The sequence below is a fragment of the Saccostrea echinata genome, unplaced genomic scaffold, assembly GCF_033153115.1.
Source record: "Saccostrea echinata isolate AGI-Se365-2 ecotype Australia unplaced genomic scaffold, CSIRO_AGI_Sech_v1 ptg000001l, whole genome shotgun sequence".
Lineage (NCBI taxonomy): Eukaryota > Metazoa > Mollusca > Bivalvia > Ostreida > Ostreidae > Saccostrea > Saccostrea echinata.
Window position 1 is genome coordinate 52,824,126 of NW_026889750.1, and position 72,089 is coordinate 52,896,214.

Below are 72,089 nucleotides of genomic sequence, written 5' to 3' on the forward strand. Positions count from 1 at the left end.
CCAAGTTTGGTTGAAATTGGCTCAGTGGTTTTGGAAAAGAAGATGAAATTGTGAAAAGTTTACAACGACGACGACAACGACAACAGCGACAGACAACGGATAAAATTTCGATCAGAAAAGCTCACTTGAGCCTTCGGCTCAGGTGAGTTAATTATATGAATGTTCAATGAATAATTTGAGCTGGAATAAAGTTCCTCTGCAATATGACAAATCAAATTTTCGATTAAAAGGATGAACATTAAATTGTTGTTGTGGGCAAAAAAATATTATTATACATGTAAGTACTTATTTCAATAAAATGGCTTTCACATTGTATTCGTTCGGATGGTAGAAGTTAGATCATGATTGAAAAAGGAATCAATTTATTTGCGGAAATTGTATTGTAAATATTAGTGTCTACATACGTTGAAGACTCTGTCGTGGAAGATAAAACTGTATATGGAACACTTGTTATCCTATCGTCCGGATTTGATGTCGTGGATTGACTTATTGAGGAAGGGACTTTCGTTATTGTAGATCACTGTTCGTTATCTTTAACTTTTTTCACATAACAATGAAAAATCGATTAGAAACAAGATATGTCATAATTTTATAAGAATTTTGAACTTTTTTAATGAAGAATGTGCTTCTTGTCGTGATCTGGTAAAAGAAAAAAAAATCCGTGGACAATTCATTGTGAAAAAGTTGTATGAAAAACGTCAGCTAATTTTGATATTGAAAATTTGAAATCCCATAATTTTACTAAAATAAATAGCATCAAAACGTATGACTTTCCAACACTTCATACAACCATTCCCCAGGATTATGTCCAGGCTTTTTGACATCATAGACAGCTGCTTTTTTTCAATAAAAATGGAACTCGTAAATATACTAACCTTGTCATTGGTCATTCACAAAATTATTTTGTTAAAAAGCACTCTGATTGTACACACAAGTACTCTGAAGTTGATATTAAAAAGATGCTTGAGTTTCTGATTGACAATATCTATGTAGTTTTTGGAGATCAGGTCTTCCAACAATCTGTTGGAATTCCCTTGGATACCAATTGTGCCCAGTTATTAGCAGACCTATGTTTGTATTCATATGAAGCAGAGTTTATTCAGAAACTTCTACATGAAAAGAAGAAAACTCGTGTTGTGGCCTTCATTTAGATATATCGACGATGTATTATCAATTAGCAATAGTTACTTTCATTCATTTGTCGACTCGATATATCCCAGTGAGCTTGATATAAAAGATACCACAGATTCTGACACATCTGTTTCATATTTCGATATTTACTAGAAAAAGACGTTAACGGTAACCTTCCAACAAAGCTTAACGATAAACGTGATGACTTCGGCTTTTCAATTGTCAACTTCCCTTACTTATGTAGCAATATACCCTTATTATCTGCATATGGGGCTTATGTCTCTCAGTTGATTCGATACGCAAGAGCATGCTCTACGTATGAACAATTTCTAAACGAGGCAAGCTATTGACAAACAAGTTGATGAAACAAGGATATCAACAGTCTCGCTTGAAGTCATCTTTTTTATTGAAATATATGGAGATAACGAACAGTATTCAAGCTCAAAAGTCCATTAAGCAATACAAAATAGGAGCAGAGCAAACACGGACCTCTAAACATCAGAGGTGGGTTTTACGGTCGATACAATGACCTTGTCAGCACATACAACCTATCATTGAGTCAAATGCTGACTGATGATTTTCATACTAATTGTTAGGCCATTATTTATCCATTGAACTATCTACGTATCCGATCATGACAAGGAGCACTCGGCGGGTGTGACAGGTTAGCAGGGGATGCTCACTCCTGCATGGCACCTGATCACACCTCTAAATTTTGAAGTTCGTGTTTGCTCTGCTCCAAATTCATATCGCTTAATTGGACTTTTGAGCTTGAATACTGTTCGTTATCTTCATATTTCATATATGCTTTTTATCCGAAATATGCCCTTGTAATACACACAATAGGGAGAAAGAAATGAATAAGGATCATTTTATAATACTTTATTGATTGAATATGGAGATAAAGAAAAGTAATCAAGCTCAAAAATCGAATCAATCAATACTAATGGGAAGTAGAGCAAATACGGACTTTTATCAGAAGTGGGATCATATGCCATAGAGGAATAAGCATCCCCTGTCGACCGGTCACACCCGCCGTGTGCTCCATGTCATGATCGGGCAAACGGAAAAATCAATTGACAATTGAATTTGTAAATAATGGTCTAAGAATTTGTATGAAAACGTAAGTCATCATTCGACTTATGGGTCCTCCACACCCTGAGACTAGTGACGTATACCGTGAAGAAATACTTTTACTTTCGTTTTTATATACTGTATAGGGGGAAAATAACTCGCGGTGTTAATATTCGCTATATTCACGGTGTTAATAAATCCGTGAATTCAAGAAACATTGAATAAGTTTCAATAACTTCCAATTTTTATTTGGAAATTTGAGAATATACTACGATAGGTATATATACGTGCAGTGCATGGGCCTTCAGTAATTACGAGTAGTACTTGTCATTCAATTATTTTAATTATCACTCTTAACTTTAATTCAAATCAGCAGATAATAATATGTATTTGTTAAAAAGCTGTTTTAATAGCCAACGCTACATGTTTTATCAATCAAAACACGTGGGCCATAGGTTTGATTACCCGTATTTAACTAATTATTAACTAATGTTACCACGTGTATTTGTTACCTGCAATATCATGCGTATTAGTTTTTATCGACATTTTGGTTTAAAAAAAATCACTCTAATAACTATCGAACTTGCTTAAGATGTGGAAGGATATTACTTCGTCGACCTACTTTAACATATTTATTACCGTCCAGTTTTTTTTTTTTTTTTCGCCGCGATGTTTTATCCCTACGGAAAGAAGATCTTGACGTGTATATGCACCCATCGTAATAGCATAATAGGAAAGTCATTCGACGTTTACAGTCAAGGACATTTAATCACCGGACTTGTTTTAATTAATCGTCAATTAATTATTAGATCTTAGTTCGTGAAGTGAACATGCTATGGATTAAGCGGATATAGACAAGGGAGATAACTTTTATTATGTAAAATATATAATTCCGCGAATTCAACAAACCGCGATCGTGTCAGAGGAGAGAAAAACGTGAAAATTACAACCCGTGAAATTAATCCCCTATTCAGTATAGGAGGTCTCTATTTTTGTTTTTTACAAAATTTGGCAGGAACACGTCGCTTATTATTTTTATTACAGATATCATTGATTATTGAGATAATAGTGATATTATTTTTTTTCTAGTGTGCTTATTAGAAATGTGCTTAAACAGATTTTATAAGTGTTTTGTACTATCTTAATTTAACAAATTTAGCAATTTAAGTCTTAGAAATTTTCTGAATACAACAGGTATACCCAAAACAATCTAACAATTTTCTGATACAAAATTATGTTTGACCTGAATAACAACGACGTATACCCAGTGTAATGTTTTTTTTTTACACACGTGTACCAATCAATTACGGTATGGTTAATGAGCAGTATTTTTTTTATATCTTCGTGGGTAAAACGTGCTGATGTATTTAAGCAGTTATCATCACTTGGTACATAAATTTGTTCATAAGGGACCCCATGAAAAGCAGAAACATTGATCATCCACAGGAAATAATGCTTTCAAAGTAATGAAAATACTATCAGATAAGGTTTAATTTAAAATGACATTGGAAATATGAGTAGATAGATAAATCTTTTACATTTTTGGAACTAAATGTTCTGGTATCTTTGATAACAGAACATATTTTAATTATATAATGGAAAAAAGGACAGCCCTTGAACTATAACAAGACTTTCTATGTAAATCATATACAGTACCAATTCTGTAGCAGCTGCGCAAATGACAAAATGAATTTGAATTTCCTGAGGTTATTATCATTTTTTACATGTATCAAGCACTTCATTCACTTGTAGCAGAACACTGATATATGAACAAAACCTCTGATCGTTTTAGGCATATACAAAGCAATCGCTAACAAGTCAACAAATTAAGTAAATTATAATAATTTCTTTTCCATTGGCGTTTTTCATATATTTGATACAGTTTACATCCCTGTTTGAGTATATTACCCACTGGAAATTCGAATGTTTCATTTGCCATAATGAAATGACTCTTGCACAGGGGCTTTCTATCACTTGGTAAAACAAGATTCCTTTTCTACATCGAAGCACGAATCCTGACCTGAACATTTATTACCAAATGGTCTTCCATTAAAACACCGAACAAAAAATGGACATCCCATCGGATGTTGTTCATAGTAAACTGATGTTTTATTAGTGCAGTAGTTACCTGTTAAAAAAAAAAACATTGTTGCAATATATTTGAGCATTGCATATATAAAATATATTTTCTGAATATTTTTCATTTTAATCTACATTAATTATTATATATTTTTTATTTGCATTTGTTCAGATTTGTAGATATTTAATGATGGAAAAAAGCTGATAACAAAAGGGTTATCCACAAAATGGACAAATGCTACAAAATCTGTTTGATGACTACATGGCCAATTGTGTACGCATATATTCAATATAGACCATGATTATTGTATAAAATAAAAACAAAACACAAAATTCTACGAAAGTTATCGGTGTAAATACTTTGCATATTCGAGTAACATGAACCAGTCTGACGTCAAGCTATCTTCATAATACGTCATAAAAAGGGATTTCGTATTTTTAACACGTCTTTGACACCTATCATTTTTATGCTCCCGAAATCGAAGATTGCCCTGTCCGTCCGTCTGTCTGTCTAGCTGTCTGTCTGTTTTTCCATTTATCAGCAAAAACTTTAACCTTGCTCATAACTATTGATATATTGGAGCCATGGCTTTCATATAACACAGATATATTCATTGTGACATTCATTTGAGTACCAACATATTTGACCTCTTGACCTTTATCTTGGAGTTTGACCAACGTTTGCAAAAGTTACCAAACTTTAACCTTGGTCATAGCTTTGGAACAGCTAGGCTAGGACTTTCATACTTCAAATGTGTATTTATTGCAGCAAGATCTTTCCTTGGGAATACATATTTTCTACATTTTGACCTTGACCTTAGAGTTTGACCATTTTTAAAAAAAAAAACTTTAACCTTGACTATAACTTCTGAACAGTTAAAACTAGATCTTTTATATTTCACATGTGTATTTCTTGCAAAAAGACGTTTCTTTGGATAGCAAAAATTTTGACCTTTTGACCTTGAGTTAAGAATTTGACCAACTTTTAAAAAACTTTATCCTTGGCAATATCTTTTGAACAGTTGGTGCCAGGGCTCCTATATTTCACAGGTGCATTTCTTGTGATAAGGCCTTCTTGCATTTGAAAAATTTAACCTTCGCTATAACCGCCATAGGGGGGCAAACACATCTTGTTTTCTTTATAATGCAACACTGTCAAGTGTGTACGATAATATTTTGATAAAGACTATAATGAATTATAAAAATCAAAATAATACACAATATTTTACGAAACTCAAGAGCATAAATACTTCATGTAAACAGGCTACATGGCCGACACTGTCTGACTTAAGCTAAATTTATAATGATGTTATCAATACGTATATCGTATTTTCATCATATACCAGTGCTTTTTCACTTTCTGCAGTGTCACACACCATTGAAAAACCCTTTATACCAATTCAAATCAAAGATATATTCCGATTATTATCAGTTGATGGAATAAATATTTTGTCTCTGACAAAACACACAACATATTTCATAATTTAACGTTATTCCGATCTCTTGACCTATGTCGCTTATTTTTGTTTTATTTTCCTTGATATTTCCTTTATCTGTCCAATAACCCATATTAATGATACAGGAAAATACACTAATCGCCTTATTTACGAAGAATTTATTTTTTTTAAGCTTTGACTTCTCTATTGAAAAAAAAATAATCATTTTAATTTAAAAAACTTTATTACACAAGGTTATAACTTTTGCACCTTGAGTCCTTAACATTATCTGCGACCCTTAAAGAAAATGATTTTTTACACAAAGATTAAATTCAATAAAACCAAATTATTCTGACTTGGATTTTCATAACAAATAATTTGGTATACTGTGTGTATTTTTAGGGCCATCCAAAAGATCAAAAACGCCATTGTCCACGAACTTTTTGGACAACCCTCGTATTTTTTAAGTGTACGGCTACGAGTTCTTACCTGGCACGCTTGACAAAGTGTATTCTCTGGAACTTGGAGGTTTCTCCGTGCTGTTTAATGACACTGAATTTAAGGCTATGCATCTTATTGTCACATTGCTCCAACTATCAGACGACAGATCGATTGAAAAATTCAACGTTTTTATACTGCTGCAGTTCCCGATAACTTCAGAATACAGCCTCTTCTGATCGTCTTGGTGGTAATTATTAAAATTTGTGTAACCAGGACGCTTTATTTGAATCTCAAGTTTTCCTGGTGGATGACCAACGTCTCCGGTACAGGCATGACTCATTAGATTTTCCCCGTCTATCAAGTTAGCGTGGAGTTTTAACTTTGGTATACCTGGTTTCACTACAATGCAAGAGAGTTACTGCTAAAGTAATATTTTATTTTGCAAATAAACTTTAAAGTCCCTTGAAATAAAAGGCCAATAACTTTTCATAGACGCCTTGAAAAGAATTGTAAATTAGGATATTAATGAGCTTATTTATGGTATTTTTCAAAACAACTTAATTTTGAAAATATATGACATATTTTCTAAGATTGATTACTTTTAATATTTTGCTAAGAAATAAAAAGCAAAAGAATAAAAAAAAAAAGAAGATCACCTTTCAACGTAACAGTAAAGGTTGTAAAATATAATTTCATTTGATCGAATTCCATCATAACCGAATATATACCATCATCTTCACAAGAGATGGACTGCATTGTGATGTCCAAACTCAAGGATGAGAGTGAAAAGACAGCAGCAAGTCTTTCAGAATAACGAGAGGAAACTCTAACAGATCCATCAGACTGGACGGATAGTAAAGTGGAGTCTGATTTTGATATATTTAGGGATAAGAGTTTTGAGACGTTTAAGTTGCACTTTATATCAGCTGATTCACTCAGGAAGATGGAGACCGAAGAGCATTCCAAATCTAAAATACATGTTTTCATGAAGTACGTGAAAACATTGACCATGAAAGTAGAACTATTAAAAAAAACCTCATAAACATTCTATAACGTTCAGAAAAAATAAAAAATCTTTTGCAGATCTTTCCTACTAATTCACAAAGCAAATCTACAAACAAGAATTGGCAATTCCCTTACATTTGTTTTCCTTCGTGCTAGTAGTTGTGATATAAGTCGATGATGGTGTAGTCAAAGCTGAAGTGCAAGAAAAAGAAGTTCTTAAGTCAAAATGCTCATCAAAGTCACCTTTTTCTGCGTCACAAATAAAGTCCATAGATTTTAAGTCTAAAATTTAACACAATTTGTATTTTCATATCATATTGGTGAGTTATATAAGGATTTTTGCAAAAGAATAACAATGACTATTGAATAAAAATAAACCTACACTACAATAAGATGCTTGCGAATAAATTTGACTGATCGTTTTCCTGTTCTCTTAAGAAATCAAGGTACAAAAACTTGTTGACAACACTAAACGAAATTGCACATGGTTTTAAAGGACTTTTATAATTTTCTGAACAAAAAGGTTACCATAATTTTACTGTACCTTCAAAATCAATTTAAAAATATTTCATGACTTTTTATAATCATCCTCATGCAACTTTTGATTTCTTTTTACTTCTTACTTGATGTTGTTGGCACTTCTGTGCATACTGTACTACTACAAACGTCACAGTAATTTTTTCCAATGTAAGCACAGTGTTCCTTATTTGAGCACTTTGACCCAAAAGGAGGCTGATTCTTCTGGCATTGAATGTATGTGTTGCACTGGTCAATCTTTTCATGATCAACAAAAACTGTGCTTGTTTCATTGAAATCTTCACAAGCATTGGCTGAAATTTACCAAGACTATTAATTGTTCACAAATTTGAACAACAACCACAAGAAGGTGAACTGAATTTATCATAAGAATAGTACCAAAAATTCCAGAAATACGGGATCTTTACCTGGAATCACGAAAAATTTCTCTTCTTTAACACTTGACAGAACTGAGCCATCTTCTGTCTGAATCTCACATTTAATTTGACCTTCATTCCACTGATTAGAAACATTGAGGTAGAATCTAAGTCTATGGACAGTCGAACAACTTTCATTTTGCTTGGTATCATCTTTCACTAGTAATGCTAAACCATCAGCTAGAGAGACACTGTAGCGATACGTTGATACAGTTCGATCAAAAATTTTCATGGAATCTGAAATCACTCTCTCGTTGAATATAACTGATTCCTGGGTATTGGGATTGGTAAATGTAAGGGAGAGAAATCCGCTGACTTCCGGATACCCGATCTCACCGGAGCAGGAGTGTTCTGATGTGTAACGGAAAGTTTCCTCTACAATGTCTACATTGAGAGACAGCAACACCGGTGTGGACCCCGCCGTAGCTGTTATAATTAAAAGGGAAGAAGCTAAGAATATCTGATGATATGATATGATGATGACTCTTCTTTAAATTACAAATGAAACATGTTTAACCTCACAATAAACAATGATTTTTTTAAAATTCCTCTTACTTTGACTTTCTCGTGTTTTTATGTATCTACTCTAATAGTAGAATTTACTATTTCTTAATTCCTCATGAAAAATTTGAAACATTTTCCATTTTATTAGTATGACATGATTGCACATGGAAGTTTAAAATAAAACACTCACTAGTAACTGTCAAATATTTGAAATAAAATAAGAACAGGTGTTAATGCATATTTCGGGTGTTAAGATAGCTAGAAATATTGATACATGGATTTGGAGGGAAGAGGTGCACTCACACATACTATATATGACTTGTGTCATCTATACCATTCATAGGGTATGGAACCAATCCGAAATCAGGCTTTTTGGGGTGTTTTCAGAGAAGCAGTGTGTGTATAATGAAGCTTGATAGGAAAGTAAAACCCCAATATCTCTTGCTACATGTAGTCAGTAATATGCATTTGCATGGTAGCCCGAGGTATCTGTACATGCGGAGCTGGTAAATTTATAAAATTAGCACCAAAGAATTTCAATATTATTCTTTTTTCAGCAAAAGGGTTTAATTTGGGAGTTGTAAATGCTTAATTCCTAAAAACTTAAAAATACAGAAAAAAAAAAAACCCAGAAAATACTTTGGTTTCTTGAAGAAAGAATTTAAAAAAAAAAGCAATACACGTCTTAGATCCAGGTGAGTTTCTTCACATTAGCCAAACGTAGTTATTGCAGAAAAAACTGTCTTTTGTAACCTATGTTTACAGATTTACTACTCAGATTTACAATGAAATTTGAGAAAAATATACTAGTACAAAAAAAGGAATATTCAGCCTTACCGAAGATTCTGAAGACTGTTAATTCAAGGAGAGATCATTTTTTTAAAGTTTGTAGACAATGGCTCACAGACTTACTTGTCGGTTGTAATGTCAGGAAGCGTGGGGACGTTATTTGAGTACTTCCGTAAGTAACTGTACAATAGTATTGTGCTTCGTCGCTACACTGTAAGCTCGTAAACACCACTGTTAATGTTCCGTTCTGAAATCTTCCGATTCCTGTAGTTTCAGGATCGTCCGTAATCACTCCATTAGTGTAAGTCGTTATGGTAACGTTTGTATTGTTGGATATTTTGTATATTGAAATGTTCTGTATAGAAGATGTTGCTATATTTGTCTTGCAAGTGATATTCACCCGCTCACCGGGCTTACCAGAAACATAGTACTGGACAAAGGACACATCTGAAATTTAAAAGAAAAATAAATAAAAAAAAGAAGTTGTTTAAATAAAGTAGTAAAAACTGAAAATATATATGGAATAAAAGGAATGAAAAAAATTCGAAACATAAGTATACAAACTTTCTTTTATTAAAGTTTACATCGCACCTTAAAAAACATTTTTAAAAAATCAATTTTTCATATTTAATCATAAACCTGTATTAATTAAGCAAGATAAGATACAAGAATACAATAACAATGCTATAGAATTGTAACATACCAGACGACAGAACAATAATGACTCTCGATGTAATTACAGCGTCATTCATCAATCTGTTTGATGCCATGCAGCGTATTGTAGAACCATTCATGTACTGTTCCAAAGAAAAGTCGCTTTTGAAAGTCCAATCAAAGTCTACGGAACAGTCAGTGTTTCTGGCTGTTAAGTACTTGCTCCGCTTTGCAGGTTCTTGCAATCTTGATCCATCTGGTAATTGAATTTCTAATATGACGTCACCATACTCAAAGTCGGTTTTTGTCCGGCAGGTCAGTTCTAATCTTTCTCCAATGTAAAATGTTGGGCTCATGTCCAGAGTCACGTTACTGACTGGTGCTAAAAAATGAATTTATCTATTAAAAAATATCATGCTCAATGTCTTACTGTCAACTGCCAAAATTTTCCTTTTTGGTGCAATTTCTTGCCCTAATGAATGTAGGCAACAGATGAAAAGTCATAAAACAACACTTCCTCACCGATTAGGTAGAACAACTATAAGCTTACCGGTAATGTGAACGATGCTAATGTTTGTAATGACCGACTCTGCAAAGTCCATCATTTTGATTCCACATGTTAGACGAAGTAGTGAAGGACACAATGCCACAGAGCTTAGCTGAACTTTAAACGTTACTAGTATAGTCTCATTATCTCCTGTAAAAGTGACAGTAGTTAAATCGTTCGTTGTTTTTTCAGATACTGTTCCATTACTGAAGTACACTGCAAGGTCAGAGATATCAGAGTCCAGTTCCTGACCAGCCGTCACGATGCTCCATTTGTCGACCACGTTGACTGTACATACCAAGATAGTATCGACTTTAGCAAAGACGGTAGCACTAGGAAATGATACATCTGAAATGAAGGAAACATCGTCTGTGTTATCTCAAAATGAGGCAAATCAGCAAATACAATCTTTAATTAAGTCGAATGTTGTCTGACGTTTTTCATAAAAAATTGTTTGGCCATTTTTTAACACTGAATTCTCCACGAATTTTTTTTCTTCTCGTTTACCAGATCATGACAAGGAGCACACGGCGGATGCTCACTCCTCCATTGCACCTGATCCCACCTCTGATGTTTTCAGAGGTCCGTGTTTGCTCTGCTCTCGATTTGTATGGACTTTTATATGGGCTTCTGAGCTTGATTACTGTTCGTTATCTTCATATTTCATTACAAATATGGTGCATGGTTACGAAATATGTGTATACTTTTAAAATCCTACAAAAACATTATGATAATTTGAACAGCTATTGAGTTTATTTTGTCAGAATAAATGACGTTAGAATTGGGAAAAACACTCACCTGCTGTACTTAAATAAGAATTTGTTGTCTGCGTTAGATTCATGGTTGAGAGAGATGTATAATTTAAAGAAGTGTCAGAGGAAGGCAGTCTTGGAGTGGAAGTGGAATTGTAGATGGTAACGTTTACATACGTTCAGGAATCTGGCGTAAAAGTAGTATTGTAGATGGTAGTGTTTACATACGTTGAGGACTGTGGCGCGGAAGTGGTGTTGTAGCTGGTAGTGTTTATATACGTTAAGGACTCATGCGGAGAAGTGGCGTTGTAGTTGTTAGTATTTACATACGTTGAGGACTCTGGCGTGGAAGTGGTGTTGTAGATGGTAGTTTTTACATACGTTGAGGACTCCGGTGTGGAAGTGGTGTTGTAGATAGTAGTGTTTACATACGTTGAGGACTGTGTCGTGGAAGTGGTGTTGTAGATGGTAGTGTTTACATACGTTGAGGACTCTTGTGTGGAAGTGGTGTTGTAGATAGTAATATCTACATACGTTGAGGACTGAGTCGTGGAAGTCGTATTGTACATGGTAGTGTTTACATACGTTGAGGACTCTAGCGTGGAAGTGGTGTTGTAGATAGTAGTGTTTACATACGTTGAGGACTCTGGCGGAGAAGTGGCGTTGTAGTTGTTAGTATTTACATACGTTGAGGACTCTGGCGTGGAAGTGGTGTTGTAGATGGTAGTGTTTACATACGTTGAGGACTCTGGTGTGGAAGTGGTGTTGTAGATGGTAGTATTTACAAACGATGAGGACTCTGGCGTGGAAGTGGTATTGTTGTTGTTAGCGTTTACATACGTTGAGGACTCCGTCATGGAAGATAAGGTAGATGGAACACTTGTTAACCTATCGTCCGCATTTGATGTCGTGGATTGACTTGTTGAGGAAGGGACTGTCGTATAATTTATAGGTGATTCATCTGTCCCTTTTGAAGACAAGATAATAGTGGTAGAGAATTCTGTGGTGGATATATTCTGCGTGGATGTAAGGTGTTCCGTTCTTTTGTCTGACGAAAATAGATTTTGTGTTGTCCTAATGGAAGTCTCTGTTGGTGTTGCAGATTTGGTTTCTACAGTTACTTCGGTTGATGGTGAGATTGAATATTCCGTGGGTGATATTCCTGTTGTTTTGGTCTCTACTAATGTAAAGGATAATATGATTACTTCCCTTATCATTACTGTTTGGGTATTAAAAATTGAAATCCTGTATATTTTATGTTCATGTGAGATTAGGGTTAATCTGTTATCAAGGATGTTGATGAGGTATTTCATGTTTTGTCACACTAATGATGGTAAGACTAATAAAGCTGAATCGAAATATGTAATTTTTCCTGTGTTAAAGAATGATACATATTTTTTCTGTGTTAAAGAATGATACAAATATAATGAGCAATGATGATATAGCCACATGTCATGTTCTTGTTCATTTTTAAACATTGTTGAATTTCATCTTCCCTCTCACTACTGATCAAGTAACAATCATTAAGGTTGTGAAAAATTCTGATTATATCAGCAATGTTTTCGTAAAAATATTTATTTTCATCGCAAAAGAATTAGATATTTGTTGATCTAGTTTGTATATTTTCGTATCGTATATATTGCAATAAATGTTGACTGTGATGTGTTCGATGCTGAGGTATTGCTGTAAGAATGTATTTACCTTTAGATTTCTGTAAAGCACTAATTGTAAGAGATTTTATAAATATTACACCACTTCTCGAATAGGTCACACATTCGATCTAACGACAGACTGCAATTGTAAGCATTGCAAGTCATCGTTTTGATAACAAGAATGTTGCTATCCTTGTTTTCATTGGATTCTTGTCAGTAGCCTGTCTTGTTTAAGAAAGTTTGTGTACGTGAAACATGCCCTTTCATATGGGAGACATAAAACCATATTCAGCTGATAATGGTATATCGCCCCATAATGGAAAGATGGCGGCGAAAAAAAAAATTAGTAATCACATTTATCATTAATTTTAGTTTTCAGTTTGTCATCAATGTCTTTCTTTAGGTAAGCATTCAAGTACGATATCTCAGGTTCTTTGATGTATTTTGTTGTGCTATCATCGGGATAATATAAATTAGAATGAATGAGGCTCAGCATGTCAGTTTTGCTTAACTGACTGCATTTACACGTCAAAACTTATTTAAAAGGGTTGATTCAGACTTAAGAATAGACAATAATATATATAAGTAATGTCGCTGTAATGGTTTTCCTGGTATTTAAACATGAACAAGACCAGTAAAAATAAACAAAAGAAAAGACGTTCAAAACGTGTGTTTGGGCAAAACGAAATTCTAGGGAATCTAAACTTACTAACTAAACCTTTTCTAGGAAATTACAACTGGTTTAAATTGTAAAATATTTAAATCTTCAAGTTTAAATAAGCTAAACGTGTCTCGTAAATAGGCAAACGCCATAATAGATTTTACTATCTACGATATAAGCTCCGGGGTATACCATTTGCATCTGTTACACCTGACTGCTTTATTGTGCTATGTAAGTGCTATGTAGCATACGTCCGTCTACAAAGGTGTCAACTCATTACACATTACACCGAACAGTGACTATGTGAACGGCTTAGATATGACAGTGAATGAAAGAATTGTTTTCAGCGTTAAAAATGATAAAGGTTATCTCTTCCTTTCAATTTACTGAAAAATCTAGTATAAGGACAAATAATGGTCTTTATCGAACACAGTTGAGAAAAGATGATGATTGTATGGATTTTTTTTCAATATTAACCTACAGTCAATAGACATAAGTATTCGTCACTGACGTCAAAATACACGGATGGCCGTAAACGTTGTCACGGCTATTTTCGACTGTGCTATTTATAGAGAATATGTCGGTTTCGGAAATTTGGTCAGATTAAACGTCACATATAACCGAAATGAATATATCAAATATTGGTAGATTGTTTGGAATATCAAGGACAATTATGTATAGTATTATACAAAAAAAAATGAAGATTTCGGCAGTGTAGAAAACAGGGGTCGATCTGGAAGAAAACCCGAGTACGCCGTGCATAATTAAGACCTGAACTTTCAAGACTGGTGAAAAATAACAGGAGGAAATTTTAGAGGAATTTATAAATAGTAATAAGTAAGGAAGGGATTATTCTTTATTTTCTTACACTGTGAAAAGAAAATAATTAATATGGAATATAAAAGACAGTAAAAGAAAAAGCAGATGGTTGTCCTTCAATGCCAAAGAAAAACATGTATGTCATGGAGTAAGGAACGAAAGAATTGGACTGTGCATCATTATTGGAAAAACGAGGTATTCTGTGATGTATGTGAGCTAATTATTGAAAATGATAATCGTTGTACATTTTGTGAAAGGTCGCCGAAAAAGACAACCTCAATCTCGTGTATGCGCCATCGAAGACCCAACTCTCTATTTTGATATCGGGTTATATATGTTATAAATTTACAGGAACTTTGACATGTGTAAATTGAATTATTAACTCTGAAAAATATATAGATATATTAGAAACCTATTTGTGACCTGTTATTGCTCGATAATTTCCTGACTAAAGTTACATCTTTCAGAATGACGATGTCCCTCTACATCGATCCCCATTACACCGTGTCTTTATTGGAGAAAAAAATTATTACTACATCTTAGGTAATGCAGTCTCTAGAAATAAATATTACAGAAAATATTTGGTTACGATTTAAAAGAAATCTACAGGCCGTTAAAAATAAATATTGTGAACAGATGATCGCGGAAGTAACAGGTTTCTAGAAAAACGTTAATGTAAATCATATTCAGCAGGTTTATTTAACAATTCCCCCAAAACTACGTGAAGTAAAAAGAGTGAAGATCTATCTCACAAAATATTAAGGTATGACATTCAGTATGAAATTCAGGAGGACATTTCTTTGATCAGTAGTTAATGTAAACAAATCGCCATCATTTTGACGTCAGTGTCGAATACTTATGTCCAGTGACTGTAAGTCAAAAGGGACCTAAAAACTTGTAATTGAAAAGAGTTTAAAAGATATTTCCTTACATATCACTATTACTACTGACTTCCAATTCCTATTGGAGATGTATTATTACGCTGAAAACTAAACTTAATATTTAAACAAAATAACACTTTATTAGTACTCAGTATATATTATATTTAACTACATTTGTCAAGTAAATACATGTATGTACATATGTACTGATGTTGATCTTGAGTGGTTTGAGTGGTCCATTCTATATATATATTTCTATTTAAAAATATAATTCTGGTTATGACGTGATCACATCTCACCATTAAACTTCATTTCATAAGGGAGCTATAATATTAATTAATATGAAGCGAATATCACTTACGTTGTTGCGTGCATTAATTCAGCAAATAAATTAATGCTATCAACATTTAAGGACAGATGATAGAAACAAAAAATGTATGCCTGGATTTATATATATATATATATATATATATATATATATATATATATATATATATATATATATATATATGGTTGTGCCATTTAGGAGACCGCTCATATTTATATATTGGCATTAAGTAGCCTCGTAGAATAAGTGGACCAAAACCGGTCGCCTTAACATTTTGACCCTCTCTGAACAGAAAATTAATGACTTTTTAATATTAAATTGACAATAGTTAATTTTAGTTTAGTATATTTTTGTCCCTTAAATACAAAAAATATGCCAAAATTTTATGATTATAGAAATTTTTAAATTTAAATTTCAAGCAACGTATATATTGGTATTATTATATATCGTCATTATGTAGACCAGCTAAAACTTGCAAAATTAAATAAGATCTGCTATATATGTCTTATTTCTCCTAGTATTTAGTTTTAGATATTGTTCTCCCACTAATTTTGGGTATGTACAATTTGCTAAATAGAATAAAACTTTTTACGAGAAAATGAGCTTTAGAGTTTCGTGTTCATCAACTTCAAGGTTTTCGTGCGCAATGCCTTCCGAAAATTTTCGGAAATCCTCGGTATCCTTTACGACCTTCGGAGAAATAGGAGTCAGACAAAATTTTGGTAAGTAATAACAAATTATGATTTTTTAAAAATACTTATTCATGATATATTGACTATATATTATGCACCCAATATCTTGCGGTTAACGTCTGGTATTTATTCATTGATAAAGACTTACGTATACTTATTAGCATGGAGGAAATTCGAATTGTAGTTTACCAACAGCGTGGTTTCAACGGTGTCGGGTGGTTACGTTCCGATTCCGTGTTCGACCCGCGTGGTTACGACCCAAGTGGTTTCGACCTACTCTAATATATATCCTTATATGTGAATACCTGAGTACAGGGGTATACACTGTGCGGTAAACAAATGGATATTCGGTAGCTGTATATTGTATGGCTTCAGAGATGTGCGTGTCAATAGGTAGTTGTTTCCGTATGTGTAGTCAACATGCAGTTAGAAGGTTTCCTAACATTTTTTGTACTATCGCGGAGCATGGATGTTGATGAATTTGTTTAGTAATGAATTATATTTGAATAGTTTTCCATAAAAATTAATCAAATACTTCTTCAAATGTACCGTGATCACATACATTAATGTAGATTTCTCCAAATTATGATACACAAATATACGTGGTCGATACAAAAAAAAGTAGACGAAAAAATAAAATGTAAAACTGTTGAAAGTGTTAATTAATTTCGTTCCGAAGCAATTAATTGCTTTGGAACGAAACCACTCGGGTCGAATATGGATTCGTGTCGAAACCACGCGGGTCGAACAAGTAATCGGAACGTAACCACCCGCATTCGTTTCAACAGATCGTTTGTTTGTTTTGAACATATTTTATTGACATAAGCAAATGGATCGGAAACAAGTTCTTACAACTTACTTGTTCCTAACAATTGATTACATGTACTTGAACAAAATAATTGTAATCTCTGCTTACGTGGGCTGACTAAATATATACTGAATAGCATAATATTAGGCTGGTGGTATCGTTCTTGCGGAGATAAATTAAATATTCGATAATTTACCTGAAATACTAACTCTAATTTCCCATTATATGTGGGGTAGGGTTGGGTTGGAAATGGGAGTAAGGTGTTTCTAGGTTCAAACTTTTTTCACAGCCTAATCCAACCAGCCTTTCCTGAACAATTTTAATAGTAAAAGATTAATTGGGGGAGGGGAGGAGCCCCCCCTCCCTCCATCCACGATACCACATATCTGATGTCTATGGCAGCGGATACATACATGCATATATATATGTACATACAAATTTATGTATCTGACAGCATCCCCCTTAGATTTCTTGTACATAAAACATAAAGTTGATTTGGACAAGCCCAATATAGCAACAATTTTGAAATATCTTCAAAAATAAAGAGGAATTAAGGGCTACAAACTGCTAAAAAATTCAAAGGGACCAGATTAATATTTTTGATCGGGTTAGAAGTGGGGTTTGGGTGCAGGATGTGTGGAAATATTTTGTGTATATTCCATATAGGCAAAAAGGCTGTAGGCTACACATCATTTTTTTTAAGGATAGAAATTTGGTTGAAAAGGGGGGAGAAAAGTTGATGATAAATGTTATCTATTAATTTCATTTTGTTGCAAATGCCAAAAAAAGAAGCATTTTTGACAATGCGCATTTTTGTACCCATACTTACAGTCTAACTTTCTGTTTAATGACAAAAATATTCCTATAACTGGAAATAAAAATTAAGCCAAAATTCAAGTATTATATTAGGTCTGCATCAGCCTTCTTGCTTGCCCATTATTTGCGCCTCAAGTTAAATCTGTGACACCACACTAGCCGACACATTACATGTAGTAGAAAGTAATAATATTATTATACGCCAATGATATTCTAAACAATCTATTACACTGTACCTTTTGGCATGAATGGAGGATTAATTAACAGGTTATATCAGAGATGAGCATATCAGTTAATAGTTATATGTATTACACTTTCCATGATTGAGTAACAAAAGATATACTGTATAATTCTTGCAATATTTTTTTCTATAATAGTAGACTCAGTTAACATCACCACCGTTAAAGAGTTTTGATCTACAGCACTGCTGATTTAATTTCTCAGATTTTATTAGAGATCTACAAGTACCTTTACAGGTCACTTAATTAGTACATGTATCTCAAATTTAATTGGGCAAATGAGAATTTTGTCTTTAACAACTTAAATGACTCAAAAATGTATTGCATGTTCAACACGTTCAGGGTAAATTATTTCCTTTATCATGAATTTATTCTAATTTTATGGGAGAATATATTTATAATTATGAAAGTACTAGTAAATCAGTCTACACATAAGTAAGAATTACCTCAACTATTTGAATTACTTTGCAGAATTTATTGCATTGTCTTTATTACTTAACAATCTTGTAAAACTTTATTTCATGGCCGTAGGAACGGGGGGGGGGGGGGGGGGTGCCCCCAATAATTTTGCCGAAATATAGAATACTAAAGAAAACATAGCTACTATATGCTTGTGCCCCCTCAATAAAAACGCCTGATGACCTTTTTTTTTTAAGCTTGTCAAGGAATTTTTGGTTGTTAGTGCCCCCCAAAGAAAATGCATGGCTGTCCCCCTCCCCCAAACTGAAATTGCTTCTTACGGGCCTGTATTTATTGATTTTTTTTTTAATGTTTCATTTATTTATAAACCTATTAAGTGTTTCATTTTGAAAAGAAATATTAGAAGATAATCATAGTTTCAGAAAGAAGTTGAAATTAAATAATAAAAGAGACCCTAAGAAAAATTGCTTGTTGTCATTGTCAAGCTTGAACAAGTCCTGATTCATATGAAACAGATCCTGATCAATTTAAGCATTTTTTTTAACATATAATGAAAAAAAAAATACTGTTTATCTTATGCAGTTGCCATGGAGAAATTAACTTGCTTATACTCTCAATTTAGTTATAAAACCATATAACAAGCAATAATTTTTTTATTTTAATAAAATTGTTATACAGAGTCTACATATATTACTTGTATATCTACATGTATATGTAGATTAGAAACTTTCGGTCGGGTTCAGTTTAATTTTGATCGGGTTAGTTAATACATTGTTGAGTCTTTTGATCAGCATGGACATGGTTTGATGGTATGATTATGATAATATTTTTACAGTTTCAATTTCTAAACTTTCCAGGAAAGTTTAATTCCTGCATTTTGTACAATGGCTATATATATGCCGTATATTTTCCCATGAATTTTTTTTTGAAATTATATTTTTAAAATTCTGACAAGATTTCTGAGGAAATTTTTAACTCCCTAGGGTGAGATTTATGACAGTCTGAGACATTTTAAACCAAGTCTCTGAATAAATTAGATTTTGTTGACTTGTTTGCATTTATGCATTTATTTTTATTATAGTGTGTTCGGTACCACATAACATGCGAGAATACCTTCTCCGGTATGTTGGAGAGAAGATTAGCAAGAAAAAATCGCGTGAGAAAATGAGAAGTTGACAGAAAAAGATTTTTTTCATTATCGAAAGGGACATGCACAACATCCATAATGGTAAGAAAAGATAATTATCTATAGTCATATTTATATGTTTCTATAATGTTTCTTTCGATAACTTTTCACTCATATTGAAAAGCCAGCACTTGAGAACCTCTGTACTCAGGACCCTTGAGCAATGAGTAATTTTGTTCATGCCAGCACCTACTACAACATGGGACCTCAGTTTCATTTGAACACCGGTCTCCACATCCTGCAGTGGGATTCGAACCTGTGATGTTAGGATCAACTCCTTTATCTGTGACTCTAAAGCAAACACTTAAACCACTGCGCCATGCAAGCAGCTAGTCATACATGTATTCCTTATGATGTGAGCTAGCATTATGAAAATTACATGTGCTGTAGATCATAGGTTGCTACATAGTTCTTTGTATGTTGCGCTAAAAAAATATGGTGTTCATCAATGATTCATTTTGGTGTGCATCCTGCGTAAATTATGCACAAATTTTGCTCAGGACGCATTATTTTAATAAATGTGCATCCCAATGGACGCAATAAATTTATAGAAGAACGTGTATTATTTGGTATAATCCGATTTTAAACTTGACCGATTGCATCATATCCATGTGCTAAGCGATATGCATGAACAATTTTAACAGGTATATATAAGGTTGCCAACAACAGGTCAGATTTCACAATTGCAGCCAATTAACCAGCAATTATCAGAAAATATTTGAAAGTTAGATAACATAGTTCGATTATCACTGATTATGTCTATACTGTGGAACATTTCTGAAGCGAATACTATACCTTTGTAAAAGCTATACATGTAACCTGTATCATTTTTTTGTTTTTTTTTGTTTTTTCCTTACAAGCTAAGAAGTTTAAAATTTAATCATTTTTATTTCTGACTGTTTTTTCATTTCTTCTTAAAAATTCTTTATTTCATTCTGCTTCTGTGCATTTTATGACTGATACATTACAATGTGTGAGATCGTATGTACGATCTAAAAATAGAACCAAAGTGCACAGTTGACAATATATTATATTTATGACACAAAATCATGTACTATTACTTGGACAATTGATAGTAAAATTATAAAACTACTCACAGCAACAATAAAGCATTTGCTCTTTCGTGAAATAACTTTTTATATTTCACCAGAATTTCCTCTGTAATATCTAATATATGACCCTTGGATTTGGATGCTCCGATTTTGTCATGGGACTCATTGTTGTCATTAAGGGGGGTCCTTTGGACCCATGATAACCATTTTCAAAATGAATCACTGGTTCATAGGTCTGGGACTAAAAGGTTATGAGGACATACTATCTTAATATCACCCACCCATTATCATCTGATCAGCATGATCAGTACTATTAAGCAGGAAAACAAATATTTGAAGAGACATACTGTAAAAATAATTTTGTAAGATCTTGGAAAACATGTAATTTTGGAAGTAGATTGACATATAAGTATATAATTTTTTTTTGTGGATAACAGTTGATTAGGGTAGGTGGTCACTGGTGTGATTTTGACCCATTATCTGATTATTTTTCATACTTAACTTAAGTTTTGTTCGAGTATATGTCAGTGTTTGTTATGCTACAACGTTTTCTTGGTAATTTTCTCTATGGAATACCTTTTTACAAGATTTCTTCTTTTTTTTGGAATTATTAATTGAATTTGCGAAATACATGTGTTCGACTTACAAGATATATGTGTTGGATTATTTCTAGTTAGAACAATCTAACTTTGTCTCGGAACAAGCCCTCGATCACCACAGTTAGAATATGTCCCATATACTAGCAATGTAGCATATTGGAAAGGATCCGCTCAGAAATGATTACAAAAAAAATTGCACTGAAAATAACTATCAAATTAATCATAACAAACCTTTTTGAGATTTTATATGCCTTTTAACCTAAAAAATAATCCATAGAAATAAGAAAATTCAACTCATTTTCTCAACCTTTTTTCCTCGCTTCAAAGGACAAGGTATGGTAACGGCTGAGTCTGGCCCCTTATCTGATGTAAAAATCAGAACATAGTTAAAATAGTGATAGTTTGTAGTTAAGAACTAAAAATGATGCTTGTTTTAAAACCAGCACTAATTTTGATTCAAAGCTTACGCGGAGACCAGAAGAGAGTGCAGAAGTAGGACAATTTCCTGAATTTTCTCAATTCTATTGGAATATCCTCAAATTTGAGATACTTTTCACTTCGGGAAACATAGAGCACAAGCTTGCCTATCTGAGATTTTTATACATAAGATGCATCTGATACTAGTATATGAAATATATAAATTTGGTAGATAGGCAAGCTTGTGCTCTATGTTTTCTGAAACAAAATGTGCTGTAAAATCGATGAAAATTTGCATAAAATGAGAAAATTCGGAAATTGACATATTTTCTGATCTTCCTGTGACCTGTATGTATCACATAACTTAGAACCAATACTCATTTTCTGGCAGGGGTGACAACAGGTTTCTATTGATAAACTGTTGTATCATTCTAAACAACACCCCAAACCAGGGGCCAAAAAGGGGTCTTAGCCTATCTTGTCCTTTACACGCCATGTTGAATTCGGAACTCTCTGGATTGTTCATAGAAAATGCAGTCAGTTCAAGTTATCGAACTTGCTTCAGGGATAGACATTAACTTTCAGATTTACTTGCCCTTCGGGCAAGTGATCTCATACTTTGAGTTGTCTGAATGCAAAACTTTGTTGCCCAAAATAAGGAAAGAACTTCAGAAGAATTTTTTTATCACTGTAAATGTTATGACAAGAAAAAATGTGACCAAATACACTACGTCAATTTGGCAAGGTGAGGTAAATTTGTACATTATACATATATTACATGGCTTCGAGGGCAACATACCAGAATATTTGCCCCCGAGGTGACAGGAAAGCCCTGGAGTGTTATGTCGCCCGATGCCGAAGGCAGAGGGCGACATAACACTCCAGGGCTTTCCTGTCACCGAGGGGCAAATATTCTGGTATTGTTGCCCGAGAAGTCATGTAATATATGGTATATAACATTTTAAAAAAAAAACAAAATCTGACATATGTATTGAAGACTATGGACCTGTGTAAATATCTGGAAAAAACATGCAAATTGTTTTTTAAATAGTTGATTGGTGGGTACCAATAGTTTCGATAATAATGCTAAGGAACATTAACACTTTTGTTGTTAAAATGATAACGGGGGACGGCTGAAAGTTATGAAGGCTGATTTCTCTTCCTCTATAAATAATTCCGAAATATTCCGTCTTGTTTCATTGCAGAATGTTTTCAGCACGCTGACACTTGTGCTTATAACTTTTGTTGTATTTACGGAATTTTTCTCCTCAATCAAACTATCTAGTTCCTCTGAATTTAATGAACATAAAAAGACGTAGACGTTTTCCAGACATTTTCATTTTCGCGGAACTGTTTACGTTTGCTTAGCAACTGCCTCTGTGAATTTCGAACCCGATTTAATTAATATGCAGAATGTTTACACGCGAGGGAATATAACGGTGTTCGGGAGGGCAACATAACTGTTTCCGGTGTAATATAACTATATCCGGCGTGATTCAGCAGTTTTTCAGGGCATATGGATAAAAATATCATATTTGTGATATAATGGGAAAACTTCTTCAAAAATGTTATATAAATGTATATATACCACTGTCCTTGTAAATATAACCTGTTAACACACACTGCCATATAGCAATAACCCTCCGTCTAATAAAATTCATATTTTTAAAAATTATTTTCGGTAGGATTCTTTTGTGAATCGTGATTTGCTGAGATAACTGTGAAACAACGCTGAAGGAAGATAGTTGCTACATCGATCTTTACTTTGATCAGGATACATCGTGTTACATGTACTGTACTTATATTCTGTGAGTGAATAAATAATCTAATTTCCAAATAAGTTAACATTTTAGATGTTAGACGAACAGCACGTTTACCAGGGAAAAAAACGCAATAACGAACCTGATTTTCAAATGAAAGGTATAATCCAGAAATTGCGACAAGGAATTCCAAATGCAAAAACAATGTCAGTCAGTCAGTACCTGGCAAAAATCAAGTCTTCAATTTATTGTTTTTTTTACATAAATTAATGTGAACTAAATAAATATGTACATTTCTATGAGAAAAAAAATCACTTGCCCGATCGGACAGGTACGTCGTAAGATTCACTTGCCCGAACTGAGAATTTACTTGTCCCGGGCAATCGGACAACCGTTAATGTCGATCCCTGTGCTTATTTTGATAAATTGCCAATACACGGAACGAATTCTATCTTTAAACCAGGTCTGTAGGACAATATCATTTTAATGATTAGAACATTCTAATCTAGGTTATTGAGATCACAGCAACAATATATAAACAAAATTAAAATTGAAATTATAATTCGCATCATTTCTTTTAAAAAAGAAAATATAAATTAATATTATTTTGTAAAACCAAAAAATATTGGTTTAAATATACTGACAATAAAAAAAAGAGACAATAATTCTCAAATTATGAATAACTTTAAAACATAAACCTACAAGCACAGATCTCATGATTTGTAATATAATGCACACACAGGCATGTAAACTGAAGTAAATCAAACATACAGATTTTCACTGATTAGCTAATATACATGTAGAACTAGTTTCAACTAAATACTCGTACAAATACAAAAGAAAAAAATAATTATTTCCCAAGCAAATAAAATGAAGAAATTAAAAGTTTTTGATTTTATTTTGATTTAAAAATTATCAAAGAATATTTAAGTCGAACTTCATGAAAAAGAAAAGCTGAAATCAAAATATTTGTATCAATTTCAATGTCATGCTTGATAAATCTTGGAAATACTGACAGATACACCCTTGCATAACACATATACATGACTAAAATTGTAAATTTTTAGAGACTTTGGATATGCATGGTGTCAAACTTTGTCTCATTTTAATATAAAATGAAAAAATTATAACCGATTAAAGATATTGTGATCTGTATTGTAGCATAAATATTGTGATACCTAATATAGTATATTAGATATAGAATAGTAGACGAAAGTGTATTATCCCAGCCCTTTATATTTGCAGTGCAGTATAAAACAGTTCAATTATATAATAATGAAGTCAAGAGAATATGGACATGATTATATGTAAATTAATAGATTTTGTTTTCATTTTTGCAGGTGTGTCTGATGGAATTTGTCATTTCATTAATAAATAATGCTGATAAAGATGCAAACTTAGCAATTGTGCCTAAAAAGTGACAGCTTTGACAAGAAAATATATCCATATGTAACAGTTACTGGTACTGTATGAATGCAGTGAAAGGATCCAGATGAACAGATGAAGAGATTAAGTACAATGTACATCAATTACTTGGATGAAGAGAATCTGCAACATGGGGTAAGGTATATTTGCTGCTTTATTAGTTATAAACTGTAAATAAATTGTTAGCAGAAAATAGACACAAAAGCTTTAATTAAAGCAAATCAGGGGTAAATACTAACTTTTAAAGCATGCAGATACTCAGTGATAGACTGATAGTTTGATAGTATCATAAAAACCAAAAGAACTTCAGTGACTTTGAATTCCTGATAGCCCTAGCTGTTAATGAACTAGTTGCCCATTACAGCCTTTGGCTGCTTATGGAGTCATGACGTGATTGTTGGGGGAGGAGGAAATGAATTCCCAGTGGAGATGGGTATGAAGGTTAAAAATAGGGCCACAAAGAACCAGGTTATGGTGAGGCAGACTTGCCTCCTTACATTTTATTGTAATTATTTAACCCTTCACTCTTTATGAGTGAAATAATTCTCGAATGGGACATAAAACAACACTCAATCAATCGGTCACACTTCACTCGCTGTTCACAGCACTTGTTGCTCTGTACTGGGCACTACTGGCTCACTTAAGCAGGTTAAGTTCAGTTTGGTGTTTACTAGTCATTCCAATGATAAATAAGTCTGAAGAACATTTTTTGTGAGTCGACTGCACAGCAGTGCAACACCTAGAGATCAATTTACCTGGCATCTGTCTGTCTGTCCATCTGTCACACCTTATATCTCAAGAATTGTAAGAGGTTTAATTGTTTTTGATATTTGGTTAATATTTTGCTTGGCACTCTGACTTTTTTTAAATACCATGGTTGCCAATCTTGTGACCCTTGAACTTACCTTTGACCTACTTATAAAAAAGTTTAAAGTGCCAATATTCAGCATATTTTTGATAATTTAAAAGAGGTAAGTCTATGCTATTAATAGCATGTGCACAATTTATCATAAATTATAATGAAAAATACCAGCATTATAGTTCACTTGACTTTGACCTTTGTTTTACTTTTCAAAAAATATTTTGAATGGTTAATTTAACTTAAATGTTTTGATTTTCTAGAAGTAGTGTTTTGATAATTAGCATTGATGAGCTCATGACACTCTACTTTGAAACTTTTTGATATCCAGTTATCACACAAACTAAAACTTAAATCCTATGAAAACAAATCGGGATCAGTATACCACAATGGGTGGTAATGTAGACTGACAATTGCAGTAAAGACAGCCTGAAATCTCTTTAGAAAAAAACTGTTGAAAAGATTATTGACCATTATATGGTGACGTCTCTATTTTAGTGAAAAATTCTTAAACAGGATGTAAAACGACATACAATTAAACAATCAATCCAACTACTGAGTGAGCTTTCTAGCTTGTGAACTACCAATTATGTCCAATTGGAAGTAATATTTGAATGTTTTAAAATGTGATTGTACATTGTAGGAAATAATGTTCCTATAGAAAAGTAAAAGAATGTATACATGTGAGATTCTGAAGTAGCCGTACATGATGAGTAGGAATTTGAAGTGAATTATGGGAAAAGGTATGTAATCCATTAGTTTGCTTTAAAGTTAGTGATTTTAAATCTGAACACACTGTGTAAAAGGAATTTTTCCGCCATATTCCTTTATTCACGCTATATTGTAGGGTCCCTATATAAGCCACTCACTTAGTCACTGTTCAGTGTAATCTGTTGTCACCTGTCTGTATAGACAGACTGATGTATGCTACATAGCTCTGGGTAGCGACAAAAAATTACTGTGTACTTCTTTCACGGCAGGAGAGAAAGATGCCAATGAAACTTACAACAGTCGCACAGGTCAGTGCAGTATACAAACATACACAAGTACACGTAACTGCAATAAAATAAATAAACAAAGGCAATGCAAGATAACCAGCATGAGCATGTGTCACCTTTCCACTCCGATACCTGTGACAATAAAGCAGTCAGGTGTAACAAATGCGAAGAGTATACCCTGGTGCTGATATAGTAGATGATATATAATCGAATATGGTGTATGCCTATTTATGAGATGTGTTCAGCTTTAATTGATTGCTTTTCTCTGACTATATGTACCATAGGTCATAGTCATTTATGGTATATACAGTGGCGCCATGTTTATCCGAACACTTCACCTTCCAGATGCTATTTTTCGGGAATAGATTTTTTCCATGTCATTCTGTCTCATTAATCCAGAAATTCGTGTTCCACATCTGAACGGTCGATTTCTACTACAAAACGTAATAGTTCATTGAAAAATGACTCTTTTATCCGGATGGTAATTTTTCAAGAAATGACTTTTTCATACTTATCTTCAGGGGTTGAAATTTTCCTGGAAATCCCACTAGCCCAGGGGCTACTGATTAGGAAAAAATTACTAGCCCAAATAAGAAACAGTTCAAAATTAATCAATATTATTTTACCAAACTTAAGCCAAAGAGGCGTCCGGATAAACAAGGCACCACTGTATATATCTATAATACATGTGTATAAATGTACTTGCTATTAACAGTGAGTACAGTAAAATTTTCCCATTAAGTATATTAATTTTTTCTATGTGGTTTACTTAATGCCCAATTATCAGCAGTTCCATAATTGCCATATTTAAGTATAAGAACTAGGTTGCTATAGCAGACAAAAGGTAAATATAAAAAATCTAAAGTACAAGGTACTTTATCACTGATTGAATGTTAATTAGGGCCTGCATGAAATGTTAAAGCTATATAGGATTCACATTGTCCATCTTTATGTCTTTCAGCCAGCAATTAACACTTCAGTTGTGACAAAATAAACAAGTTTTAATTTATGCAGTGTAATACTATACACCGTATTGATGCATACAGTAAATGAGATCATTAGAATGGTGTATTTATATACTGTATATACTTGATATCAACAATTTTTCTCAGTGGTCTACTTTATGCCCAATTATAAGTGGTCCCCTCAATGGCCATATTTAAGTATAACATATGTATAAGTACAGGTTGCTATAGCAGACAAAGGTAAATATAAAAATCTAAGTGCAAGGTACTTTATCGCTGATTGAATATTAATTAGGGCCTGCATGAAATGATAAAGCTCTATAGAATTCACATATTGTCCATCTTTATGTCTTTCAGTCCAGCAACACTTCAGTTGTGACACAATAAATAAGTTATAATTTGATATGCAGTATAATATAATACAGGGTATTGATGCATATAGTGAATAAGATCATTAGAATGGTATATTTATATACTGTATATACTTGATATCAATGGTTAATTCAATTTACTCAATTTTTCTCACTGGTCTACTTTATGCCTAATTATAAGTGGTCTCCTTAATGGCCATATTTAAGTACATGTATAAGTACAGGTTACCATTGAAGACAAAAGGCATATACAAAACTCTAAAGACCATGATACTTTGATACTGACTGAATGCTGATCTGGACCCTTGAAAAGCACTTAGTCTTAGTCTTATTTATATGACAATGTGTGGTTTGATATAAGTTAACTGAATTACCTAGGTAACCATGGTAACTTATTTCTATCTGTTTTTGGATGTTTTTGCATAAGCAAGGGCTTGGGTCATGCATAAACTTTTCACATTTTTCAACTTCTTCTCAAGAACTACTGGACAAGTTTAAACCAAACTTGTCACAAAGTATCTTTAGAATAAGGATGGCAATGATTAACTGGTTTATTAACTATTAAGAAAGATCATAACCAGTTAAAATTTTCATAACCAGTTTTGTAACCAGTTACAATTTACATACTAACCACTTAGTAGATACAGTAGCTGCAATGTTATTGTTGACAACTTACACGAACGATCACGTTAGACGAACGATTCCGCACGATTCACACATGATAAAATCTGTTACATGAATGATCCTTCACACACACGATTCTACACGTTACACGATCTTACATGATTGCTAACGGAAACGCACGATTCTTCACGCAAAATAGTTCAAATTCTTTAGGAATGGATATTTTCAAAAAGAAATAAGGCTTAATACTTATTTTAGATTTCAAATAATGATTGATTTTATTTCATCAACTTTGAAAAATGAAAAAAAAAATAGAAATGGATATTTCTGGAACTAAATACATGTAAGATTTATGAATTATTTTAGATTACAAAAAATTATTTATGTAATTCTCTGACTTTAGAAAACCGATTTTTTTTTTTTCGTTCTATCAGAAGATGTACATTAAGGTGGACCGTGAGTTTTGATTGAATTGGATTTCATAATATGCAGAAAGGGACAAGTTTGAAAAAAATGGCATGAAAATGAATTAAATTATAAGTTATATCCACATTTCAATTTGTGAATCTCTAAAATCAACAATTATTTTACAAATCATTTATTTGCAGAAATTAAAAAAATAATCAAAAGTAACCTCCAGAGATAACACTGATAAACGAAACCCTGAGAATCATGTCGTGTAAATGTACATTCACTGACTAAATACTTATGTAAGCATTGAGAATTATTTATTTGTAAAAATGTTTATTTTTGATCTATTGATTTTAAAAATATCTTGACCATAATTAGCAATAAATATAATTAACATCAGAGAAAAAAATCAAACATCTAAGTACGGTTTATCAGAAAAAAAATCATGCTATTTGACGAGAACACAATATTGTACAACTTACTATATTGTTTATTTCCAAGCGATAATTAGTTCATTCTGTTTTCAGTTATGTAAATCGCGCTTCATTTCTTTTTAATTATGATTGAAAAAAAAAAACAGACAAGTGAAATGCTTGTATAACAAAAACATTCCAATAAAAACTTACAAAACAAAATTTACACGTTTCTTAACGCACGATCACGCACGATTAAAACCACAAACGATTGAGTCTGATACACGCACGATCTCGCACGTTACACGAACGATCACGCATGTTACACAATCGATTTTACACGATTCTTTTGTCAACAATAACGTTGCAGCCACTGTAGTAGGGATGGCAATTGAATACAGAATTGCAAATCGGTTAACGGTAAACCGCAAAATGTTCCGACCAATTAACCGGTTAATCGTATCAAACTACACAATGTCATTTTCTTGACTTTTTTCAAGTACCTCTATTCCTATGCACAAGAAGTCTTTAAAAAAGTTGTTAGAGGTCAAAATCATTCTATTTGTCTTTCTTGGTCATAAAACTACACGCATATTTTTTTTCAATAGACAAGAAAAAATTCAGAAAACCATGAACCATGCCTGAGATATCGTGAGATAATTTTCATGAGCGGATGTCACACAAGTTCATTCTTCATTATCACCATAATCAAAACTAAGTCTAAATTGTATCACTTAAGGGGAAGAAGGACCTTGAGCTGAAAAATACTTGTCATTCAATTTTTTTCATATTTTGTATATTTCTAATTTAGTATGTCCCACATATCTTAAAGCAGTTATATCAGTAGGTTTCTGACCTTATTTTAGAGATATTGATTGACAAATACTATGCCCTGCAGTATCTAAGTGGAGTTTTAATTCTTCATGTTTCCGGGCCCAATACTCTGTCCATAATGGGATTTTTTAAGCATATATAAAAAATATGCAAGTGGACATGTATCTCTTAAAATATTTCAGAGTATGAATAGGTTTAAAATTCCAAAAAGCAATTTTATCCTGTCACACCGCATCTGGATAGGGAAAATTACGTACTTTTTGAGACAACTTAAGCAACAACAAAAAAACGTAATTTACAAAAAATTCTATCATTCAATATTTTTAAATTTATGTTGAAATGCAAGTCCTTCAAATTATTGGTTAACTATAAAAATTTTGAATGGTGAAGCTGACCTCAATATTGCACAGGACATCATTACAGAGGACATAAGCATGACAAAAACGTGTCATATTTACATTTCTTGAGTACGGGAAAAACCAACTATGACGTCACACGTAAGCTAAATAAGCGAAATAAGATATGCCTACATAAGATTTCTGTCATCAGCCATGCAATCATAATTTTTATGTTCCCCGTTTCTCAAAATATTTCATCACATACTGATTATGACCTGATTTTACATAATAATACCGCCCCTGTATTCACCGAGTATGATCTTGCTGTACTAATAGATCGTGTATGACGTCACCGACTTGTTGGACGTGCAGTTTAGGGAAACAGAGGAGTGGATCAATCTTTTTCATAATTTGTTAATGTTTATATGAATGTTAAAACTTTTTACTTTTTTATATAAGATGGCAATTTAAGTAAAAAAAAAAATGTCGAAAAATTATACAAGAACTGACGCTTTACACGTTTTGGACTTATATAAACGGAGATTATGACGTAGATAAAAAGAGTCATGTGACCATGTGTCCTTCATCCCCTTAATTTACAATGTTTGTATTATAATCTAATGTGATAGATAACTGCAAAAGATACACACACACCAATTCATGGTACTCAACGGTGATTATTATCATTAAAGAATTAGAGGACAGTCGGGGTAACGACATGATGTTTTAACTGTATACATATCTCAGACTGACCAATTACCCCGCAGTTTTAATCTGGAGAGCCATAATGACCTCCCAATCAGCCTAAATAAATAAATGAAAATGCTAAATTAAATGTTTAGGTAGGAATTTCTATTTTGAAAATGAATTTTAGTACATTGCCTTCAGTTTTACATATATTATAATTTTTTTACGACTAATCGATTGCAGATTTTCTAATCGATTGCCATCGTTCCAACCGAGTAATCAGTTAACCGGTTAGAAATTGCCATCCCTAGTAAATACTTTTTGTCAATGAGTATTTGTATTTACTTTTTCAATAATATTTTCATTTTTTGAAATAAAACTTGTAACATGTTTCAAACTGAAATGTGACAATCAAGCAGTTACCATATCTTGCCGAATATAATATGCATTGGTTTAAATATGCACCCCCTTTTTCAGCCTGATAACTTGGGGAAAATTGCAGCTCGGTTGTAAAGATTATTTGCTACAAAATCTTATTTCGTACAGGGCACAAGTTATTTAATCATTAAGATTTTAACAGACTTGAAATTTCTTTGACAATAACTTAAAGATAAGTCACTTGACATATGTGTTGTAATCAACACACACCCAAAGCTTAAAAAATGAAGAACGAAGGTTATAAATCGACCTCTCAAATATGAAACAGGGCTCTCAATTGTCTATAATTGGGGCCGTTCAAGAGCCCCACTCCCAATTCAAAGAAAGGTGCCTTTTTCCCAAATAAATGTGTTAATTTTCCCAATAGTAATTTCTCCCAAAAATTAAAGAAAATATAGCTGGATATATACCGGTAATAACTTAACTTGCTATTCATATTCCTCTGTTTTATAAAACAAATTTAATTGATAACGAAGACCGGAAACCCAATATATATGATTTTAAAGTACGTATAATGGTTATTCCAAAATTTCCTAAAAGGTCTTTATTTTCCCAATCTTCCCAAAAAGCAGTGTGAAAATGAAAACAATTATATGTACAGCAAATAAGAAGTGCCCTATCTTGTCAAAAATGTGGTTGGAATAGATAGACCATTTCTTTATCCAGGTGAATATCATTACCGCTACATTTTCAAAATGGTAATTATTTACCGCTACATACTCATTACCGCTGCAAAAAATGTACACATTACCACTACATTTAAAAGTTTCCATTACGAATACATTGCCTCTTTCATTAGCCAATGGATTATGCATGTGCAGATTGATACAAAGTACATGTACAACATATCCAAGCATAAGACCTTTTTCCACTGCTCACCATGGGAGACGAAAGTAGGGCTTAACAGGGTGGCTTTTTCCTACATTTTTATTAGTCCCCTACCGGTGAAACCAGAGGGAATTATAGGTTTCCTCTGAGTCTGTCCATCTGTCTGTCTGTCCCTCTTTCAGTCTGTCCCATTTGTTTTCCGCACTTTTTTCTAAACGCTTGCAGATATTGAGCTGAGTTTTGGTATGTAAGTGTATCTTGATGAGTTACAGTTCAAGTTATGCTTCTTAATCAATGATTTTTAATGGAATTGTGGCAATTCAATTTTTAGTGGGAACCAGATTACACTTGCAGGTAGGGGACTAGTATTGCTAATGCAATACTCTCAAAATGCTTGTTTAATCTTAATTATAGTAGGTATTTAAGTATGCAAGTACAATACTGTACATATAAATGCTTGTTCAAAATAAAGTTTTTCTCGTAATTTCAGCCCAATGCAACAGAAACTAAAAATTCAAGAACCTATTGGTAATTAATCTGATGTTTTTTAAATAGATTGATCGAAAGTACATGCAATATAATTCATACTATATAAAGGTGCAGTGTTTAATTGATTTGTTACAAAAAAGAGCAATGACCATATCACCAATGCTAATGTAGTGGTAATTATTTTTAATATTTAATAAGTTCCACGTTTTTTTTTTTTCACAGTGAAATGGTAAAAAAGAAACTGCTAGCGCTACTGTGCAGACTACCATCAATCAACATGATCAACAAAATCAAGTAATCCTTCTGAGTAAGTGACCTGTAGTATTATCTGTTTTCACCTAGGCCAATATGAGAAGGATGAAAGTTATTATACTCAATACACAAGTTTGGAGATTGTAGCTCTTCAGCAAGAGAAACACAAAAAGAAGCCATATCCGCATGAAAGTGGCAGAGATTGTTGATAAAGTATACACAATCATGATTAAATAAATGTCAAAATGATGGCTTAATTAGGGCCTTTTAAAATGTAATTAATATTAAAGAAAGATTATACATGCATATTATGTCAAGCAATGATGATTTTGGTGATCATATTGAGCTATACTTTAGTAATACAGGTTTTTGGATGCTTGAGTCTCTGATTGACAATATATATGTAGTTTTTGGAGACCAGGTCTTCCAATAATCTGTCAGAATTCCCATGGGTACCAATTGCAACCTGTTGTTAGGCTAGCAGACCTCTTTTTATATTCATATGAAGCAGAATTTATTCAAAATCTTACACATGAGAAGAAGAAAACACTTGCTGTGGTCTTGAACTCGACAGTGAGATATATCGATGATATATTATCAATAGTTATTTCCATTCATATGTCAACTATATATATTATACCCCAGTGAGCTTGAAATAAAAGATACCACAGAGTCTGACACATCTGTTTCATGTTTGGATATTATTTATTTCCATCCCTAATTAAAATTTTATAAATTGATTATGTACATGTAATATTAAATGCATGTTTCTTGGAAAGTAATGTTTTAAGTGTTTCCTTACTACTATTAAGGATTTTCAGGGTATATCAGATTCTTGTTTATTATCCTTTTCTAAGTGTTACTTTTCTCTAAGCAGTAAACAGGCAGTTGTATCATTAATGATAGGTGGAGACACATATCAAGTTACCTACAGTTACAGCCAAGGTTTTAATGAAGAATCATCTGGAGTCTGGCAGTGAGAGTGACAGTCGGCAGTGGATACTCACTCCTCTAAGGCACCTGATCCCACCTCGGATGTTTTTGAGGTAGAGGTTGCACTGCTCAAATCATAATTTGAATGGACTTTTGAGCTTAAATACTATTCGTTGTCTCCATATTTCATTTTATAAAATCTAGTTTTAATTAGGATGATTGAAAACAAATGAATCATCAATCCCTTTGAGAGAAGACACTTCCTAGATTGTACAAATTTATTCTAAAAAAAAATAGTGGAATCTTTAAAATTATTACGAGGGGAAAGAATCAGTGTTTTATTTAGAATCCTGACGTGCAGTGATCAGATGCCTATATATTAGAGATCCATTTTTCTTTCTTCGTATTATTATAAGATTTTTCCAGTGTGTTTTTTTCCCAGATATTTTTGGTATTTATTATTTAAATTTTGAGCTGATTAGTGCATCCAAATAAACAGTTATAGACCAGTATATTGAACATGTCCTACTAGCAGGTTTATGAAATATATGGAGATAACAAACAGTATTAAAGCTCAAAAGTTCGTTCAAACAATACAATTCAGGAGCAGAACAATACGGACCTCTAAAACATCAGAGGTGGGATCAGGTGCCATGGAGGAGTGACCATCCCCTGCTGACCAGTCACACGCGCGGTGTGCTTCCTGTCATGATCCGGGAAAAATTAGAAAAATCTGTATGCAATTCAGTGTGTAAATAATGGCCTGGAAATTAGATTTAAAACGTCAATCAGCACTTGACTTAATGATAGATTGTATTTTCTGACAAGCAACAAGGTCATTGTATCGACCATATAACTATTGTAATGATGACTTTAAACAAGACTGATGATATTCTTGTTTCATCAACTTGTTTGTCAATAACTTACTTTGTTTTAGAAATTGTTCATAGGTAGAGCATGCTCTTGCGAATCGAATCAACAGAGAGATATGAACCCTGTATGCAGGTGATGAGGGTATATTGCTGCATAAGTAAGGGAAGTTAATGATTGAAAAGTTAGTCATAAAGGTTTGTTGTTAGGTTACCATTAACCTCTTTTTATAGAAAATTATCAAAATATGAAACAGATGTGTCAGACTCCAGGGATAGACTTTAACTTTCATATTCACTTGTCCTTTGGGACAACAAATTTTGACTTGTCCAAATGCAAAACTTGGTTGCCCAAACCTTAGAAAGAAGAAAATATGGGTAATTTAATTTATGTGCAATAAAGTACTTTCTATTGGCAAGTTAACTGCCAAGAAAAAATGTTAATGTGTCAGTTATCCTACAATTGTAAATTCTGTACATGTATACCACTGTCCTTTCATTTATCCTGAAAACTTGCACTGCCATGCAGCAGTATATATTTTCTTTAAAATAAAATTCATATTTTAAATATATATATATATATATTATTTTGATTTTTTTCTCTGGAAAACTGAGGCCACACTAAAGGAAAACAGTTGTTATGTTTTGAAACATACATATCCTGATCAGAATACATTGTTTGCCGAGAATAACTGGTGTTCTCTGAGTGAAAAAACAAACTATTCTTGTTTAAGGAAGAGATTGCAAGGGTACATGAAAAAAATCCGCTCAATGAATTTTTCTCATTTTTACATATAATTTGCCTTACGTTAATGGTATCATCATATGAAAATTTCAACCATGGTCATCAGGGTTATAAGGAAGATATGGTTGCCATGGTAACCACCGTTTTTCAATATTTTGATATTTATGCAGTGAATTTTTAATTATGCCATACAGGTATCAAAATTGAAACAAATTAAATAATTTTCACCAGATATTAAATAACATGCTTTATATTCATCGGAAATAAAAATTGTATCGGAAACTATTGATAGATGTACTAATGCCCCAGTTGCTTTGGGGAGTAGTCATTGTAAATTTGCAGTAATATTTTCACCCCAAGAGCAGTTTTCAACGTCTTGACAAAAAATTGCCCAATGAATTTTCCCAAAATTAATATATTTTGTAACAATTATTATAAGTGACTTATGTTTAAAATATGAAGTGGGGTCATCACATTCTTTTTTAAGCTACATGCATTTCAATACCCCCCCCCCCCCTTTCCTAAAATATTAAAAGATTTCATAAATTTTAATCTGATGGTTTGTTGCTGAACCTTAAATATGCATAATCTGTTAAAAACTATAGAAAATACGTATAGATTAATAAATATTTTTTCCTGAAAATCTTGTAGTGGTTGCTCATTTTATGCGTAGAGCAGAATGATAGCAGAATGATATAAAATAATGTACACAAAAAACAACAATATGCATATTTTTTTATTTCCCCATCTCCAAAATATTCATTCCGTTATTATATCAACATAAGTACATGTATATACATTCTAAACCAGTGCACAGTGGTCTAAGGGCCAAATTGTTCATGCTCTGAACACTCATCGAGTTCTCTGCACTGTGACTTGGAATCGGAAAGGGGGGGGGGGGGTGAGTCACTTGAACACATTGAATGAATAGGTTATTTCAGAGAACTTGTACCTGCAATATATACCGAATATAAAAATCCTAACTATTATCTTATTTGACAAATTTCATGATTTGCTATTTAATATTTACATTTTGCAAATATTTTCCCTTCAGATTCATTGCAAGTTAGAAAACAATTCATTTTTTCATGAACTAGGTAAGCCTACATATCTCCATTGTGACGTCATAATGCCACACTTGACGTCAAAACTATAGTGCAAACTGTTTTGTTTCAAAAATAATCGTTGAATGACATTTATAAATTTGCGCTTCATGCTCACGCGGTTCATGAAATATGCTGAGGTGAAACGTCTTTGTTTATGTCCTCGTGAATTTTAAAAAATCAAATTCATTTTTCAAATATATTCCCGTGAGCAGGATGAGTTGAAATTTTTTTTTCAAAAATGTAATATGCTCAAAACAATTTTCCCTCTCTGGTATACCTGGTACCTCCGTAGTACCTCGATTGTGAGAATTAACCTCTCTTAGTTTCATCTGTCATTCTTACACGCGTATTTTTTGCTAGATTTGTGAAAACTTGCAAAAAGAAACTTTTCTTTTCTGTCAGAAGAAGTGTGTTCAGTTTCAATTTTTTACCAAATACGACGAATAAAACATTTAACCACAACAATTATAAATGTTTACGCAATAATGTGCCGACGATTCAATGTTTACATGGTCGATGTAAGAGTTGAAAATGCTAGAGAAGATCTTACCGAGGAAAACAATTTCCTCTGCGATATTTTTAAAAATACGTTCATGTCCAGCATGCGGCCTCAAACTGGTCTATACACATATATATGAAAAACGCATTCATTTATCTGTCCATCCATATAGGCCTATATTCATTATAATCACTGAGAAAATCACGCCGTCTGAAGCTTCTAGGAAATGAATATCGATTCATAGATGTAGATCCTATAGGAAAGAAACCGATCTCAAATAAAATTCTAATATTTTAAATAAAACTAGAGGACATAAAGATCCAGATATGAATTAAATTTATTCATGAAATAGATTTCAGTGTTCAGAACTACGACAAAAGGTAGACGTGTCGAAACGGAAAAAAAAACAAACCAGGAATTAAAAAAAAAAGTCTGCGTCGACGCTCACCAACACTCTGCAACATCACATCTTAATATTATTCTTTCTCTGCTTTAAAATTATTGCCACGAAGATATTTTGTCATGGGCGTAATCATAATCACGCTCCTTATTCAGCTGTTATTCCGGAAATGGTTACCGTAAATCTTCTTTTTTTAAACATCACATGAGTCGATCACGTGACGCCTTGCAATCGCTTCCTTAAGAAACTATTTTTGATATGTTCTTGGCAGAAAGTGTTATTGTTTTGTTTAAAACTAATGCAAGATATAAAAAAAAAAAGTTTTTATCTGAAATATTCACTTGCCCAATCGGACAAGTACATTGGCATTTTCACTTGCCTTAACTGGGAATTAACTTGCCCCGGGCAATCGGACAACGGTTAATGTCGATCCCTGGACTCTGTGGTATCTTTAAATTATCAAGCTCATTGGGATAATTGTGTTGAAATATGAATGGAAATAATTAATATCGTAAAGTCACGTGTATCGGACGCACTTTTTTTTCAGAAAAATTGTTCAAAAGTGTGGGTGCGTGCATTACATAGGAACTAAATTCAACCCCTTTTTCTCGACATTTTTTCTTAACTCTTATGAGTGATTTTCACTGTTACCACATTGTAAGTTTATTACATATTATTCCCCAATTCTTGAATGATAGTCACGTATGACAGATCGCTGATAAATAAATCAACAAACAGAAATATAAAAAGATATTTCCATTAAAATATTATTCAAAATTAAATATATATATATATATATATGTATATTTAAAATAAATTATCTTTTTCTAATTTGGATATCATCACTGCCAAATTTAACTCCCCTCGACCCTAATGTAGGTCATATTTGTTTATATAACAATTTCCGGCCATTTGGTTTTGAAACAACTGCCATTTTAAACAATACACTTGTAATCAGTAAAGTTTATTTAATGATAAATATTTTACACACCTTTTTAGTTACCTGGTATCACTTGTATACATAAGTGTGACATTAATTACGCTTGGGATGATTTGTTTACGTAAACACAGACACCTGCTTGGAATGCATTTTCAGCACAATATTGTAAAATGCTTAGGGTTATAGGGAAAAAAAATACAGGACTTAATTTTTAATTTATACCAATCAAATAACAATTAAAATACAGACTATACTTAAATACTTATAAATAAAGCTTATATGTAAACTGAATTTTCCAAGAAAATTAGAAGTTCTATCCTACTTTCGTTTTTGAAATAATATGAATATTTTAACTTTTTAAACTTTTTCTTTGGAATAGTTGTGCTGTGAAAATAAGAGATACATCCGCATTTTTGGGGTAGCGTTTTATCCATAGGAACTGCATTTTTCTCAGGATTTTCCCCCCAAATTTGGGGGTGTGTCTATTACAAGACTACGGCCTTTACACCTGACAATATGGTACTTCGTCAATATATCTAAATGTTAAAGGCGACAGCATGTATTTTCTTCTTCTCATGTGTAAGATTTTAAATAAATTCTGCTTTGTATGAATACAAAAATAGGTTTGATAATAACGGAGCACAATTGGTACCTATGGAAATTCCAAGAGATTTTTGGAAGACCTTGTCTCTAAAAACCACATAGATATTGTCAATCAGAAACTCAAGAATCTTTTTAATATCAACTTCAGAGTACCTGTGTGTACAATCAGTGTTTTTTACAAATAATTTTGCAAATGACCAATGACAAGATAAGTTAGTTTTTGAGTTCCACTTTTAATGAAGAAGCAGCTGTCAATAAACAAATCTCTCGTCCATACAACAAACAAAAAAGAATACCAAGGGTGATAATCTCAAAACTTAAGCATTGATCTGTTCAAAATAATTTTTTTTTATTAACATACGTTTAAGGATAAACAACAATACTTGATATCGCGATTACTTAAATTAGTGGAACTCTTTCACGGAGGTAGGAAACGTCTGTTGGATGGGGGCAGTGTACTACTGAATGCAATGCATGATCGATCATTGTGGAATTTATAAGGACTGATAAGAAAGAAATCCTAGAGAAATATCTTGCTAAACATGCGCTGAACCAGCCTAATAAATTTTTGAGAGGAGCTAATCCTGTATGTTGCATTTTTTAGGATACTTTTTACTAAGCGGACTTTTCTTATTAAATTCTAAATGAAAATCGTTACTTTTGAAAGTTGATAAAATACTCCAAACTTTCCTTACTTGACAAATCTACTATTTGGAGTTCAACTCTTGGCAATACATTGTAGTTTCCGCAAAATGATTGTTCGAATCATTCCATTGTCACCACTGTAATGTTATGCCCCAGAAATCTTGTGAGATTTAGAGCTTCCTCGACTCCCATGCTAATTAAAGAGCGGTTGTAAGTTAGATAATTGCGAGATACTCGCAATACTACGTATTGCAAAATACTGGTACTTTTAATTCAATTCACATGTGCTCACCTTTAAAATGCATTCACAATTCTTTATAAAGTTGGTGACATTATGTATGAAAATATAAAGTCTAGTTAAATGTTTAAAGTATGCTTGTGGTACATGTATGCATTTTTTTTTCTTGAACAGTAAAGGAAGGGATGAGAGAGTTCATTGAGTGCCATAAACTTTCATTTGTATGTTATTTTTTAGAGATGGAGTAGTACACAAGCACAATTTTTTAAAGAAAGAAAAGTCAATGGAATGAAAGCCAAAGAAAAGGTGAAGTGAATTGTAACTCATTATATTTTAAATTTAATGTGGACATGGTCATTATTTTAGTTATGTCATAACCTTCTTATCAATTTTAAGCAGTGCAGACAGATGCATTTCTTATTGCTTTGAATAGAATAAATTATCAAAAAAGTTTGTATATGTTTTTTGATATAGAATTTATATTTAAAAAAAAAATTATCAATTACTGCAGTTTTGAATTTCAGTACACTAGAAATTTTTCTGCCCTGCCATGAATATGGCTGGGGCATATAGAGTTTGTCATGTCCGTCTTCCGTCCTTTCAACCTTCTGTCTGTCCTTCCATTCCGCTTTGCTTTTAGCTCAGTTCAAAACTAAGTTTCAAAGAAACTATTCAAGATATTTTTATCAATCTTCATATGTTGATACATATTGATAAGAGGTATTCAATTTCATCAACGTACCTTGACCTTTCCTTTAACTTTGACCTCACTTTTCTTAAATTAGTGTTTAGCTCAGTTTTAAAGAAACCATTCAAGATAGTGTAATCAAACTTCATATGCTGATACATACTGAATCAACATTTTTTTACCTTGACCTTTCCTTTGACCTTGACCGTACTTATCTTAAATAAGTGTTTAGCTCAGTTTTAAAGAAACCATTCAGGATAGCGTAATCAAACTTCATTTGCTGATACATACTGATGAGAGCTATTCAACTGAATCAACATTTTTTGATCTTGATTTTTCCTTTGACCTTTACCTCACTTTTTCTAAATTAGTGTCAAACTTCATATTCTGATACAGACTGATGTAAGGTATTTGACTGTATCAACATTTTTGACCTTGACATTTCATTTGACCTTGACTTCATTTTTCTTGAAATGGTGATTAGCTCAGTGTTAAATAAACGGTTTCCATTCAAAATATTTTTATCAAACTTATTTTGCTTATGCGTATTAGTGAGAACTATTCAACTGCATCAAAAATGTATGACCTTGAACTTTCCTGTGACCTGGACCTCACTTTTCTTAAATTTGCATTTTGCTTAGTTTTAAAGAAACCATTAAATATAATTTTATGTGAGCTTATGCACTTAACAGAATTTGGTGAGAATTTATCATCTATATCCAACTTTTTCCATTTCAATGTTAAAGAAACTATTTTAAGATATTCTCATCAAATTTCATACACTAAAAATATTTTTATGTTGCATTACTAATATGCCCACATGGTGCAGTGGTTAAAGCTCTAGAGTTGCGGAGTAAGGAGTTGATCCTAATGTTGCTGGTTCGAATCCCACTGTGGGACGTGGAGACCGTATAAACCGAGGTCCCATGTCACAGTAGGTGCTGGCATAAAAAGATCCCTCACTGCTTAATGGCCCTTAGTGCCGAGTATAGGTCAAAATTTGCAGCTCTCCACCGGCAAGTGGTGGCGTCTCCATATGAGTGAAAAATTCTCGAGAGGGATGTTAAACAATAAACAAGCAAATAAAAATTAATATACCCTCAGCGGGGCATTCATGTCCTATGGACATATTTCTAGTTTTGCCCTCTTTTACATTTGTACATGGATATACTTTTTATTTTTGCTCTGTAAACAACAACAACAAAAACATTATACCATATAATATGCACAAAATTATATGCTAGGAATGTATTGTGAAAGATGCATTTCAGCTGACAAATGTAGCATCTTTAAGCCAGCTTTTTAAAAAATTTTCTGAATGACTTTCAGGTACTTCTTTTATATTTGCAACTCATTTATAGGGATGTATTAGTATGGTAGCCTGTCTGCCAACACCTTGTAGATGAGATTCTAGCACATATTGTGTGAAATGGTTCTCTTAATTGACATGAGAAGGTCACTATTTTTTATCAAGATAAAAATTACTTGTCTGTCTTGTAATAACATTATTTAATATATCCCTTTCATAGCACACATGTTTGTTTCAAAGAGAAAAAACATTTATAATTTTTCAAGGTCAATAATCTCATGGATGAAATGCAAACTGTACTATTTGAAATAGGTGGTATAGGTATTTCAGAGTCTGTATTACAGCTTGCCAGTTTATTGTTGGAGGGAATATTCTCATCAAATAAACTATGTAAAGATTTGCTTTTTAATGCAAAGTATTTTTATAAGTAATAACTTAATTCATTTCAACTTACAATGAACAGTTAATCAATGCATCTCACTTTGTATCTAATGCATTTTTAGAACACAAATTTGTGGTTTAAAACATGTTGTAATAGTTTAATAATGCTATTCATTTTTTTTAATTGACAAGAAATGAAAATGTAATGATTATTTCAAAATAGTGTTTTATACCTCTTATGTATATTTATAGATATGTAAAAGATTGTTATTTTTATTGATGTTATTTTTGTGTACAAAATACTAGTTATTTATTACTTTATACAAAACTAATGTTGTGAAGATTGATAATAATAGAAGTCCTTATGCATATATTGAACAGTATACAAATGTCACCAATGTAATACACATTTACAAATAAAATGAAATTTTACATGACTTGCACATATTTGCATTATTTGTTACAGTTATAACAAATCTAATTCATTGTATTTATTGTTTTCAATTTTTATTGTCTATTCAAACATGGAAAAATTATATGTGTAATGATGTTAAAGACACAAGAATATGAATTAAAATAAGACTATATGAACTACCTTTAGATTTATGAATTCAGTAGACAGTGACTGTGACAAATGTGTATTTAGGATAGAGATCTTAGACATGAGAAGAAAAGGGGTTGTTTTACAAACTTTTTTTTGCATGGGGAAATATGGACATTTTTATACAACAACAAATGAAGTTACTGGAATTGTGAAGTCTACGTGTCTTCTGTGAGTAGACATCTTTTGAAACAAAGGTAGCTTGGGGCCAGAAATATTCTAGACCCAGTAGTAATGGTCTTTTGCACAAGGTCATAGTCACTGTATATCAAAGTATTAAATACTTACCAATAATTGTTTGTAACCTCAGAGTATGATCCTTACACAGGTTAATACAGGTCAAGGCCATAGGGTTTAGAAATGTAATAAATATTCAGATAAACACATAATTCTGTTTGTTTATTTGTTTGTTATACATCCTTCAAGAATTTTTCACTAGTATTGAGACACCACAACTTGCTGGTTGAGGGCTGCAAATATAGACCTGTACTTTTGAGCAGTGAGAGGTCTTTTCTTGTCCAAGCATATACTGCAACAAGGGAATTTGGTTTCATTGGAAGAACCGGTTTCCATGTCCTTCAGTGGGATTTGTACCTATGACTTAAGGAACAAGTCCTTACTCCACTACTCTAGAGCAAATGCTTTGACCACTGCGCCAAGCGGGCAATCACATTATTGTTATACTAGATGTAAATCAAGGCGAAGGGATAATTGTGACTTGGGGATGTATAACAACCCTGCATCAAGTTCAATTTTTGACCACTATAAAATAACTTCCAAAGATTATATTATCCTAGGGTTCATTATGCTCAGAGTGTATGACATAAATTGGATATATAAAATTCTAAAATACATTTTTTTTTTTTAGAAAAGTACAAGGTTATAGTTTCAAGAGGTCATATCTAGCATGTACAGGTGATTGTGGCTTAGATGATGATTCTATACCATAAGTCATCATGTGACTACGACGTTTTAAATCAATGTGTTTCTTTGGTGGTGGATGAAATATTTTCTTAACATAACAATTACTATCGGTCATTTACTATATTTCCATAAGATTCAGGACATGAAAATTTGTCTACGAATAGACATCACCCTATTAGTTCCTTCTAGTTAAAATAAGGAATCATCATACTGGGTTTTAAAGTGCCTAATATTTTACTTAAGATAAATGCAAATTGACCAATAAATACTGGTATGAGAAGTACATTTATGCATGTGTAGTTTTTTATTTAAATAATTAGAAAAAAGAAAATGGTCTACATAATCACGTATATATATATATATTCTGGTCTCCTTTATGCATTATATATACCTGGTCTACTTTAACCCTTCGGGATCCTCATAAAATATATACATGTCTACCTTAAACCTCCAATGTATTTACAAAATATTAAGGAGACCAGAAATGTCGTATATTTTTCAGGAAGCAACATTTAGGGCTGAGGGGGTAAAATTTTCATTATTGAAGCCTATTAGAATAAATTTGGGTGAAAGTGTGAATCAGAATGTCTCAAATAAAAGAAATGAAAAATGTCTACTTAATGCCTCAAAATAAGTGCGGTCTACTTTATGCCAAAGTCCACCTTATATATATATATATATATATATATATATATATATATATATATATATATATATATATCCATATATATATATATATATATATATATATATATATATATATATATATATATATGGACCTATTTTGATTGTAAATGATACAAATAATAAATTTCTAAAATATTAAGAATTTGTAAGCCTTCTATGATTTTCAAAATTCAACCTTTCTGCAACCCTCCTTATCAATGTATACAATTTTTTGTCGCTTAAAAAATTAAAATCTATGCGGTGAAACATTCATTTTACTTACATAAAAATAACTTAAGTTGTTACAAAAGTTTTGATTAAAGTTTTTTCATCTGTCCTTAAATAAATTGCTGACAATACGTATATCTCCACAAGGGTTTAACCCCCTCCCCCCCCCCCCCCTTAATAAAAGTTTGTCATTAATAGATTTTCCTTGTGTGACATTAAAATAAGAAAGATGGGCGCATACAATATGGCTTTTTTTAATATTGAGATCCATACAATAAGCGTATAAATACAAATGAATTAGATTCAGCATATCCGGCTTGCTAAATTAAATACATTTTCACTTCGATACACATTAAATAACGTGACCCATATTTTTAAATAGACAATGATATATACATTTAAAGTTTGATGTTGTGGTTTTCTTGGTATTAAATACGAACAAGACGGGAAATAAAGAATGAAAGACGATACGTTCTACGTGTGTTTTGGGCCAAAAGAAATTCTAGGTAATCGAAACCTAAGGAAGATTTTCCAAGAAAGGTTATTTCAGTAAAAGTTGAAAATGTTTTTTAGCTTTATGTCAAATAATATAACGCTGCATAACAAATAAAAAGCCGACAAGGAACAGGGTGCGTATCATTACCGCTACATTTTCAAAATTGTCATTACCACTACAAAAAAGGTTACATTACCGCTACATTTAAAAGTATACATTACCGCTACACTGCCTCTACTTGCCAGCGGCTTATGCATGTACAGGTTGATTAAAAGTACAAAATAATACATGTAAGACCTATCCCCCCTGCTCACAACAGGGGAGTGAAAGTAAGAATTTGAGCAGGATGTTGTTGTTTTTTTTATTTTTATTTAAAATCTATTTTATTTAATAAAACATTAATTTTTAGAAAGTTTTAAAAGTTAAACCGAGCATTGTTCTTGGATAAAACACATAATCTTTACATAATTGGTATAGCTTTGAAGGTCATTTGCTTGACGTACTGCTGTTTGGAAATCTCTGATAATGAATCATAATGAATCGAACTTATAATCAGTGGCATTGCTGGCTGATTCGATATGTAGCGGTAATGACCTGTAATCGGCAATAACCTCTTTGATGAAATGTAGCGGTAATGATCACCCGAAATTTCGAAGAAATGTATCGGTAATGAGTTCAAATTATTTGCAATGTAGCGGTAATGTTGACCTCCCAAGGAACAATACTATCTTTCATACACAATTGCTTCAATATAAACAGTAATTAAATATGATGAATATTTAAATACTAGTGATTTGTACACTCGGGTGGATATTCAGTTAGATGCCTAATCTAATTTTTGCTTTGGAATGAAATAACAAACCGTATTCAATCCTTGAATTAGACAAAGAGAATGGATACAACACTGATGCCTGAAAACACCGGAGGAGGTCAATTGCTAAGGAGAAAGTCAATTAACCGTCAGTCCACCACATCTTAAATGATCCAGTTGTTTTGATTGGGTTTTAGAAACGTTGAAGTCAGAAACGTTCGCAAATCAGTAAGAAAATGACGGCTTTAGGTCAGACGACATGTTCCCAAAAATATATAATTTTCAACAAGAATTTGATTTACTTTTCTTTCTTTAAGAAAGCCTTTACAAAAATTTGGGAACTTATCAGGCATTTGTGAAAGATCCAGGAGGATAGCATTTCCTATATAATCCTACTAGGAATTACTTAAAATGCTCATATCGGGATTTTTGATTCAAATATTTTTTCCAGACATTTTTCAACTGCTTAAAAAATTAGAAGATATTAATAAATATATAAAAAAAAAAATGTTGGTATATTTTGAAGAGATGCAAAATCAGATATTTCAGGAACGTGTTGTCTGATCTTAACAATCATTTATATATATTGGACATTATGACAGGGAGTATATTTGTGACATGAAAAAAAGATACAAAGTAATTAGCCTTGATATTATAGAAATTGTGAAATAAAATAAAGAAATAATGAAAACAAAATAGGTGTGGAAAATGTCATGTGAACACTATCTTTTCCAGCTGTTGTAAATTTATCACTTGGAATGCATCTATTAAGATTCGTATCACATTTCAAGTATTTAGACTGACCACAGTCCGGGCATGTAGGTGAATCTTCGTAACGAACTTTTGCTGCAAGACTTGCTTTTAGGCCGTCAACATTTGTCATCCAATAGAAACAGTCCATTGTGCGGTTAGGATGATGACGTTTGATGTCATCTCCAACAATTTCATATTCTTCTTCAACGTTCATTGCAGTTTGTTTCTGAATAAATTTGCTCCATATATAGTCGATGTAAGCATGGTGGAGAAAAAACACAGGATCACGAGGAGAATCGTCCAGAATAGACATCATACCACCAACCCAATCGTGAACAATGTTGTGTTGTCCTTCCAATGTGTGGGTATTGTTTTCTTCGTTGTAAATTATTTGTTTCATGTGATGTATAGACGGATCATTCTTGATCATATGAATAGTGCTATGTGTCATTAACGTTCCGGAGTTATTAAAATTCAGACTTCTCTGAAGTGTGCAGTTATCAACATCTTTCCAAAATTTGAATGGGCCTGTTCGCACAATACCTTTACCATTACCCAAAAATTCTTCTGTAAAGACAACAGACTCTGAAGGAGTCGGGTCGTTGTCCATGTAGTTATCTAGTAGGGAATCCCAATATGGAAGAGAAACTTTTTTGTTTTTCTGACGAAGAGCTGATTCAAATCTGTTGAATATAGCCGCATTATTTGATTTAATTTGATATAATTAGATTTAGGCAAACATCAAAAGCGGCATTTCAAAGCTTCAATTCAGTTAAGGTTGCTATTTTAACTCATGAGTTTACCACTCTATTTGCACTTATCAACACAAAACTTGAACAAAACACAAGACTGTGTTCAAATGATGTACAAAATATGTAATCTTAGAAGTAAATTAGAAAAAGAAATGGTAAAAGATATAGAAACTCACATGAGAAGAAAAACTCTGTGCCATCCTAAAAAGTTGCTCCCTCTGTGAATGGAGCAAATAGTCTGGTTTGTGTGAATCATTGCAATTGCGTCATATTTGTTGGGCCATATGGTCTAGAAAATGAAAGTATTAGAAATAGAATTGTATTCTTAATGTTAAAATCATCAAAATGTATCACTCACCTCACAACTGATAAATTTTTAGAATAACTTTTGTCCAAGATTTTTTTTGTATTCATTTATATTGTACTAATTCATTTAATATAGCATCATCATTATGCTACACATTGTCTTCTTACGAGGGGTGATCAAAAAGTTCGCAAACTTATTGAATTACCTTTTTAAAAGAAATGAAATGAGGTTTCAGTGTTTATTATTTTTTAAAGTAGTCCTCTCCGATTTTAATGCACATCTGCCATTGTTCTGCCCATGCGCAAATCACGTGATCCAGGCGGTCACGTGACATGCTCCGTAGCGGTCTGTTCACAGAAGCTAAAAGATTTTTCAGAGTCTTACATTTCTTACTTTGCAAGTTATTTTTTTTAATAACAAGAACAGTCCATCTGTCAGAAATGGTCAAAACTCGGCAATAGGATGGGTGGATAAGGATATCTCTTCCCAGAATTAGCATGGTGATCATCACAACCCGAGCCTTCTGTCTCGGGAGCGTCGTTTATCCAATTTGGATAAAGTATTGGCGACGTCTTTTTTCATATCTCATATGTTTAATGTCTAAAGTAGTAGGCTTGCTCTCCCTGGGCAACAGAACAAAAATCATTTTTAACCTGCCTTCATTTTTTAACCATCTCCCTGCCTTCACTAAAACAATCAATCCAATTAATGATTGAACTTCTGGTATGTCTTTTGTCTTCATAATCCTTGTACAAATTATCATATTCTACTGTAAAGAAATTTCCAAGTTGTACATTATACTTTACAGCCGTTCCTTACTCGAGTACGACTGAGTCAACTATTTTTTGTCACGTCACCTACATATTGACGTCATGTTCACATTGTGACGTCCCAAACACGGGGTAACACATTTTATAACATCTGCTATTTATAGAACATTGTATGACTATATTTGTGCCATATTTCATTCTGATCTGAATTGTTTGTAAATATATAGATAGTTTGCGAACTTTTTGATCACGCCTCGTAATTTGTATTTCTCATTATGTCTTCAACAGCACACTCAGACAAAAAAAATACTTTGTGTTTTCGACAAGGAAACACTACACTCAGAGAAAAAAATACTTTGTGTTTTCGACAAGGAAACTAATATATATATATATATATATATATATAGAGAGAGAGAGAGAGAGAGAGAGAGAGAGAGAGAGAGAGAGGTATATTTATCCTTACCGTGTCTTTTTTCAGGGCCAGTACAGCATCAATGTATTCCTGTCTCTCTGTCTCACTCAGTGTCCTGATCTCCTTCCGTGTGTGCTGTGTGTCCGACATTGACTCTCTGTAAAGCTCATGAAACCAATCCTGGGTAGATTTGTTAAGCGTGCAGAAATAATCGTAAGTTACATTTTGACAGGTGTCTCTGTCAAATAATGTTTCATTGCAGCTAAAAGGATCTGTATCCGTTAGCAATTCAATTGCAGAAGGTTCTTTTAGAAATGTTAGAACGGCGAGAGAATCTGATATAACTATCAGAAATAAAACTAGGCTCAGTAGGTCCATCATGGCAAACTTTGAAGGAATAGTTCAGAAGTGCTACTTTATATGATCGAAACCTGACTTTTCTTTTATACTGTGTGCTAATCCCTATTTTCTACGAAATATGTAAATACATTGAGTGGTTCTGAGAAAACATTGTTGTAACTTATTTTTATACAATTGGTTATAGTCTACAGAACTATAGGACACAACCCTTAGTCGGATTTTAATAAAGATATACATACTGATATATTCTAAACTGTAAGGTTAAAGAAACAAAAAAACTTTAAAAAATTTCCAGTTATTGGAAGAGTCGACGTATAAATGACACTTTAAAATAATAGACTTCTTTTACAGTTCATATATTAAAGGAACTTGGACACATAATTGAAGTTAATATTTTCTAAATCTTTCGGTATAATATCATTACTTACATGTTGCTATAGCATTTCAGACCGATTTACGAAAGCACCTCTTAAAATTATTAGAATTTTGGGGCGCGTGTAATTGACACGCACCCTTACACTTTCATAAAGTAAAATTTATCCTTTATATTAATAAAATGGGAAAATTAATCGTTGTAAATTAAAGACAAGAATTAAAGCTATATAATCCTGAAAAAAAAGCGTATAAATGTGAGAAAGCTCACAAGTGTTCTCAGTTCGTTTTCAGTGTTAAGTGATGTGTGCAGAGTTAACAGGGTGTGCAATTGAACACACCCGGTAAAACGTAAACAATGACAAAGGTCGTGTCCGTGATTACAGAGTCCTTTGAGGTAATGTTATGAAGAATAGCAGTATCATGAAATTTTTAGAATTTTCATGTAAGATCAATTCACTAAAGTGAAGTTAATTTTTTAATAAAAATAGAAAGTTAAAATTGTAAACAAAACGGCACTGAAACTGTGTCCACATCCATTTGATACGAACATGGAAATATGGAAATAGCTTATTTTAGTAAAGATAAACATCAGTCAACACATGATTTCTATCCTTTGCCATTTGATTTTTTGATGGATTTCTCTTCTTTTTTTATGTAAAATTTTACTGTGCAAAATCACACATAAAATGGTGTATGCCTGGATTTATAGAAAATAGAAATTTTGTGCATTTTTTTTCTCATACTACTGCCAAAGATCTTTATTCTTTTTTATCGCTTCAATTGAATATTTGTTTGTTTTTTTTTGTGTATAAAACATGAATTAAATTCAAAATGTAAAGTTTGAAGATAATGAATAGTGATCAATCTCAAAAATTTATAAACAATTTGTGAGCAGGGTATAAAACACGGACCCCGGAAATTCCAGAGTTGAATCTGGTCCCTTGGAGGAGTAAGTATCCCCGGTCAAAGTTTCACACACCACCGTGAGCCTTATGAACTGATATTTTTAGATGGAGTAATCCATAGTCAAATTCATCATAAAAACAATGGTCTAACAATGAAATATATCAAAACACGACGCAATGATAGATTGTATTTGCGAACAAGGTCATTATAATGAACATAGAATTTTCGAAATGTTGACTTTTAACGAGGCTGTTGAAATTCTTGTAACATCAACTTATTCGTCAGTAGCCTGCCTCGGTTTAAAAATTGATCTTTCGCGGAACATGCTCCTGCGTATCGAAAACATTAGCACCATATGCAGTTGATAAGAATGGAAGAGAATGAAATAACTATATGTGCATAGTGTCCACCTAGAATTTCACTTGGGAACCATAGACACAATGAATAGAAGACATATATAAGGAAAAGTTGAATATAATGCAAGAATGTCTATTTTGAATTAGTTTAAATTTCATATGTAGACACGATATATCCCAGATAGATTGAAATAAAAAATACCACAGAGTCTGACACATCTGCTTCATATTTGGGTATTTTATCAGAAAAAGAAGTTAATGGTAATCTAACAACAAACTTTTATGATAAACGTGATGACTTTAACTTTTCAATCGTCAACTTACCTTACTTATCCAGCAATATACCGTTATCACCTGCATATGGGGTTTATGTCTCTCAGTTGATTCGATACGCAAGAGCATGCTCTACTTATGAACAATTTCTCAAACGAGGTAAGTTATTGACAAACAAGTTGATGAAACAAGAATATCGACAGTCATCATTTCGTAAGTTCTATGATCGTTACAATGACCTTGTCAGCAAATACAACCTATCATTAAGTCATATGCTGACTGACTTTTTTCATACTAATTGTTAGGCCATTATTTACGTACCCACTGAATTGTCGACGGATTTTCCCGTTATTTCCCGATCATGACAAGGAGCACACGGCAGGTGTGACCGGTCGGCAGGGGATGCTAACTCCTCCATGGCACCTGATCCCCCCTCTGATATTTTTTTTTGAGGTCTGTGTTTGCTCTGCTCCCGAATACCGTTCGTTATCTCCATATTTCATTGATACAAGAACACTAGTATACGTTAACACTTTTGGAGTATATTTTAAAATTGAAAGCGTTCATTTTCTTCTTTTTTCATATGTCTTCTAGAAATAGTAATTTAACATACAGATGTCTTAACGTTTGTTCCTTGAAAGTCATGACTGCAGTTATGCCAGAGTAAGCTTTCCCTGTCGACCGATCACACCCGCCATGAAACTTCAGTATTGATTGGTAAACGGTAAAGGGGAACATTATTTCCATACTAAACTAACTTATTTATCGTTTACCAAAACAAGGCTCACGGCAGTGGTGACCGGTTCACAGGGGATGCTTACTACTCCATGACACATGATCTCATCCAATAAAACGTTTTAATAAGATTTTGAGTACGGATTACTCAATTCTCAAGATAAATACAAAGAACCCCTGGCTCCGTATACCTATCAATATATAGGACTCACAGTGGGTGTGACCGATGGACAGGGTTTGCTTACTTCTTCTAGGCAATTGATCCCACCTCTCATGTCCCCTTTCAACATCAATATAAAGTATAGAGTGCTTTCATTTCCTATAAAAAGTTTCCCCTGAGACTCAAGGCATTGAAAAACAGGCTTTGTTAAAGTACTATTTTCTGAATTTTGAAGAAAATGGGTGTATTTGAGTACCTTCAGCAAAGAATTGAAATATGAGCCCACCCCTCAATCCAAAATTAAAGCATGGATTATAATCTTCTGAAACAGTTCTTTTATTATGTAATGTTTCGGGTTTTAAATTTCATATATAAATTTGCTGCCATCAATTGTAACGTGTTTGTTTTGTGCATGTAGATTTAACTTGTCGGTACATGTACAGCGCCACAGCAAAAGTATTCGCGATTTTTGAAAATGGCGGAGGCTTACTTGCTCGTCTCGATTAGGAAAAGAGCGATAACTCTATGGAAAATACGAATTATCCGTTTATTTTTTTTACTGAGTTATCTTTATGTAGGAAATGACGTAATTTTATATTAAATTGTCGTCTGCACTTTAATAAGTGAATGTAAACAAGCAGAATTTAACCATGCATCGCAAATCTTGCGAGCTGAGTGAGGAAACTAAAAATCTTAGCGTAACTTTGAAAAGTGAGAATCACAAAACTTCAGAAATCGTTCGTCTGTTGAATATTAGTGAATCTACCATTAGATCTGTTTGGAATATGTATATTCAACGGGGAACTGTGGAAAATTTACCTCGAGTTGGTAGACCTCGAAAGTTGTCACACAGAGATGAAAACTGGATTATGCGGACGGTCAAAAGCAACAGATACAGGACCTTAAATGATGTTACGTTGGATTTAAATGAAGGAAAATGTCCTACAGAAACTGTTCATAAATGTACAGTCCAGAGATTTCTTAGGAAAAAAGGATATCAACGAAAGGTGGTACGAAAACGCATGGTTATACGTGAAGTTAATCGAAAAAAGCGATTAGCTTGGTGGTTAGGGAAACGACGACTGACAGTGGAACAATATTGGCAAAATATCATATTTTCTGACGAAAGTCAAGTTGTCATTGGAGATAATCACAGGGTTATGTCTGGAGAAAAGCAAATGAGGCGTATCTACCCCAGTGCATGTGCCCTCCTCGTAAATGTCGGATTTCAGTTATGGTGTGGGGGTGTATTACTTACGAGGGTATAAGGACTTTGTGCCTTGTTGATGTCAACATAACTGCTCAAAAGTATATTGACATTCTCGACGAACATTTGTGGCCAGTTATAGCGAAGCATTTTCCCAATAAAGCTTACCTATTTCAAGATGACAATGCACCCGTGCACAGAGCCAGGATTACGTGTCAATATAAGACAATCAACAGCATTCCTTCCATCACATGGCCGGCACAGTCCCTGGACATCAATATAATTGAAAATATTTGGTTGAAATTAAAACGTTCACTTCAAAACACGGCCAGAGACATCAAATCCCGAGATGAACTTTTTAATGCAATACTTGACATTTGGCAAAACTATCGCTCCTGAGTATGTAAAAAACCTATACCTATCGATTCCCCGTCGGATCCAGGCCGTAATAAGATCCAATGTTCAACTCACAAATTATTGAGAAAAGTAAGTCAGTTTTTCATACCTTTTTAATAGTTTAATATTTTTTGTGCATCCTTGTTTACAGCCGCCATTTTGAAAAATCGCGAATACTTTTGCTATGGCGCTATTACCTTAGAGGCACATTACAATAATTGGGTTCGAAGGTACCTGTTTGAATAAAATAAGTGCAATCAATTAAAATACATTTATTAAATTAATAAATGGTACAATATACAAATTTTTATATGACGTCCGCAGTGTTATGTACAATAATAATAATCACATTCAAATGTCACAGTTGCGCGTTATACTCGGTGAAAGGTGCTACTGTCTTAAGGTGCTAGGTGCTACCGATGGTATTGGAGCAAACTGGTTCAAGGTGTCCGGTGTTTGGATGCTAGGTGCTACTGATATAAGCTAATTGGTTATAAGTTTCGTCATAACTGGTGCTAACATTACTCGGTGTTAGGTGCTATGCTTCTGCTAAAATGTACTTGGTCTAATCTCCGAACATAAATTCTTAACATAATTCCGTGTACGTATAATCTAAAATCCACCACCCTAAATCTATAACTTCTTGTTCAGAATAAAGTAACTCATGTCATTAAAATGAAAAGTATGCCATGCAAGTTTACCATCACCTCATATACATTAATGCAAAAGACACAATTAATTCAAGTACGGTGCACTAACGTAATTTAGTCAAACGGTGCAACTGTGCACCGAACTATAAGAATTGACTAAGTTTTACTTGCCAATTAAAATGGAATAAAATACGAATTCAAACTACTAACAAATTACAAACTTTTTAAAATAGCAACTAGAGCTAGAGCCACGAACCATCGAAATGTGCCTTAACTCCAAAATTAATGAGGATTTCAATATAGATAGCATAGACTTTTAGCTTTTCATTACCGTTTTTCTTTTTTAGATATCTATTATGATTTTACAGTATGGCATTGTTTTGATTGAAATTTGCATGAGGAACGTCATTATTTGTAACGTAACGTTAAATGCTTTACATCGTTACGTCGTTAATAAATTCCATTGCAATCACATAAACTATTTTAAAAAAAAACCCTTAAAATTGGAAAAGAGAAGTATCTGATCAGCATCATGATAGTTTATCAATATATTATAAAAAGAAGACCTGTGTTGATTTCATGTTGCAATTTATGATAACTGCCTCGCGAGTGTAAACTGGTTGCATTATATCCTATAGTACATGTAAGAATAATCGGTGTCCCCTAGACTGTGTATTATTTTATGAAAGTACACATAAGTCTTAGTTATGTATAAAAGTATCTAATACTATAGACATATGACTTACTGCTACATACTACATTATTTTCTGATAAAATAAATTCTGGAAAGCTTTGTCTGATCTGGATAGAAATATAACTGCAAACAAACGTTTTCAAATGAAAGTGACTTCCAGTGCGATAATTTTCAAATCCCTTTCCTAGCGAGAATCTGAACCTATAAAGATCTTATTCTTATTAAATTCAAATTGAATTATTAGAGGAGAGTAGTTTTGTGAGTGTGAAGAACTTGTTTCCGATTCATATGTGCGTTTTGACAATGAAGTATATTTAAACAATTGAATGCCTCGCCGATTTTCTAAAAAAAAAAATAATAATAACTTACAGAATAATTTTGTTTTAAATACATACATGTATATACAGAACTGAACAAAAACTTTCTAGCCCTAAATCTGAGATTTCTAGAGTTATATTATATCATAAGCCGCTAGAAATTATGGATATTTGATTGAAATTTAATTATTACGTACTTTTTTTTTATTATATTGTAAACAAATGTTATTTCTCTTGTTGATTCAAATAAATATTTACATAAAGTTCCCAGTACAATAATTATCGATGTTAGACAATAAAAAAAAAAAAATCTTAACTCCCTCCCCTTATTACACGTATATGAGTTCAGTTTTTTTTTCTATCAGGTATTCTCGCCCTAAAAGCAGAATTATGATTTTTTTTTTTTATTTATTTATTATGTACTACCGCTTCCATTTTTTTTTTTTTTTGGGGGGGGGGGGGCTGTTGTAGCGGAACAACGTAACACGTGCGTTTTAATTTCGAAACACATACATTAGAGTGTACTGCATAAGAAACTGCGCCTATGTTTATCCATTGTTATATCATTGAACAGTTCAAGCATTTAAATCAGTAAATGATTGTTGCTTGTCTCCAAATATCACATTTATTTGTTTATAAAATAAATATATAATTTAAAATCGTTACGCACGGCCAGAAGAGTGATACCCGGGAAAGGGGAAGGGTCAAATTATGTTTGAACCCCTCCCTCTACTTTTTTATTCATTAAATAATCTTTTTGATCGCCCTTCTCCTCCTGCTCCTCTATTCAAAATTACCACCTTGCCACAGTTTTTAATAATTGAAGCCAAACCAGTTAAACTACCAGTCTTAGTGAATGTCCTAATTTTGCGTTTATTGTAGTTTTAAAATAGGTGGTATATAATATTGAGTGACAATAATGTATGTTTTGAACTATTCATATTTCAAAATTAAGCTTTATTTTTTTTGTCATCCCTTCAAGTAATATTTTTACGTCACTTCCGCAGGGATTTCCTACTATTTATAGATAAAACTATTAATCATTTGAATCTTATTTCTTAACTTAGTGATCTAATCTGTTAAAGCTGTCCGATCCATGCTTTGTCTGATAACCCTAGAAGTGATTTAGAAAGCCGGTAGGCAAACCACCTAATAGCAAATGAGAGTCCAAAATACATGTATTGGAAAAGCATGACTGACATCGTAGTGTCGCTGTCTTTTACTTTATTTTATATAACCAATGTGTGCAAATCGTGAGTTAGATTTACTAAAAGTTTAACTCATTTTACCTCAAAATGCATTCAGATGTAATGGAATTTCGGACACATTTGAAATTGGATCGGACACTTTTCTATAGATATAAAATGATTCATACACGTATGCGTGGATCTGTACATAGAGGGGGTGGGGTCCGCAGTTATTCAATTTAAGAGTTATTTATTTCTATAATAAAGTAACCGATAGATGTCCTTCCACACAAGAAACACGGACTCCTGTCAATTGGTGAGAAGAGTCTATATAGCGGCTTGTTCACGAGAAGTGTCTTTTATACCATGACGCAATGATGTATCGTCTACGTCATATGTAATTCGTAAAACTTCGAAAACTATCCTTTAATCAATGTACTTGAATTACTTTATTTGCTACTAAAGCATCTATAAAACTCATAAACTAATTTATAATTTTTAATTTAGTCTAGACATCTTATTTATAAAGTTTTGTAATTTGTATGTCGGCGTATGTAGCAACTTATCCGAAGATTCGTATTTCTACCATACTAGTTCTACAATTAGTGTATAAAATTCATTTCCAGTAGGCATCCAGGTCAACTGGGGATGCTTTTTCCAGCTAGGCACCTGATCCCACATCTGGTGTTTCCAGTTAGTGTTTGTCCTGTTCGTTCTTAGTTTTGTTTACTGGATGGATTTATAAGGTTGACAACTGTCCATTATCTTCATTTTTTACCTTGTAAAAAGGTCACAATTGGCAATATCTCTTTTTTACATATATAATACAAAATATTTTCGGTACTTTCAATCATTTTCCCTCGAGAATATAAGAAATATTAATATTGGCCTTTTCATTTGACGTATGTTCTTTTTGTACACCCAGTAGGAAGAATGATATGAACAAAGGACATATAATACAAAAGGACATGACGTTATTGGCATCATGGATTGAACAATCATAAACCTAACATTAGCCAGCAACAATTTGAGTGCGTCTTTAAATTTTCTGATTGCAACACAAGACAATCTAACAATTTCCTGACACGAAATTATATGTATAACCTGTAAAACATCGACATATTACCAATCAAATGTTTCTACTACACATGTACTACTAGTAATTCGTGGGTGTCAATGTTCATGGGAAATAAAAAATCTTTTTTTTTGTGGGGACGTTATATTGTTTGTAAATCATACTGACGCTTTGATGCAGTTATTGTTACTGCAAATATGATTTCTTGGATAAGGGTTAGCCATGAAACCCACAAACATTGGTCATTCACCATCCAACAATATAAAAAAAAATATGTGCAGGTCGGGTTTATTTTAAAGTGACATTGTAGGAAATATGAGTAGATAGATAAAGCTATCACGTTTTTGGAACTTAAAGGTATTGTAATTTTGAAAATACCAAATAGTTTAACACGTTTTAAGTGTATAATGGAAAAAAGTACAATTATTTAATTTCAAAAAAGTTTGCTTTATATTGTATCAAAACGTGCGAGATTAACTGAACACTGTTTACACAAGTGAATTTAGGTACCACTAAAATCGACAGAAGTTTACAACATAAAAGCAAGATAATTCAGCAAACATTGTTTAATTGGAAGATATAATGTTTGAGTTTATTCAAGGCTTCAATTAATGAATTGCATAAAATATTTTTATCAATATATTACTGAAATATATGCTATATTAATGACAAAGTGATTTTAAATTTCCTATGATAGTTAGTTCTTTTTAACATTCATCAACCACATCATAAAAATAAACATATTTTCGGACCCTTTCACTCTGAAGCAAAATAAGATTGGATTAAGAATTTCAAAAAGAATTCACTTTCAAAATTTTCAATATTCAATTCATTTTTTGAGATTAGACTTTGCTAATCAGTCAACTATACATGAACTATTGCACAGAAAATTGACACTTTAAAGAGGAAATTATATTTGACATGTAAAATTGCTTTTTCATTAATTGATATCCTCTTAATCATATCGATAACATCTTAATCATAAACCGATATCATCTTAATTTTTATTAATTCTAACTGAAAAATGTAACATGTTTTTTTAATATTATGTCCCACTGGATATTCGAACAGTTCAGTAGATAGATTAAACTGTTTTTCAGCAGAACACTGATATATGAACACAATGTTCTACGCATGTACAAAGCATTCAACAAGTCAATAAATTATGTAAATTATAATAATTTGTATTGCCATGGCATGTTTTCATACATTTGATACAGTTTACATCCTTGTTCAAGTATATCACAATAAACATCGGAAATCACAGAATTTAATTCTTTTGAGTACAAAATGAGGTAAATCTCTGCACAGTAGCTTTTAAATCACTTGCTTAAACACTGCCTTTTTTCTACATCAAAGCACAAATTCTGACCTGGACATTTGTAACCAAACGGTCTTCCATTAACACACCAAACATAAAATGGACATCCCATCGGATGTTGTTCATAGTAAACTGATGTTTCATTAGTGCAGTAGTTACCTGTTAGGAAAAAAAATAAAAACCATTGTTGCAATATATTTAAGCATTGCATATTCATGATATAAAATGTATTATCTGAATATATTTTATTTATTTAATCTTCATTTTAATCTATATTTTTAATTGAATTTGTTCAAATTTGTAGATATTTAGTGATGGAAATAAGCTGATAACACAAGAGTTGTCCACCAAATGGACAAATGCTACATTTTTTTTTATAATGACCACACGGTAAATATACGATAATATTTTAATATAGACCATTATACAGTTAATGAATGAAACAATAAACAATATTCTACGAAAGGTATCGATGTAAATAATTGTTTGTGCAAGCCGCATGACCCAGTCTAACGTCAAGCCATAATAATAATGTCATTTCGTATTTTTATCACGTTCTTTGACTCAAGCTATTTTTTCTTTATAATGCAAAACTGTCAATTGCGTTGGATATTTTGATATAGACTATAATGCAGTGAATTATAAAAATCAAAACAATGCACAACATTTTACGAAAGTCACGAGTATAAATACTTTGTATATAGATTAAATTATTTCGGGGTCTTTACAGGTATTTATTAACACTATATACAAAATACACTAAAGTACTTCTCCGTAGGTTCTGGCCACGGGCCGACTCCTGCTGCTGTTCAGAGCACGTCCGCTCTCTCTGACATCCACGTGTATAAGAGGCCTGTGCGTCTATCCCGCCGTCTGACGTAATCTCGTCAGCAATTCGTACTAGAGAACAGTCGCACAGATACTATATACAGGCTGAAATGCCTAGTGCGACTTAAAGCTGATCACGCTTCGTAAAAAGAATGTGTCCGCCATTTTCGATCGGACTCTCGCTATATCTCAGGTCCCCTATATAAAGGGCCTGACTTAGTCACTGTTCAGTGTAATCGGTCGACACAGGTGTAGACGGACGTATACTATACAGCACTCGGTAGGCGACAAAAATAACTAATACTTCGTCTAATGCGGGAAAGTAAGATACCAAAGAAACTTACAATAGTTGTACAGGTCAGTGCAGTATACAAACAAACACAGATACATGTAACTGCAATAAAATGTAAACAAAAGTATTGCAAGATAACTAGCACGAACACGGGTCGCCATTCCACGCCGATACCCGTGACAATAAAGCAGTCAGGTGTAACGAATGCGAAGAGTATACCTTGGTGTTGATATCGTAGATAATAATATCAAAAATGGCGTATGTCTATTTACGAGTCGTGTTCAGCTTTAAGCTGGATTTATATTGTCTTACAATGTCGTTATGAATATAGATATTTACATAACAGTGGTTTTCTAATTCTTGCAGTGTCAAATTATACACGCCATTGATGGACCGTTTATACCAATTGCAAATAAACGAACAAGAACTATTCAGATTATTACCAAATGACCAAATAATTATTTTGTCTTTGACCGTTTTAGCTACCTATATCAAAACATAGTTTTATGATTGTACAGTATTCCTTCGCATGGCCGACGTCGCTTTTTTTCCTTTTTCAAAGACACATTTCTTGCATGTTTTTCTTGATATCGTGGTACAATTTGATATAGGTATCCTGTACCGAGCCCGTATCTCCGTTATGAACCTCTTATGTGTATGTGTGCGTATGACGTCACGCCTTTTTTGTGTATAAGAAGACGCCATTCTGTGTGTTTAAGAACCTACGGGTAACGACTGTGAACAATTCCGACCTGCTTGATGGACAACTCTCGTATTTTTAATGTGTACGTTTAAGATTTCTTACCTGGCACGCTTGACAAAGTGTATTCTCTGGAACTTGGAGGTATTGCAGTGCTGTTCAATGACACTGAGTTTAAGGCTATGCATCGTATTGTCACATTGCTCCAACTATCAGAAGTGAGATCGATTGAAAAATTCATCGTCTGTATACTGCTGCAGTTCGCAACAACCTGAGAATACATCCTCTTCTGACTGGCTGGGTGGTAATTATTAAATCTTGTGTCACCAGTACGCTTTATTTGAATCTCAAGTTTTCCTGCTGGATGACCAACGTCTCCGGTACATACATGACTCATTAGATTTTCCACGTCTATCAAGTTAGGGTGCATTGTTAACTTAGGTGTATCTGGTTTCACTACAAGGCACAAAAATTTTTATGACATTTACAAATGAAGTTTGCAATTTAAAACAATAATTTTCCATGAACAAGTTGAAAAATTGATGGAATGTTTAAATTTAATAAAAATAAAAATAATCATCAAGTATCATAAAATTATTTTCATAATAATTCTACATTGCAATTGTATGGCATACTAGTATTTTCTTAGATCGATAACGTTTTGTATTTTAATTGAAAATGAAAAGAAGTTAATAATAAAACAAAATCACCTTTCAATGTAACAGTAAAAGTTGTAAAATATGAATCATCTTCATCAAATTCCATAATTACTGAATATATACCATCATCTTCACAAGAGATGGACTGAAATGTAATGTCCAAACGCAACGAAGAGAGGGAAAAGACAGCAACAAGTCTTCCAGAATAACCAGAGTAAATTGTTACAGCACCGTCAGATAGGACAGATAGTAAAGTAGAGTCTGATTTTGATACATTAAGGGACAAGAATGTTGAAATGTTAAGGTTGCAATTGACATTTGCTGATTCACTCAGGAAGATGGAGACCGAAGTGCATTCCATATCTAAAATACATGTTTTTATCAAGTACGTGAAAAAAGCATCAATCGTGAGGGTAGAAGTTTAAAAATAAAACCTTTTTAACTTTCTTTAATACTAAATATTCGTAAAAAGAATAATTATACTTGCAAATGTTTCTTATAGCTACAAATTCACTAAACAAATTTACAAATTAGGAATGAACAATTTCCTTACACGTGTGTCCCTTCGTGGCAGCAGTTGTGGGAAAAGTAGAAGATGGTGTAGTCAAAACTGAAGTGTAAGAAAAAGAGGTTCATAAGCCAAAACGCTCACCGAAGTCACCTTTCTCTGCGTCACAAATAAATAGTCCATTGATTTAAAGTCCAACATTTCAACACAATTTAAATTTTCGTATCAGGTTAGCAGATTTTTTTTTCAAAACAATACATTGTATAAATTTTTTGCTTAGTAGTTCCATGGAAAGCATTTTCTAATGAATCTTTTTACACACTTTGAATCCACTTGGATCTATTAGCAATGATTAACATTATTGGAATGAAAATAAACCTACACTACAATGAAATGTTTGCATATTAAATTGCCCTATTGTCTTAAGAAATCAAATAACAGAAAATTGTTATAGGATATATATTCTTATGCAGCATTTTGAAATCCCATTTCATGGCCCCGGGCAATTATTGAAAAAAATGAATCTATGCAACATGTTTGTAAACATGCCTGAAAATTAATGTTGAATTAGAAGTCCCATGACAAGATTAGCTGAAAAAAGCCCAGTGGTCCTTGGAACAAAAGAAAAAAAATGAAAAGTAATGGACAAACAGATGGCAAACGGGTAAATATCAAAAGAGGATCACAGAAACCTGAATGAGAGTTCAGCTCAAGTTAGCTAATCCCATCCCACCCCCACCCCCAAGGAAAAAGAGATTAATATCTTTCAGAACAATTTAAATGAAAACAAATCAGTAAGATTCTAAAATGAAAATGTATATTATCTAGATATTCATTAAATTATTATTATTTCTTGAAATTAGTTTAGTTTAGATGAAAACAATTACAAAGTTGCAAATAATTTCAAAGGACTTTTATCATTTTCTGGACAGAAAAGGTTACCATCGTTTTACTGTACATTCAAAATCAATTTAAGAATATTATCGAATGACTTTTTATAATCAATCTTCGTGCAATTACTGGATTTTGTGACTTCTTACTCTTTGTACCTGAAGTTGTTGGCACTTCTGTGCATACTGCACGACTGCATTCGTCACAGTAATCTTTTCCAATATAGGCACAGTGGTCAGCATTTGGGCACTTCGACCCAAGAGGGGGCTGGTTCTTCTGACATTGAATGTATGTGTTACAGTGATCCATTATCTCATGGTCAATAAAAAATGCTCCTGTTTCATTGAAATCTTCACATGCGTTAGCTGAAATTCACCAAGATTTTTAATTGTTCACAAATACTTTTCAACCACAAATTGAACATAAACCACAAGAAGGGGAACTGAATACCATAAGAATATTACCAAAAATCTCAGAAAAACAGGATCATTACCTGGAATGACGAAAAATTTCTCTTCTTTTACACTTGACAGAACCGGGGCATCTTCTGTTTGAATCTCACATTTAATTTGACCTTCATTCCACTGATTAGAAACATTGAGGTAGAATTTAAGTCTATGGACAGTTGAACAACTTTCATTTTGCTTGGTATCATCTTTCACTAGTAATGTCAAACCATCAGCTAGAGAGACACTGTAGCGATATATTGATACAGTTCGATCAACAATTTTCATGGAATCTGAAATCACTCTCTCGTTGAATATAACTGATTCTTGGGTTTTGGGATTGGTAAATGTAAGGGAGAGAAATCCGTTGACTTCCGGATACCCGATCTCACCGGAGCAGGAGTGTTCTGATGTGTAACGGAAAGTTTCCTCTACAATGTCTACATTGAGAGACAGCAACACCGGTGTGGACCCCGCCGTAGCTGTTATAATTAAAAGGGAAGAAGCTAAGAATATCTGATGATATGATATGATGATGACTCTTCTTTAAATTACAAATGAAACATGTTTAACCTCACAATAAACAATGATTTTTTTAAAATTCCTCTTACTTTGACTTTCTCGTGTTTTTATGTATCTACTCTAATAGTAGAATTTACTATTTCTTAATTCCTCATGATATATTTGAAACATTTTCCATTTTATTAGTATGACATGATTGCACATGGAAGTTTAAAATAAAACACTCACTAGTAACTGTCAAATATTTGAAATAAAATAAGAACAGGTGTTAATGCATATTTTGGGTGTTAAGATAGCTAGAAATATTGATACATGGATTTGGAGGGAAGAGGTGCACTCACACATACTATATATGACTTGTGTCATCTATACCATTCATAGGGTATGGAACCAATCCGAAATCAGGCTTTTTGGGGTGTTTTCAGAGAAGCAGTGTGTGTATAATGAAGCTTGATAGGAAAGTAAAACCCCAATATCTCTTGCTACATGTAGTCAGTAATATGCATTTGCATGGTAGCCCGAGGTATCTGTACATGCGGAGCTGGTAAATTTATAAAATTAGCACCAAAGAATTTCAATATTATTCTTTTTTCAGCAAAAGGGTTTAATTTGGGAGTTGTAAATGCTTAATTCCTAAAAACTTAAAAATACAGAAAAAAAACCCAGAAAATACTTTGGTTTCTTGAAGAAAGAATTTAAAAAAAAAAGCAATACACGTATTAGATCCAGGTGAGTTTCTTCACATTAGCCAAACGTAGTTATTGCAGAAAAAACTGTCTTTTGTAACCTATGTTTACAGATTTACTACTCAGATTTACAATGAAATTTGAGAAAAATATACTAGTACAAAAAAAGGAATATTCAGCCTTACCGAAGATTCTGAAGACTGTTAATTCAAGGAGAGATCATTTTTTTAAAGTTTGTAGACAATGGCTCACAGACTTACTTGTCGGTTGTAATGTCAGGAAGCGTGGGGACGTTATTTGAGTACTTCCGTAAGTAACTGTACAATAGTATTGTGCTTCGTCGCTACACTGTAAGCTCGTAAACACCACTGTTAATGTTCCGTTCTGAAATCTTCCGATTCCTGTAGTTTCAGGATCGTCCGTAATCACTCCATTAGTGTAAGTCGTTATGGTAACGTTTGTATTGTTGGATATTTTGTATATTGAAATGTTCTGTATAGAAGATGTTGCTATATTTGTCTTGCAAGTGATATTCACCCGCTCACCGGGCTTACCAGAAACATAGTACTGGACAAAGGACACATCTGAAATTTAAAAGAAAAATAAATAAAAAAAGAAGTTGTTTAAATAAAGTAGTAAAAACTGAAAATATATATGGAATAAAAGGAATGAAAAAAATTCGAAACATAAGTATACAAACTTTCTTTTATTAAAGTTTACATCGCACCTTAAAAAACATTTTTAAAAAATCAATTTTTCATATTTAATCATAAACCTGTATTAATTAAGCAAGATAAGATACAAGAATACAATAACAATGCTATAGAATTGTAACATACCAGACGACAGAACAATAATGACTCTCGATGTAATTACAGCGTCATTCATCAATCTGTTTGATGCCATGCAGCGTATTGTAGAACCATTCATGTACTGTTCCAAAGAAAAGTCGCTTTTGAAAGTCCAATCAAAGTCTACGGAACAGTCAGTGTTTCTGGCTGTTAAGTACTTGCTCCGCTTTGCAGGTTCTTGCAATCTTGATCCATCTGCTAATTGAATTTCTAATATGACGTCACCATACTCAAAGTCGGTTTTTGTCCGGCAGGTCAGTTCTAATCTTTCTCCAATGTAAAATGTTGGGCTCATGTCCAGAGTCACGTTACTGACTGGTGCTAAAAAATGAATTTATCTATTAAAAAATATCATGCTCAATGTCTTACTGTCAACTGCCAAAATTTTCCTTTTTGGTGCAATTTCTTGCCCTAATGAATGTAGGCAACAGATGAAAAGTCATAAAACAACACTTCCTCACCGATTAGGTAGAACAACTATGAGCTTACCGGTAATGTGAACGATGCTAATGTTTGTAATGACCGACTCTGCAAAGTCCATCATTTTGATTCCACATGTTAGACGAAGTAGTGAAGGACACAATGCCACAGAGCTTAGCTGAACTTTAAACGTTACTAGTATAGTCTCATTATCTCCTGTAAAAGTGACAGTAGTTAAATCGTTCGTTGTTTTTTCAGATACTGTTCCATTACTGAAGTACACTGCAAGGTCAGAGATATCAGAGTCCAGTTCCTGACCAGCCGTCACGATGCTCCATTTGTCGACCACGTTGACTGTACATACCAAGATAGTATCGACTTTAGCAAAGACGGTAGCACTAGGAAATGATACATCTGAAATGAAGGAAACATCGTCTGTGTTATCTCAAAATGAGGCAAATCAGCAAATACAATCTTTAATTAAGTCGAATGTTGTCTGACGTTTTTCATAAAAAATTGTTTGGCCATTTTTTAACACTGAATTCTCCACGAATTTTTTTTCTTCTCGTTTACCAGATCATGACAAGGAGCACACGGCGGATGCTCACTCCTCCATGGCACCTGATCCCACCTCTGATGTTTTCAGAGGTCCGTGTTTGCTCTGCTCTCGATTTGTATGGACTTTTATATGGGCTTCTGAGCTTGATTACTGTTCGTTATCTTCATATTTCATTACAAATGTGGTGCATGGTTACGAAATATGTGTATACTTTTAAAATCCTACAAAAACATTATGATAATTTGAACAGCTATTGAGTTTATTTTGTCAGAATAAATGACGTTAGAATTGGGAAAAACACTCACCTGCTGTACTTAAATAAGAATTTGTTGTCTGCGTTAGATTCATGGTTGAGAGAGATGTATAATTTAAAGAAGTGTCAGAGGAAGGCAGTCTTGGAGTGGAAGTGGAATTGTAGATGGTAACGTTTACATACGTTGAGGAATCTGGCATAAAAGTAGTATTGTAGATGGTAGTGTTTACATACGTTGAGGACTGTGGCGCGGAAGTTGTGTTGTAGCTGGTAGTGTTTATATACGTTGAGGACTCATGCGGAGAAGTGGCGTTGTAGTTGTTAGTATTTACATACGTTGAGGACTCTGGCGTGGAAGTGGTGTTGTAGATGGTAGTTTTTACATACGTTGAGGACTCCGGTGTGGAAGTGGTGTTGTAGATAGTAGTGTTTACATACGTTGAGGACTGTGTCGTGGAAGTGGTGTTGTAGATGGTAGTGTTTACATACGTTGAGGACTCTTGTGTGGAAGTGGTGTTGTAGATAGTAATATCTACATACGTTGAGGACTGAGTCGTGGAAGTGGTATTGTACATGGTAGTGTTTACATACGTTGAGGACTCTAGCGTGGAAGTGGTGTTGTAGATAGTAGTGTTTACATACGTTGAGGACTCTGGCGGAGAAGTGGCGTTGTAGTTGTTAGTATTTACATACGTTGAGGACTCTGGCGTGGAAGTGGTGTTGTAGATGGTAGTGTTTACATACGTTGAGGACTCTGGTGTGGAAGTGGTGTTGTAGATGGTAGTATTTACAAACGTTGAGGACTCTGGCGTGGAAGTGGTATTGTTGTTGTCAGCGTTTACATACGTTGAGGACTCCGTCATGGAAGATAAGGTAGATGGAACACTTGTTAACCTATCGTCCGCATTTGATGTCGTGGATTGACTTGTTGAGGAAGGGACTGTCGTATAATTTATAGGTGATTCATCTGTCCCTTTTGAAGACAAGATAATAGTGGTAGAGAATTCTGTGGTGGATATATTCTGCGTGGATGTAAGGTGTTCCGTTCTTTTGTCTGACGAAAATAGATTTTGTGTTGTCCTAATGGAAGTCTCTGTTGGTGTTGCAGATTTGGTTTCTACAGTTACTTCGGTTGATGGTGAGATTGAATATTCCGTGGGTGATAATCCTGTTGTTTTGGTCTCTACTAATGTAAAGGATAATATGATTACTTCCCTTATCATTACTGTTTGGGTATTAAAAATTGAAATCCTGTATATTTTATGTTCATGTGAGATTAGGGTTAATCTGTTATCAAGGATGTTGATGAGGTATTTCATGTTTTGTCACACTAATGATGGTAAGACTAATAAAGCCGAATCGAAATATGTAATTTTTCCTGTGTTAAAGAATGATACATATTTTTTCTGTGTTAAAGAATGATACAAATATAATGAGCAATGATGATATAGCCACATGTCATGTTCTTGTTCATTTTTAAACATTGTTGAATTTCATCTTCCCTCTCACTACTGATCAAGTAACAATCATTAAGGTTGTGAAAAATTCTGATTATATCAGCAATGTTTTCGTAAAAATATTTATTTTCATCGCAAAAGAATTAGATATTTGTTGATCTAGTTTGTATATTTTGAGTATCGTATATATTGCAATAAATTTTGACTGTGATGTGTTCGATGCTGAGGTATTGCTGTAAGAATGTATTTACCTTTAGATTTCTGTAAAGCACTAATTGTAAGAGATTTTATAAATATTCTCATTTCTAACCACTAGATTTGGTTCTGTCTATTCTAACAATGAAATAGATAAAGATAACGAACAGTGATCGATCTAAAAAAATCCTACAAACATTACAAACCTGTGAACAATGCATAAAACAGGAACCCACAGAAATTCAATTAAATTTGTTTGTTTATAAAATTTTCTTTATTAAAATCAAAAGAGACAAGAAGAAAATAGAAAAACTAGAAATAGAAAGGTTATTTTTTAAAAATTATTTTACTTGTATGACTTTTTGTCTACATTAGTAGAAATCTGTTGAAATCTGAGAAGGTGGCTGTATTAATGATTTACCTTGATCTGTTGTTGTTCTTAGAACCTCTGTTGTGTTTACTGTTGCTGGTGATGTTGATATGGAATGTGTTGTTAGGACCTGTGGTGTGGTTTGAACTGTTGCTGGTGATGTTGATATGGAATGTGTTGTTAGGACCTCTGGCGTGGTTTGAACTGCTGGTGGTGATGTCGACATGTTACGCGTTGTTAGAATATCTGACGTGGTTTGAACTGCTGATAAAGCAGAGCTAGTGTCCCCTGGCATTAGAGTAGTTTTATCTCCTGTTGGTGCATCACTTGAATTTTCAATTGTTGTTAGTTGTGAAGTTGTAGTTTTCGGTGTTGTTGATAGAAACGATGTACCTGAAACTGTTGTTGAAGATGTTTTCGTAATCTTAACTGTTTCTAATGAATCCGTAGTGGTTTTAGATGATGTTGATTGTTCTGATGTGGTTTCAGTTGTTGTTGGAATTGTTGCCGTGGATTCAACCTTTGTCAATTCTGTGGTTGTAATTTCAACTGTTATTGGGAGTTTTGTCGTGCTTTCAAGTGTTGATTCAACCGTTGGTAAATGTGCAGGTGTAGATTCATGAGTTGTTGAGGATTCTGTTGTGCTTTCAACTGTATTTGGTATTTTTGGCGTTGATTCAACCGTTGGTAAATGTGTAGACGTAGTTTCATGTGTTGTTGAGGATTCTGTTGTGCTTTCAACTGTATTTGGTATTTTTGGCGTTGATTCAACCGTTGGTAAATGTGTAGACGTAGTTTCATGTGCTGTTGAGGATTCTGGTGTGCTTGCAACTGTTTTTGATATTGTTGTCGTTGATTCAACTTTTGGTAAATGTGCAGATGTAGTTTCATGTGTTGTTGAGGACTCTGATGTGCTTTCAACTGTACTTGATATTTTTGGCGTTGATTCAACTGTAAGTAAATGTGCAGATGTAGTCCCATGTGCTGTTGAGGATTCTGATGTGCTTTCCACTGTTGTTGACATTGTTGGCGTGGATGTAATCCTTGACAATGTTTCTTCAACTGTTATTGATACTGTTGACGTAGTTCCACTCGATGTGGATTGTGTTGATGTTGTTTTAATTGTTGTTGCTGGATTTGACGTCAGTTTGGTTGTTGTTGATACTGGTGATGTAGTCTGCACTGTGGTTGATTGTGTTGACGTTGGTGCATCTGTTGCTGAACTCGTTTGTGTTGTGAACATTTCTGTTGTTTTTGTGGAAGATGTTGTTACCATTTCTGTAGAAGAAAATGTGGTTGATGTTGTGGTAGATGGATCATTGATGACTGTGTTGAATTTGATATCAGGTAAGGGATCTTTCTCGTAGACTTGTAATGTTGTTGTTATTGAGAGTTTAGTTGTGTCAACAATATAGTCCCCGAACACTGTGTTAGAATTTACAACTCTTACGGAATCTCTAATAACATTGATAACATCTTCATCTGTCACAGTGATTGTATCCAGAAAGTACAGGGTGAAAGTCACAATTATACTACCAGGCCTAGAATAAATATCTAAATATGTCAATAAGATGTATACAATAAATTCGTTTAAATAACAAAAGCTCAGTAGAAAATCTCGAAAGGCAGATATGTTAGGAATTTAAACAAACGTTAGACTCTTTACGTCACAGGACTGGTAAGTGCTGCCATAGGAACTGCTCTTTGTCTTAAAAGTTTTTTCCATCTAAAAAGAAGCAGAACTTAGATAAAAACGTTTATAGGATTACAACTATTAACGTTAAATATACAATATACAAATGTTTTTGGCATCTTTGAAGTACTTTTCAATAGGTAAATTGGCGTCCTGGATAAGTCTTACTAAGAAACATTCCTGTTTTTTTTTTTTTTACATTCGGTACCTTTTCATTTATCTTTGGTTCTCTGACAAAAGCGGTACTGTAACAATGTCTAAAAACGTGTTTTTACAACAATGGTCACAATCTCACATAGAATACATGTACAATATACATGTAGTACCACATAGTATTCCTTACCAAGCCTTTCTTTAGCTATATACAGCGTTTATTTCTTGTTTTGTTATTGTATATTTATTAACAATATGTCAATGAGATTGGACACAAGTTGATTCCTTAGCAGAAAGTTCAGGATTCAAATCCCCTTTTAGTCAAAAGTAAGAAATTTAAAGTAAGTAATGATTATGAACCTCGTTAGGAGTTTACTACAAAATAGATACATAACTCTACCTGAACACAAAATTTAGATGTAAAGGCTAAGTATTCCTCCGAATTTTTGTTTCCTAAATTTGTTGTGTATTCTTGTTTAATCGTCATCCTTCCTTCGGAAATATCTGCAATAAATGAGTAAAAAATTTCAGAATTCAACAAGCTAATAATTCATGAATTTAAATTTTTTTTTTCTGTATGATACCTAATGCTGTTATATAAACCATTACTTTTGATATAAAACATCAAAGAAAACACCATTACTGTTAACTTGAAAAAAAAACCCCAACTCTTTCAAAAATAATTTTACATAAATAAAATGCGTATGAAAACATTAGATAAAATATTTCTTTAAAATTATCTTTTTAAAAACTTATATAGTCTTTTATGTTGTGTAAACATAAAAAATATCGAAATTTTAAATCAAAACACCTATATATTTTTTGGATTAACTTCGAAAATTCTTATTCCAAAAATATGTATAACTCACAATAACGTATGCTGGAATCTGA

General features: G+C 33.0%; 2 protein-coding genes and 1 long non-coding RNA gene across 3 annotated transcripts in view; 1 reads left to right on the top strand and 2 right to left on the bottom strand.

Annotated features, from left to right (window-relative positions):
- Nucleotides 1-11,544: 11,544 nt before the first annotated feature.
- On the bottom strand, nucleotides 11,545-12,582 carry LOC133198555 (uncharacterized). The gene has a single exon (XM_061334635.1). It carries the CDS (start codon nucleotides 12,580-12,582, stop codon nucleotides 11,545-11,547), a length of 1,038 nt encoding a protein of 345 aa, XP_061190619.1.
- A 6,883-nt stretch (nucleotides 12,583-19,465) lies between these two features.
- Nucleotides 19,466-42,836, top strand: LOC133180809 (uncharacterized). The gene is made up of 6 exons (XR_009720392.1): nucleotides 19,466-19,490; nucleotides 19,763-19,909; nucleotides 25,036-25,255; nucleotides 26,623-26,722; nucleotides 33,598-33,682; nucleotides 40,843-42,836. It is a non-coding gene; the product is annotated as an uncharacterized LOC133180809 (long non-coding RNA).
- Nucleotides 42,837-67,456: 24,620 nt separating this feature from the next.
- LOC133198566 (mucin-2-like) overlaps nucleotides 67,457-72,089 on the bottom strand; it is a 6,389-nt gene continuing 1,756 nt past the window's right edge. The window contains exons 3-7 of the mRNA XM_061334642.1: nucleotides 71,599-71,702; nucleotides 71,005-71,078; nucleotides 69,404-70,893; nucleotides 67,616-68,516; nucleotides 67,457-67,523 (exon numbers count right to left, since the gene is read on the bottom strand). Coding sequence (XP_061190626.1) covers nucleotides 67,457-67,523; nucleotides 67,616-68,516; nucleotides 69,404-70,893; nucleotides 71,005-71,078; nucleotides 71,599-71,702 — 2,636 coding nt within the window. The remainder of the gene's footprint in view (nucleotides 67,524-67,615; nucleotides 68,517-69,403; nucleotides 70,894-71,004; nucleotides 71,079-71,598; nucleotides 71,703-72,089) is intronic.

Coding starts and splice junctions, on each gene's coding strand:
- LOC133198555 (XM_061334635.1), bottom strand. CDS start 12,582: ATGATAAGGGAAGTAATCATATTATCCTTTACATTAGTAGAGACCAAA.